The 71,805-nt window shown below is 42.2% G+C and overlaps 3 protein-coding genes across 3 annotated transcripts in view; 2 read left to right on the plus strand and 1 right to left on the minus strand.

The window, feature by feature from the left end:
• Positions 1-6,096, plus strand: part of DNAJA2 (DnaJ heat shock protein family (Hsp40) member A2) — a 12,303-nt gene extending 6,207 nt beyond the window's left edge. Inside the window, exons 6-9 of the mRNA XM_030511751.1 lie at positions 1,464-1,660; positions 3,381-3,525; positions 3,694-3,821; positions 4,345-6,096. Coding sequence (XP_030367611.1) covers positions 1,464-1,660; positions 3,381-3,525; positions 3,694-3,821; positions 4,345-4,533 — 659 coding nt within the window. The 3' untranslated portion in view covers positions 4,534-6,096. The remainder of the gene's footprint in view (positions 1-1,463; positions 1,661-3,380; positions 3,526-3,693; positions 3,822-4,344) is intronic.
• Positions 6,097-20,857: 14,761 nt separating this feature from the next.
• Positions 20,858-50,757, minus strand: GPT2 (glutamic--pyruvic transaminase 2). Its single transcript, XM_030511750.1, has 11 exons — positions 50,018-50,757; positions 38,632-38,721; positions 36,482-36,590; positions 34,163-34,296; positions 31,140-31,383; positions 30,295-30,374; positions 29,588-29,724; positions 28,838-29,012; positions 27,874-28,029; positions 24,761-24,873; positions 20,858-23,590 (listed from the first exon to the last, which is right to left on the minus strand). Exons 1-11 carry the CDS (start codon positions 50,348-50,350, stop codon positions 23,500-23,502), a joined length of 1,662 nt encoding a protein of 553 aa, XP_030367610.1. The 5' UTR covers positions 50,351-50,757; the 3' UTR covers positions 20,858-23,499.
• A 15,009-nt stretch (positions 50,758-65,766) lies between these two features.
• Positions 65,767-71,805, plus strand: part of CZH16orf87 (chromosome Z C16orf87 homolog) — a 13,591-nt gene continuing 7,552 nt past the window's right edge. Inside the window, exons 1-2 of the mRNA XM_030471050.1 lie at positions 65,767-66,035; positions 70,235-70,331. Coding sequence (XP_030326910.1) covers positions 65,970-66,035; positions 70,235-70,331 — 163 coding nt within the window. The 5' untranslated portion in view covers positions 65,767-65,969. The remainder of the gene's footprint in view (positions 66,036-70,234; positions 70,332-71,805) is intronic.

The raw sequence follows: 71,805 nt of genomic DNA on the forward strand, positions 1-71,805 counted from the left end.
CATGGAGAAATCATTTTACTTGGAACAACAGCAAGAATTACAGTTTTTAACATACTGAAAAGCAGCCTGGAAGCTTGAACAGTAAGGGTTAAAAACACTTAGATGTTAATATTTATTACTGTTGGTCTCCTAACATCCAAGGACAAGTTTAAGCTTGAAAATGGAAACCTGAAGTTGGATTTCAATTTCTTCAAATTAAAAAGATACTTTTTTCTGAATTGGTTGTGTTTGGGGGAACTAGTTCAGCACATGATCTGCACTCTGTGCCATTCCTTTTTAGATCTGCAATTTGCCACATTGTGGGTGATTTTACTCTTCACAATACTCGGAAGTTAGAGTTGTGTTTTGTGACTAGTCAAAACATTTAATAAATGATATTGGTTTTGACTGTCTTGTTTTCACAGTTTATATAACTAACCTGCATATTTAGTAGTTTCAACTGCATCATAATATATTGCTTTGTTTCACAGAAAGGTGATTTAAGCTGGCAGGCTTAATGTTTTAAGCCAAGTGCATCTGCTTCTGGCACTTAAAGCAGTGTTGGATGTGTACTGAAACAGTATGCTCCATGTGGCCTAATATTTTGGTTACTCTGTACAAAGCCAATAGCTAACTTGAAAAATAAAGATGAGGTAGAACAGAGAATTTAAGCCATTTTGATAGTCATTCTTCAGTTTGGAAAAAGTAATTGCCTTTGTCACCTAGAGGTGACAGTGTGAAAAACTATTCAGTTCAAGAGTATAAAAGTCAACTTTATTATGTGTCAGAAAATGTTAGATCCCTTCCATAGGAAAACTTTATGCTTTTGCATGAAACTGTGATTTGACCATGTATCTTGCCCCCATTTTGTATGCAAGACTCTCTACTTCTGTTGGCTGCATCTCCATAGTACCTGGTGGTGTATACTGGAAAATTGGGCTGTTGGTGAACAGAACCTGGTAATCCTTTTTTGACTGTTAACAGGAGTGGAACTAAGCTTCCTAAGTTCATTGAAAGAATTTGGAATTTATTGTGACTTTTAAAGGAGGAGAGGTGCTTCAGTTTGGTTTTGGCTTCATCCTTTCTTCTATAGCTGTCAGCCTCTAGCATAACAACAAACTGAAAAGTAGGCATTTGTTTTTAAGAGCAGTAAGTTGAGTGGTAAGGATACTGGAGTCAAATTAAGACTTAAGGAATACTAGAAGCAGCAAAGTCTTGTTTTGCTTTTCTCTAAAGCACTCTCACTTTTCAAACTTAGTCTATCTTTGTATTTCCTCTCCCTCACCCCATTTTTTTTCCTTCCCCCTCTCTCAGACAGGGTAAATTGAGTTTGGCTTTCCTCTTGTGAGGAATTCATAAAACATCTGAATCACTAGTTGTGTTGCGTGTTGCATGAATTCCTCAGCCTACTCTAAAAGAGTTTCTTTTCAGAATCAGATGCAATTATGTGGAAATCTCCAAACTCAAAATTTGTCTTTCTTTAGGTGAAGTAATTAATGAAAAAGACCGCTGTAAAAAATGTGAAGGGAAGAAGGTGATCAAAGAGGTAAAAATACTTGAAGTCCATGTAGACAAAGGCATGAAGCATGGGCAAAGAATTACATTCAGTGGAGAAGCAGATCAGGCTCCAGGTGTGGAACCAGGCGATATTGTCCTCTTACTCCAAGAAAAGGAGAATGAGGTAATGCTTTTGAGTTTGTATTTTAAATGTCTTTTATCCTAGTCCTCAACATTAATGTAGATGGATGTTCCTTTAAATAATTAATACAGTTGCAGCTCTGGGAGAAATGGTGAATAGCTTTTAATAAATTTATAGCTATTAACATGGTTTTCACGGTGAGCCAGAAAAACTTTGCAAGTCTATAGCCAGAGGGCATGCAGATTCTGGTGCTTACTCATGCTAATAAAAGGTAGCTTTCTCAGATCAGCTCAGGCTAACTTTGATACAGATGACGCTGTGAAGAGCCATTCAGGATGTTAACTTCAGCGTGCTTTGCTTGTGACACTAACAAAATGCGAAGTGTTGCTTTTTCAGTGACATGGCAGGGAACTCCTTTTAAAATCCCCAGATGGTCTTTTATGTCTCTGCTACTATGGTTCTGGAAATATATCACAGAATGGTGATGTTACTGATTCACCTACCTGAACAAAGAAGCATGATTATTTTATACTAGTTTGTTAAGGCTTATGCTTACTGTATTCTGGAGTATATACACAGCACTTTTGAACTAAGTACTGCAAATTACCTTTTCCTGTGTTAAGACTCCCTTAGGGCAGAGTTGAGATGACTGCTGCTGCTGCTTTTTTTTCTTTTTTCCCCCTGATGTTTTTGTTTAGAAAGGCCGGGTAGAACTATGATGAAATAAGAAATTGTGTTATAATCTGGAAAAAATATTGAACAGAATGGTGATGTTGGGAAATTCTGTTGTGACAAAGAATAGCATTGGGTACAAATTTAAATTCCAGTCACGTATTAAGTATATAATGTTGGTTATCTGGAAATTAGGTAGTTTGTAAGCTTTTCAAAGCAGTGTCAAGAACTGCTAATTTGTCTGTCAGTTTTGCATACCTCTTTACACATTCCTCTCTTCTCTCTTTTGTAATACGGGTTGAAATATGGCATCGCAGTTGATTTTGACTATGATAAGGGAGAAACCATCTGTAAGCATACAGAACAGTCAAAGGTGCATGATGACATCAGATTCCAGATGGTGGATGCCACTTCTGTTTTAATCTTGTACTGAACTACATCTAGTTTTACAATATTAACAGTTCTGAAAAATACCATAACTTCTCGTATTGATTTAAGTTAGGCTGACTTTTAGTGAAGCTTTCAGTGTTATTAATTTCCCTTGAGGGTGGGAGTCATGGTTCCGCCAGTGGATAAAGCTTAGATTTATTCTGATTAAGGCTCCGGAGTGATATGGCTTAAAGACCACTTATGACAGCTGTGGACTAATTGATCAAAGCCCTGCTGTAGATGAAGCTAGCTGAAGCAGATATGAATAACTAGTTAAATGTTGAGAAACAAAGATGTGGATTTTGTAGTCCAGTGAAGGGCAAGTAGTGTCAAACTGTTTTAAGTTTTATTCATAGATTGCTTGTATGAAAGATCTTGGGGTTAAGAGAGCACTGCTGCTGTACCAACCTCCTTGTTTGATTTGAACCTTACCTCACACTATGTAGTGTGGCTTGCCTTGTCTTGGATGACACTTCGATCAGGCAGAAACTTTCCAACCCTAACCCTAACCCTATTCGAATTAACAGAATCAAGTTAACTTTGTACAAAGGCTGTTGCTCTGCCACTGAATTTTAAGAATAAATAATAATTCTAAATAATGAGTCTCATGGGGATATGATTATGGTACTAGAAAATGCATCTGTGGATTTTTGTGTTTTAGGTGTTCCAGCGGGATGGGAATGACTTGCATATGACACACAAGATTGGACTAGTTGAAGCACTGTGTGGATTTCAGTTCACGTTTAAGCACCTTGATGGACGTCAAATTGTGGTTAAATATCCTCCTGGAAAAGTAATTGAACCAGGTAAGCTCGACCTGATAAGGACTTCTTTGACTATGCTTTTGTGATTCTTTAAAACTTAATCCCATTCTTTTTGTCCTTTAACTGAACCTAGGCTAGAGAAATGAAAATTGTATAGAGAAAGAATTATTCTGAAGAGCACTCTCTTGCTTGCTCCTCTTTGAATTGCAGGTTGTGTTCGTGTAGTCAGAGGTGAAGGAATGCCACAGTATCGCAATCCTTTTGAGAAGGGTGACCTTTACATAAAATTTGACGTTCAGTTTCCTGAAAATAACTGGATTAGCCCAGAAAAGCTTTCAGTAAGTAGTTTTTCGGGCACAGATGTGGTGGTCTTATTTGACAGTGTGTGCAAAGTACGTGTGGGGTACCTCACATGCTTGCTTTCAGTGCTTAAATTTAGATTCAAGTATAATTCTTTTACCATTTTTGATGTGCAACACATAACTTGAACATACCCATTGGAATATTGGTTTGTGGAACTTGTGTTTTAAGAGCTGTGCAGATGTTAGGCAGACGAGGACAGGAGGAAGAATCTTCCTGCTGCTGTGTGATAAGTTTTCAGAGCGCAACTGTATTTACTGATTGCACCTCTTGTTAATGGTACGTGGACCTGTGGGTTTTCCTTAAGTGGTGTCTTCCAGTTGATACAAATACTTTGGGTACTTTTAAATAAGTATGCCCCTCAGGTTTTATGTTGGCTTATTATATTAAACTTCTAAACCAAACCTGCACTGAGGGGACGTCTTGAAGTTGTGGGAAACTGGCTGCTTTATTTTAGCAGTTGTAGATGCAGTACTGAATACAATTCTTCTTTTGGGGCAGGAACTTGAAGATCTTCTGCCAGCTAGACCAGAATTTCCCAATGTAATTGGTGATGCAGAAGAGGTAGATCTTCAGGAATTTGATACCACTCGTGGTTCAGGTGGTGGCCAGAGACGTGAAGCTTATAATGATAGTTCTGATGAAGAAAGCAGCCATCATGGACCTGGGGTACAGTGTGCCCATCAGTAAACATTTGTCTAAAAGTTGCACAAGGATTTTATTTCAAATTTTGCCTGACTTGTTTTCAACAATCCAGCTGGATTGTATAAGTAATCCAGATGAACCAATGGACATCTATTGCTGTATGTGTAACTTTTAAATTGGTCTATAGTATCTACAGAGTGTAATTTAAACTAACCACAAGCTTACATCTTCATTTTGAGTGTGTAGCAGAATAAAGCACTTGAAAGGAAGACAAGACTCCTTTTCACATGGGTTTTAAGTTTGCCCTCATATCTGTGCTTGATTTTTACCAGTTTTGTGTAGAATTTAAGTTTCATTTTTAAATTCAAACTCTACATTGTAAAGTTTGTGTACAATTTGTCCTGAGGCTTGGTATTTGGCTGCACCTGCATAAGCTGCTACAAGTAGAATAAAGAATTTCATAGCCTGTATCTATTATCTTAGATGCATGGTAAATGGGCTTTGCACATAATGGGTTTAGAGCTGACTGGGAACAATGGAAGAGTAAATTAGAAGTGGTTGTAAGTTTGTTTTGGTTTTTTTTTTTCTACCATCTTGTGAACGGTTTCTGAAATTAAATAAAAGCAGTTGGTGTATAATATATTTCTTTTGCCTTGTAGCTCTTACTTTTCCAGTGGCTGTAACTATCTTGTGTACAAAGAGACTGTGTAGATGGTAGACATTTTAGAAACGGAGAGGCTGAAACTGCTGTAAGATGAGGTTGCAGTTAGACAACTGTGTGCCACATGTAAAAGTCTTGAACTGAGATATGACTAAATGGGCATGGGAAGGCTGCAGCCATGTCCCTTTTGTACGAAGAAAACACAAGGATATCTGAATTCGATCAGAAAATAACAAAACCTTGTAATTAATCATCTTGTAAATGAAGATGATTAAATCCCAACATAATGGTGACTTTCTCTTAGGCTTTGCATCCCATTCAAAGCCTGATTCAGCCTGACTTCCTAGAGGAATGTTTCTAGTTTTAAAAAATCTTTGCAAAAATGAACATGACACTTGACAACTTGTGGTTACAGTAATGCAGTTTGTGAAGAGATGAAGATTAGTATTGTACTTGACAAAAAACTTTGTTGACCTAGAAACATACTAAATGTAGGTGGATTTGTTACCTTTCCAATAGTTTGCACTTTTGTTTGAACTTAAGACCTGAAGTTCTCGAGTTCAGTTCCTTTTTACATGCTTTTAATTGGCAAAAATAACAAAGCAAAAATATGACCTTAAATAATTACCATGTACAGTGAGTTATCTAAACATTTAGTTACAATGTTAAGGAACTCTGCACAAATGTTGGTTGGTAAGCTGCTTCTCTATGTGAGGTTTCTCTCCCTGTGGAAGCGAGGAATTTGGAAGATGCCTATACTTTTCTTTACAAATATTAAGTGTGACTTGTTTATTATTGCTCAGATAGTTGTTGACACTTTACCAATGAGGTTGGAGGGACAAACTAAGTGTTTCCATGTGCTTGGGTAGGCATTGGTATTTGAGTGTTGCTGAACATCCTTGTTATAGACTCTGAAACAAGCAAGAATAAATTCTGTTTGACCTGTATTTCAGTATTGACTTCTTATGCTGTGGCATTCTCATCTAGTGAATCTCTCTTTTCATTTATTAAAACTTCAGGTTGCTTTTCACAAGATTGTGACATACTGATCCTTTATCCTGATTTATTTCTCAAACAAGGCATCTTAATCTGTAAAGATTAAAGCAGAGGACAGGTGTTTTAATTAAGTAGTATCTTCAGGATCTACCTCCTTGGAAAACAGAGTATGTGCTCTGAACTTAACACCTTACTTTAAAATTCCTCTTTTCAGGAATATATATAATATATATACTGGGCTGCATCAAAAGAAGTGTGACCAGCAGGTTGAAGGAGGTGATCCTGCCCCTCTACTCTGCTCTCGTGAGACCTCACTTGGAGTATTGTGTACAGTTCTGGTGTCCTGAACATAAGAAGGACATGGAGCTGTTGGAGCAAGTCCAGAGGAGGGCCACGAGGGTGATCAGGGGCTGGAGCACTTCCCATATGAAGACAGGCTGAGAAAGTTGAGGGCTGTTCAGCCTGGAGAAGAAAAGCTGCGTGGAGATCTCAAAGCAGCTTCCAGTGTCTGAAGGGGCCTACAAGGATGCTGGAGTGGGACTGTTCATCAGGGACTGTAGCAATAGGACAAGGGGTGATGGGTTTAAACTAGAACAGGAAAAGTTCAGAAAGAAGTTCTTTACTGTGAGTGTGGTGAGGTGCTGGCACAGGTTGCCCAGAGAAGCAACCTGTACCCAGAGAAGCAGTGGTAAATGCTCCCTTCCTGGCAGTGTTCAAGGCCAGGTTGGACAGAGCCTTGGGCAACAAGATGGTCTGGTGTGAGGCATCCCTGCCCTTGGCAGGGGGTTTGGAACTAGGTGATCTTAAGGTCCCTTCCAACCCTAACTATTCTATGATTAGAGGTAACCTTTTGGCCAGCATGCTGAAGTGAAGGGGTGTACAGCATTACTCTAGTTGTTTCAGTCCTGAGATTACATTAATTTAAGGCTCCTCACAGCAGAAATCTTTCAGTGACTGGTGACTGTTCTTTGGAGCTGCCCTTACTATAGAGATCATCTGCTCTACCAAGAGGGTATCCCTTTACAAATTTGTATCGTGAAAAACTTGACATGTCTTGATTTCAGTATTTGTTGCAAGTAATATACTACTACAGTTACTAATGCTTCAGTAGTTTACTGATGGAGTTTAATGCTTAACATAGCTATCAATGTTTTAACTGGGCCACTGTGACTCCTATGAAAAATCAAACACTAGTTGAGTGTTCTCAGTTATAAACAGCTGCAACTGAAGTACTTATGGTAAAGGTGGTACTATAAACAAAAGAGCATTTTGTATGTGGGAAGAAGAAGAAGATCACCAGAGGTTTTTTTCAGTTGACACTTTGTCTTTAATATTGACCTCAAGAAGCTAAAAGGGGGGATGACACCAACCCACACCCAAAAATAACCCAAACCAGACTTGAAGTCTTGTCCAGCTTATTTTGTGACACCTCTTTTAGGATATACAGTGACTTAAATGAACCTAAAGGTGACTCTTACAGAAAGTCTGATCTCTCCTCTTAAGTGCATTTAATTTACTAAGGTGTTCACACTGCACAGTTACACATAAGATACTGACGGTTGTGTGGTTCTTGTTCACGTAAAAGAGGAAACTATGTTTTAGTGAAAAATAAGTTTGCAAAGAAGTTAGAAGAAAGTGGAAGAAAGATTACTATTGCTTAAAAAAAAAACCAACAAACATGCCACAGACCTGTTCCTATGCAGCAATTGCTCAGCCCTCTAAATAAGATGTAATAGGAAAATTGTATTTTGATTATTAACCTATAACCTTCCACTATAGCCTTAGGCTGATGCAAATACAAACTTCAAGTAGTCACTGTAAACGAGATGTAGGGCATTTAATCGTATGCTTACCAAATTTCAAAGGACCAAATGGAGTTCTAGAAGCTTCCTAGATTGGTGATAATTCGGAAGAATGACTTCAGCTCTTTGAAAAGTCCTTGTGCTGCATAACAGTGCACATCATGTGTACCTGCCCCTTACATCAGGGCTCAGAAACACTCTCCCAGCTTTCAGTAGTAGCCCTTTAGTCACATGGTAGAGGGTAATCTCTAAATTGCAACTCAGAAAATACTTGTAACAAGAACAAGATGGATTAAAGACTAGCAGCTATTTGTGTTGATATTTTGTTTATATTTGACTACCACCATACCAACACCCCAAGGGAGATCCACCACCGAGGTCTGTTAGCCTGGTTTCAAAGCATGCCAAACACAACACCTCTTCCAAAATACAAAAAGGTGCAGGTATCAGTACTGCACTGCCGTGTTGATTACCTTGAAAAATTAAATCATTTATCTTGAAATGTCCATTTGCCTGCAGTAATCAAAAGCTGATAATACCACACCGATGTGATGCTCTTATCAATTGAATGAAAAATGGATGTTAATTCAGGTTAATCAACTGAGTTAGTTCAGAATAACTGGGCATGAATGTTCTGTAAACTTCAGGTATAATCTGAATGAGAGGTTTATTCCTGTATTTTTTGGTTATCAAGTGAGAGCAGAGTTTTAATCTATGTTTAATAGTGGTTTAACTTACGTTCTTTACCAGTTTTGCTTTCCATGCCTCAGGAAGCTTTCTTTTTTCCCCCCTTATTTGAAACTTGTGGTCTGTTTCCTTATGTGGAGCAAGGGTGGAAGCAGAAAAGAAGAAAAACCAATCTAGATTTAATTCTTAAACTAATGTTTTAGTTTAAAGAATGTAGGAGTCTTTCATACCATCCTTTACCAGAGTCAACACTTCAATTGAAATCACCGCTGCAGAGTAAAAGCCAAGTGCATCCTCAAGTTCTGTAAACACAAGAGCACCCACAGCAGAGTGACTGCTGGACTGGCACCTTTACCTGGAAAGATGTTAAAAGCCGTTCCTAGAAGTTACTCAAAAGTACCTAAGTACTAAAAAAATGGGGGTGATGCCACAAATTACAGTATGGCTGGGTTACTACCTGTCATCTTGCACATTACTGTCATGTCAGAGTACAAGACTGGAAATAAGTTCTATTCCTAAGGCAGATCTATATGCCACCACAGAAGTCAAGTTACATGCCTTAAAGTGCTGTTCGAGAATTTAGAAACTCACGCTGAATTAAGCTTCAGCTTAATTGCAGAGTTAGATTCAAGGAGGTTGGTACTGGGAAGACTACAGATGAGTAGTAAACCAACATTACGTTCTGCTTGTGGTGTGCATGGACAAATGACATTAGAGGTCTATACTTAACAAGCAGTTATGTAAAAATCCCAGCGTCCTTTTAAGAACAAGAAGGTTACAACTTATTTCCTACATAACCTATTACTGTTAATTTTACTGTGAAAGAAGGTTAGATGTTAACTAAGCCTTTTATAAAGAAATTGGAAAAAGATAATTTTCTTCCGCTTTTGTATCCTTCACAGAGATAACAGGAATTTAATAATACACATCACATTGTAAGCTTTTATATAAAAACATTTACTGGGTGGTATACAGCTTTATTAAGACATTATAGACATTCTCTAAATGCTTCAGAGGAAGGAAGCGAGAGCTGTCAGGAATATTCTCTAGTCAGAGACATTTCCATTAACTTGGTTTAGCTATTGCTTTTCCACATAGTACAGTCAGCTCACTCTAAGGGGGAAAAATTTATTGTAGCTCAAGAACTTGATAGAAAAAAGAGAAAAGTCACTATTGCTAAAGCAAGCAGCAAGCAAACATTCCCTCATTCTTTACCTACACAGGCAGATCTGTGTTATAAAACACAAAACAGCTTCCTGACCTGTAGCTTAAAAGTAGTTACATTCAAGTCTGTATGTACCTGCAAGACTGTAAACTGATTAATATTTCTTACATCTAGATAGACTCTAGTACTGCACGTTACTTCATCCAAAAGCCCAGGTACTCTTATCTTCAGAAGAGTCAGGCACTATGTGCTACAAAATTCTGTTCATTCTGATTCAAAGCAATTTACTTCCCTGCACCAAAGGTAAGCCCATTACTATTCAATTGCAACAGAAAATTAACAGGAGTACAGTTCTTACTCAGCAAGGGACAGAGAATAACAGATTATAACAGGAATTGAAACTTGGCTGTAGCTTTGTGAGCCTTTGTGAATATGAGATAGAGAATGGCAGTTTGCTAATATTGCGGGAGAGACACCAGAGTCATCCAGAAGGAAGAATTCAGGCTTCTGCCGCCTCCCCCCCCAGCAATTACCAAACTGCACATGCTTATTTAAATGCATTTATTTTTATGGATTATCTGTGTGCAGCAGTTCTCCCCTCCCTGTTCCTCCCTTGCCCTATTCCTCCCTCCAATTTATGCCAACCTATTTAGGCTTAACCTCAAAAGAGTTAAAAGCACTTTGAATGTGCATTCATGACAGTATCTCACATGAAATCCTGAGACTAGGTGTCTGAATATGTATATGTAAGCCTACTAGTTTAAGCTTACCACCAGGTTATGAATATGCTGTGCTGTATCTTGATTTGTACGTCAGTATTATGGAAGTCTCCATCAGCTGTACAGAGTATCTACACATGAAGACAAACAGTTTTAAGATAAAAACTGTTCTGACAGTTTTTATTTGCATGGCCAACTTTTCTAAAAAATCATGTGCTTCCCTGCTACACTGCAAAACTTCAGCAACCATTTTAATTTTTATTTAGCAGCAACTCATTTAGGGTTAGCAAGAGTCATCACACTCAGACTATTCACAGTTTATCAACTACTGTAAGTTGAAAATGTTTGGGTTTTTTTTTTAAACCCAAACAAATAAGTAAGTTTGATACCTGTCCATCAGCCAGAGGAATGTTTACAAACAGAATTTTTATCCTGAGGTACTGATTTACTTCTTTCTTAGTAACATGCCTTGAACTCTTCCACTGGTAGGTACAGTTCTTGAGACAGTCTGCTGTAATCCAGCACTAGAATACAATAAAAATGTTACTCTGAGGGCAACTTCCTATGCTCTGCAGGAAATATTCAAGCATGAAGCAAATGCAAGTAGGAGCAAACATCCCTAATAGAAAGGCAGTCATGTTTAAATGCTTCCAGTTCTGGCAGAAGACTACAGGAAGTCCATCCATCAGCAGCATGCACTAGCACCACTTGGTAACATTCTATGACCCTGAAACACTGCAGTGACCTCTGAAGCCTGTGTACAGGCCAGCAAGCAAGCTGGCATTTGCACCACTCAGTAATAAGAATATCCTCTCTCCAGTATCAACAGTGAATGCTTACAGGTTTGGAAAGAGGAAACTTCATGCCTCAGGGCTTAAGATAAGACATGCTGTATTTGTCTACTGCAGAGGGAGATAAAATACTGAAGCTTCTACCTCCGAGGGGTACACAGCAAGCCTTGTGCCATACAGAATTCCTAAGCTTATTTTATGATAGAGTTGTTCTTATTCCACTTAAAAATGTAAGATTTGGATATGTTCTACATGGAAATGAGCTTCTGACATTTATAGCAGGCCAAGGTGAAACTAAGCCACTTGCTGGTTTCATGACCTGTTTAAGTTAAGTTCTTCATCCGTCTACTTCAGCTGATGACTTCTGCCAAAACCAAACTCTGTAGTGTGTGTGGATTGATAATACCTGAAAATCTTAATGGTTCAATATGCAAAGAACTGACTGTCAAGTTTGGGCTTGGTGAATTATTTTAAGCTGTAAACTATACCTTCACACAACAGTGAGTGGGAGTAGAATTTATATTCTAAATCTGTTTGGGTTTTTTGTTTGGGTTTTTGTTTGGGGTTGGTTGGTTTGTTTTTGTGTCGTGGTTTGAGCCCAGCCGGTTAACTCAGAACCATACAGCCGCTCGCTCACTCCCCCTCTTCTTCCTTCCCCCGCTCCCGGAGGGATGGGGAGGAGAATCGGAAGAATGTAACTCCCACAGGTTGAGAGAAGAGCAGTCCCGCAACTAAGGTATAATACAAAACCACTACTGCTACCACCAATGATAATAAGGATTAGTGAAATAACAAGGGGAGAGGATACAATTGCTCACCACTCGCCGACCGATACCCAGCCCGACCCGAGCAGTGATCTGGGCCTTACGGGTAACTCCCCCCGGTTTATATACTGGGCATGATGTCTGTGGTATGGAATACCCCTTTGGCCAGTTTGGGTCAGGTGTCCTGTCTCTGCTTCCTCCCGGCTTCCCCTCCTCCCTGGCAAAGCATGAGACTGAGAAAGTCCTTGGTTGGAATAAACATTACTTAGCAACAACTAAAAACATTAGTGTTATCAGCGTTGTTCCCAGGCTGAAAGTTAAAAACTACAGCACTGCACCAGCTACTAAGAAGGAGAAAAATGACTGCTGTAGCTGAACCCAGGACAGCTGTAAACTATACCTTCACACAACAGTGAGTCGGAGTAGAATTTATATTCTAAATCTGTTTGGTTTTTTTGTTTGGGTTTTTGTTTGGGGTTGGTTTGTTTGTTTTTGAAACTGGCTTAGTAACAACATCAAATCCTTTACCTCCATAAGAATGTAAGTTAACACCCACACTCAGAGCAGGAGGTGTACGACTGGTTCACATCCCCGCTACCAAATTCAGTGGCAGACCATGAAGACCTATTAAGTCTAGATCGATGATGATTGATATTAATGTACAGTGTCTTGGTATTTAATAAAGTTATTTATTAAGAACAAGCAAAAAAACCCTTACCTTTTAGATACCTTCGGCATGGCTTTGAAATTTGTGGTGCTACAATCAGAAGTAAGAGACTTAACAGCCTCAGTCACACTTGCAGAAGAGTGAACAGACCTAATGTAAAAAAAAAAAAAAAGAAAATAGAAGTGGTTATTGCTTTTGTTTATTTATTTCCTCATCTACTGTAGCGTTTTAGCTAGGATGAAGGCAGACAGCTGATGGATTAGAGAATGTTAAAGTGCTCTACAACAGACGCCCAGTGTATATGCATATGAAAAAGCCTTCCTGAGGTAGCATGACATAATGGGACCTAACACTATAGGGGAATGAAAGTAATTTATGTTAGTAGGTAAGAGAGGGCTGCAATACCCGAGTTGGATATAATTAAGGTAGCACCCACAGCTTTCTATGTGAGCATGCAAAATTTCCTGGGAAGTTTCTTTTTCAGCAGGAATTAATTTTTCTAACTAGTTCTCAGGATATTTGTCCTGTGTGGTTGACCTGAACCCAGAGAACAAATTTTTCCAGTTTTGGGTTTTACGTTAGTTCACAGAAATTTCGATGACAGAAGTTTACTTCACTCATTCCTCTAATCTCCCTTTTCCCACACACATTTTGGAGATATTGTAAGGCCATGTGGGTTTGGCCCAGTGTTAGTGTACACGAATAAAAGCAACCTTCAAAGACTGAGAAGTTACAGACTTCCCCACTCAAAGCAGCCTTTTCTAGTTAGATTTCATAGAGCCAAAACTCTGTAATCTCAATTCAATAAAGCAATTAAAATTTCTTTTAGGCACATTAAACACTGATAGGTTGCTTAACTTGCATTTCTCTGAAGATAATTTGAATGTATCAAGTAAGTGTCAGTGGATACGAGTATGCATGCTGGAGCTGTAGATGTAGCAGAAGCTTCTAAAAAAATTTCATGCAGATATCCACCAAGTTTTTAATTCATTAGATCCTATAGTGAGACTTGAATTTGGTTCATCGTGACTGTAAGCAGCTTTAAGGCATTTTTGCAAATGTGCATTTTCCTACTAATGACACCTCAATTTCAGCTATGTAATAATTATTACAGAATAATTCATTAGTCCTAACAGAGCAAGAAATGTTTTCCTTCCAGACTCTCTTCCATTCAGTATTGTTTGGAAATGGATACTGATAACACAGATTTATTATAGCACCATTCAGTAAGTGAGAGGTACCACCACATCCCTTCATCAGCTAGAGGTGCTTTTTTGTTCAGGTTCATATCACTACAATGCATCTGATTCAGGCTTTGGAAGACATCTTTAGCAGATGTATTCCTCTTGGGCTCAAATCTCAGCTACTTTATTTGAAAAGAATTTTATTCAGCATTCATAGGTTCAGTTGAGTTCAATCACCAAAGATCAGTCTTACCTAGAAAGAGGGTTCAGTTTGCCATTTAAAACCAGATGACAATGAAACCAATGACTTTGTTTTGGAAATCTGAAAATGTGTATATAAGACTGCAGTTAAAAGAAGTGCCATTTTAAGACAAAATTATAGATAATTCCATGGAACAATACTGTAAGAATTCCCTAGGGGGGAAAAAAAAAAAAAGACAAAACCCACCCAAACAAAAGACAACAGTTAAGCCCCATGGCGCTGCCTTTTATAAAGTTCTACATACACACAAAATGGAAAGTTTCATAATGCCAGAAGTTCATACTAAAGTTCTGTACAAACAACCACCTTTGCAATATACACCCTTCCAACTTTTAAGCTTTCTTATAATTAATGCTTGTAACTCCACACATAATCTTTTAGTGTTTGTTGTCATCTTGCTACACACTTCACTGTCTGGCTGAAGCACTACATTTCACAGACACAATTTATACACTTGTGCTCTTTGGTATAGATATCAAGGTGACGAGAATGCACAAGTCATTCAAATATATAAAAGCATGTATTAAATAATGAAGTTGAGGTTGGGGATTTGTTTGTTTTTTGGTTTTTTTTGTTTGTTTTTTTTTAAATTGGCAGAAAATGATTCCTCAAACCATCAAGATTTACTGGCAAGTCAAGAGAGGAAGACTATGCCAGTGTTTTCAGATCTATGTGAATTGGTTACCAGAAGTGCAGACATTGTATCTCATTATAAAATTGATTTACTCCACAGTTTAGCCCTGCTTAACTTACATTGAATTTAAAATAATTGATTTTTCAAACAAACGGCATGCCACTGGCCTGCCCAGTAACAAATCTAGCAGGGTTCAAAGCAGGTCAGAACTAATAAAACCCTTATGTTGTTTGTTCAGAATAAACTTACTTTTTTAGATGTTTTCTTTGTAGAAATACACTTGGCATCTTCATATTCAACAAATCTGGTTACCTTAACTAGAAATACGTTAGAAAGACAAGAAAAATAAAAAGAAGTTTCATGAAGAGCACAAAAGACTTCAAACTCATTTGTTTGAAGCTTATTTACCTACTGACAGCTACCTATCAGTTCTGCTGTCTGATGGCCATTCACCTGGATCAGAGTTGAAAGCAAACTATGTGTGTTCACCACAGACACAGTAACACACAGCACTGTTAGAAGACGCTTAGAGACCCCTTCAACCCCCAGACAAAATAGAATTAGTATAAGGCAGCATCCTTCTTAGTGCATATTTTGGAGTATGAAGAGAAATGGTATTTTCCTTACAAACCTCAGTGTTTGCAAAGAAAACATTGAGGCAGGAGGGACCTATGAGAAAATAGGGGTGACTCTCCTAGCTCTTCTGCTATGCTGTAAAGCACTGACAAGTCACTTAAATCTGCCTCTTCTCGCCATTTTCAGTGATAAACCCAAAGGGCAGGAATTCTTATCTCATGTCTTAAAGTACCTCAAGAGTAGCAAAGCTGATGATCCTCCAAACTGAATTCTGAGGGGACCTGTACGTTACATTTCTGATTAGACACTTTCCCTCCTGTATCCTTCAGGCTTAACATTCACTTTACAAATGCTCAGTTCAAACCAATAAAAAGAAGAAAATTTAAGAACCAAAGCTATCTATTAATGTATTGACTTGCCTTTTTTCGGCTGTTGGTCCTCACCAGTTTTGGATTTGGTATGTCTTCCAGAGAGCAGTCAGTCTAAAAACAAAGTTTATCCAACAAGGGAAAGTAATAGATTTTGCCCATTAAATGTCTATTATGCTACAAAAGGCAGTCAACTAAAAGTCATAGAAGTGGAATTGACTAAACAGCAGTTTATTTTTCCAGAAACATCTGGATTTCTGCCTGCAGATAATCCTAAAGCTTTAGGTAATGTTCATAACTGCACCATGGCTGTCTGTCTATCCTTCTTGTACCATCTTTTCTTTAAACAGACAGTCAAACAAAAACATTCATCTGAAATATTTACAGCAAGAAGACTTCTATTCTATAAACTGTGATAAAATTTGAAAACACCACTTACCACTGCAGCTGCAAGAACCACTTCCTCACCTCCTCGCAAATCTGTAACTCAGGAAAGTATACCTTATTTATATACTACCACTTGCATAATTACTATCTGCAGGTTCTTATGGGCTATGAAGCTAAGCAAGTAATTCAGGATTACAGTTAGCTAACATTATAGCAGGTATAGCTAACATTACCTAGCAGGTATGTTGCATTTGAACAAGATTCAAGTCTTGTAGGGTAGTCACTCCTACAAAGCAACAATGAAAACCTTAGGCCATTTCAGTATGTCTGATCTCTGAAAGGATACTAAGCATAGTCACACAGTATATAACGTGATTTCCAAGAAGAAAATACCCCATACACTGCACGGCTGAAAGCTAATGTTTTTAGACAGAAGTTTTCAAGCTAGATGTTGAACTACATACTCAGCAAAGGCTTACAGTAAACTCAAGTTCATCAACGGTCTTATGTTGGACCTTTGTGGGGCCCCTGCAACTTCCAGTTGCAAGATACACTCCAAAACCATCAGTTCTTACCAGAATATACCTCTGATGCTGACTGCGCACCACAGCTTAAACTGCTGCATAAATGTGAGGTTAAAACTAAACTTATTCACTCATCACTACAGGTAAATGACTAGATATGAGAGGCTCAGTAGTAAAAGATTTCGACCTAACAGAAAGACAAAATAATTTCTGTGGCTAGGACAAACAGATTTAGATAGAAAGAAGTGCTCACATTTTTACACACAGAGAATACTAGACTTGTAATTACTCTTTGTCTTCTCAGACTTTAAGTAAGATGACTGAAGAGCACATATGAAATAAGGATTGGACTCTATACACTGTTACCAACTAATTCTACACCCTGTGTTACACAGGTCAATCTGCTTGAACAAGAGCACATACTGAGTGAATCCCTACAGTGCCATACCACTGCTGATTAGCTAATGTACTCAGCACACAAAGCAAACTTTTGTATAAAAGTCTACAGGTTTTCTTGCATCAGTAAGGGGTGCATCATGCTGTAATGATGTCTGCATCCCCCACACTGCTTAAAGCTGTGCATACTGCCAGGCAAGGCAGACAATGGCTTCATTTCCTCCATCTCCAAAGCAGCTACCCACTCATTCTCAGTCAGGTTGATTTCAGGTTCACCACTTCCCACCGCAGGCAGGTGCTCAGCCATGCCCAGGACAGCCGGGCTCCATAATGCCTCAGGGTGACTTGGGAAGACAAATGCCATCGCTCCCAGAGTACCCTCCTCCTTCTTGGGCCCTCCAGCCTCCTCACTGGTGGGTGAGAGACAGAAAAGGCCTTGGCTCTGTGAGCACTCAGTGGTAATCAAACTACCCCTGAGTCATCAACACTGTTTTCTGGATAAAGCCAAAACGTTGCACTGTACCAGCTACTGGGAAGAACATTAACTGTTTCCCAGCTGAAACCAGGACACACACTTACTAAGCAAGCCTTTTCTCCTCATTTTCCTGATGGCAACTGACATCTTCAGCAGCTCCACAGTAAACACCTTCTCAGGTGTTTGCAAGAGCGAATCAAGTTTTCTTCATTTCCTGGATATTTTCCTTGGCTTTAAAACAAAACAGGCTCTTACCGCCATATGTGCTACATGTTTCCATGTACAAGCACTGCTAGACCGCATTCGAACCTAAAATAACAACGCTTTAAGCGGATCATCTGACGCGGGAGCCCTCGCAAGGCTGACCTGAGCACGGCGCGCGCCGCGAGGGCCGCGCCTCAGCCCGGCCGCCACCGAGCCGCCGGCCCCCAGGGCGCCCTCTCACCGGCTCGAGGCGGGCTCGGGAGGCGCGCGGCGCCCCTCAAGAAGAAGCGGGCCGTTCCCCGCTCCTCACCGCCCGCCTTACCCCGGCTCCGGCGCGGAGTCCCCCGTCGCCGGGACCCACCGTTTTCCCCCAACCGGGCAGGCAAGGGCTGGCGTGCAGGTACCACCGGTACCGCCACAGTGCCCACCAGAGGGAAGCGCGGGGCCGCCCCATGGCCCTCACTACCGCCCCCCCCATACCCTTCTGGTCGAAGTTGCTGATGTGTCGAAGAGTGCGATGTGCTGATTCACAGAATCATAGGATCAACTGGGTTGGACAAGATCTTTAAGATCGTCAAGTCCAACCGTTCCCCAGCACTGCCACGGCCACCACTAAACCGTATCACTGAGGGCCTCATTTACATGGTTTATGAACACTTCCACGGACAGTGATTCCACCACTTTCCTGGGAAGCCTGTTCCAATGCCTGATTACCCTCTTGGCGAAGAAATCTTTCCTAAGATCCAGTCTAAACCTCCCCTGACGTTTAGAGGCCGTTACCTCTTGTCCTATCGCCTGTTACTTGGTAGAAGAGACCAACCCCCACCTCACTACAACCTCCTTTCAGGGAGTTGTAGAGAGCAGTAAGACCTCCCCTAAGCCTTCTCTTCACCAGACTAAACACCACCAAGTTCCCTCAGCCATTCCTATAAGACTTATTCTCCAGACACTTCACCAGCTTTGTTGCCCTTTTCTGGCCCCACTTCAGCACCTCGATGTCCTGTAGTGAGAGGCCCAGAACCGAACACAGTATTCTAGGTGCGGCCTCAGAAGTACTCAGTCCAAGGGGAAGTGCCGAGTACAGGGGGAGAGAGCCCCACGATCGGGCTCCATGCCCGAGTCGGTGCTGCGCCGCTTGCCCGCGGGATTCCTCACGGGCACGGCCGCCACCCCACAGGACAAACGCGCTGCTCCTAGAAGCTTTTGTAGGAGCGGGGCTTCTCCCTTTCCTCCTCCTCCCCCGGGTCGCGGCGGACACACCTCCGGCGCGGTGGGAGAGGGCGGCTCCGGCCCCGGCCCCTTGAGGGGAGCGGCGTGTGCGAGTGGATGGGGCGGTATGGGAGGCTGTGGCCCGTGGATCGAGAGCTGCCGGGGAGCGGGGAGACGATACGCCGGGCGTGCTTGGCCTCCCGTTGGAAAGGACGGAAGGGGAGCGGGGAGGGTGAGCATCTTGGGGTCCCTCGTCTCCACGGTGCCCCAGGGATGGGCTTGGGCGCGGACAGACGCGAAGTCGAACCCTCGCGTCCTTACAGGAGCTAGGCAGGCTTACATAGATCCACATGCACACCCACACGCGCTCTGTCCTGGTGGAACCAAATTAACTGTGCTGCTTTGTTAACTGCTTGGAAGCGGCCGCTGCTGAGCTCGGCATATGAGGAGCTGCGTTGGGTCAGATGACCGCTTTCATGCCAGAGGTAAGTAGTACCCGGTGCAGGAGGGTATCGGGCACAGGCGTTGGGCTGGGGCCCAGTGGTTGTGCTTCCAGGGTTTGGACAGGCACTAGGAAACCGTCTTGCTGTACAGGGAGGACCCTATTTCAGAGTTGAGGTTTGTCTTTCGCTATTTTATTTTATTTCGCTATTTTACTGCTGTTTGGTGTGTGGACTATGCAGTGCTTCAAAGCCAGCACAGTGAATAACCTGCTCTGCCTGATACAAATGGTTACAGGTTGCGTAAATTCTAATCAGGTGAAGATAGTATTTAATAAGCATGTAATAATGCAGTAATGCAGAACATTAGAAAGGCATGACTACATGTAGTATTGAATGCATAAAACCATTCAAACTCATGTCCTTAAAAGTAGAATTTGTTGCAAAAACTTGCTATCTTACATGCACCCAAATAAAAAATCACACCAGAGGTATGAGTATTGTAGGTTTTGTACAGATGATCAAACCTATATTCTTTATTGACCAAGGAACTATGTAAAAGGGAACTTGGCTAATGTTTTAAAACACTAGTGGTTTTCACACAGTGTTTGTAGTTGATGCTGCAAGCTCTCTGAAGTTGGTAGCTTTCTCTGCCTCATACTTGTCTGGCACAGTGTCCTTATCTACCGATCCAGATGGGACAGCCTATGTTACTCAAAAGCTGTAAAAAATATGACTGACAAATCGTAATACCGATTATGAATTAAAATCAGACCATGATGTTTGTAAAACAACTAACCTACTCCCTCAAAAAAACAGGAAAATGTTTCTGCTCCAGAAAACACTCAAATACTCAATACAAAGACGAGAATAGCCTGCCTTGTTTTTTTTTTTTTTTAAGCGGTGCTGGCATATGCATGTATGTATAGGGAAGCAGGACTAGCTTCCCTTTCCCTAAACTTAATTTTCTTTCAAATCACCAAACAAACACCACTAAAGTCACCTGAAGTGTCACTGCAAAAAGACAACATTGTGGTGTTCTGCAAGTTTAATCTCATACAGGCCATGTAAGAAGGTTTTGTAGAAGGAAACGACTGATAATACCAAACTAACCCCTCACCAAAGCTTTTGGGCCACAGTTGATCAGCCTTAACTGACCAATTGATCTCTGTCAAGAGAGAAGTCTGGCTTGCTTAACTCTTGGTTACAACTCCTTACATAAAAAGATATTATTAATTATGAGCATAAAACAGGCCCAAGACCATCTCTGTGTACAGCGAATAGTTTGTGGTAACAAGTTTGACAAATTTCAAGTCCATAAATTGGAGTGATGCAGAAATTAATGATCAGGTAGATGGATTAAAGTAAATAGTATTTTGAACATGAAGTTTAATACCTCATAGTGCAATCCAGCAAATGCTGCTTCAGTGACATAGGAAATGGAGAACTATTACCTTTTTTTTTTTTAGCATGTGCTTTATTATTTGGAAGTCTCAAACATCTGAAGTACCATTATGAAGAGCACCTGTACGAGAATCAAATTTAGAAGCATGCATTTGAAAGTCAGGATTGTCTGTTACTAATGAAATATTTCAGAGACATTGAAAATAAGCTTCTTTTCTTAGCTTTACAGGATTGTTCCACAAAAATGTACATTAACTTTATCACAGTACATACAAATATTGTGGATGGAGAATAGAAATCACCACCCTTCCATATGAGATGCATCAAGAACAAATAGTTATCCCTTATAATGTCAGAAACATAAAAGGCACCATCATAGAATGTTTAGAAAAAACTCGGTTTATGCCATTATATTTAAAAGTGTAAGAATTGCTGTCCCAACTTAAAACAAAAAGCCTTTCACACCTGTAAATTACTAGAAACTTGTAAACCTTTACATTTTTTCCAGAAGTGTCAGGTGCAAATGCAAGGCAAATATAAAATCTGTTGACTTATCAGATTACAAATACTACCCCATGAAAAAGCTGCAGTTACAAAAATATAAAAAAATATTCTAAGTCCTGTTGTTAGATCTTAGCTTCAGTCTACACTGCATCACGTGTCCAAAGCCAGATCTGATCTGGACACATTCCTACAACAGGAACTGTTGTAGTGCTGTTCGCCTTATTTTTACATCAATATTCTGACCTCTTAGAATGGTTTTGCTTTCTGGATTTGTTTTATTAGTGCATATTAAGGATGTGGAGAGCACTAACAGATAAAAGGTTGTATTTATCAATGGATAGTAGCAACATAAGTGTTCTCAGTCTGCTGCCCTCCAAGAAGTCCCTTTCTACACGGATAATAGAATTTTTATTTTTTTTTCCTCTAAACCTCCATAGTAACTTTGTGTAGCAGTGTGCCTTTTTCATTTATGAACCTGGGACCACTGGTAAGTGATTGAGAAGTACTAAATTCTTCTCACAGACTTCAGTAAAGAACTGTGAGAAGTATACCAGCAGCTAATGCTATGTCATAGGCCAGTAGCTGCTGTTGTCAGGACAATTACTGGCAACGTCTCTTGTCTTCCACACGTAATAGATTGGCACAGGTTTTATCCCTATGGTGATTCTCTAGCCTTTGGCTTTAGTAACCTGGACCAGCATAGGAAGTTGAACCAGCTACAAAGGCAGCCTAACAAAGTGCTAGTAGACATAAAAATGAGTTTAGTTCTAAATAATAACTTAAAAATAATGACTAGATTAAATGAGACATTCTTAATGAGTAAACATTGTAAATGCTGAGCCTACGCCTGGCAAATTCTAATACTTTGATGGCTGAATGCTGGAAGCCATGTTCCTTCAGTCCTTCATCAGTGCTAGAAGAAAGTGTCCAGCTTCCAACTCTAGAGAAACAGAAGCCTTTTGTTGTGCAGGGAAACTGGCATAGACTAGTAGAGTAATACAGCTGTACTCCTAGATGGTGACCTGTTTTTTTAATACTGGGTTTTAGTAAGCACTCAGGGTCATCAGCCAGCAGTATGACTGTGGAAGATTTAAGTGTGAGCTGTACTATTGTTATCTTTATGCTTAGTGCAAGATATTTTCCTTTAAATACCTCTTTGTTCATTAGAAAGCACCCCCAGCCTTTCTCCTGCTAAAGAACATTTGTTAGTCCTTGCCATTCAAGCAGGATTTTGGCCAGCTAACAGGTCTCTTGTGGTTCCAAACAAATGTTCTCCACAGATAAAGCGATTCTGAAATAGTGTTATATTTCACCCTACTTGAAAGGATTGACAGTACTCACATCTGCTTTGAAACAGCACCTTACTGTGTTCCATGTATATATAAGATATGAGCTAACAGGAGACTCATGGAGTTGTTATGAAAGGAAGTGTTCAGTGTTCTTATGCTGGGATAGTGTGTTGCACAGCACGAGCAAGAAGCTAATATTCCTCATTATGTTTCAGTCTCATAAAAATAGGGTTCAAGGAGACACCATGTTCACTCCTCTGATCAGAACTGAATGTTCCAGTCAGATTACACTGCAATGGCAGATTTCTTTTAACAGAAGTTCAAAGGTATCTGCACGCATCTGCCAAAGATTATTTTTTTTAATAAGCACACTGTACCTACATGCTTAATCAGATTTGGATAACACTTCATATTTAACACCACCCCAAAAAAAAAAACCCAAAAAACCCCCAATAACTATAATGTAGGCTTTTGAATTTTTGTTTAGTAGAATTTTAAGATGAGAAACATGTTCCTAGCTAGCCAATTCCTCTTGACATTTGTTTTGTAAAAAAATCCCACACAACAGTAGCATTTTTAATGAGCAACTCCTTTCCCCAGCTTATTGAGGCAAAAGTTCATGAATATAGCTTCCAATCAAGGCACAAAATCCTTTACTGACTCTTTCTTCTCACCACTTTCTTCACATCCTTCCCTTTCCCTTAAAAAAAAAAGTTGGTGTAACAACACCTTCTATACCAAATATTAAATTTAATAGTCCAGTAGATTGTAGCAGTATCGGAGATTGGTTCTACCTATTTTGAATTTAGTTAAATTAGATGAACAGCACATTTTCAGCACATCTTTGTTCATTTTCTGTATTCCTTGAAGGAGAGGAGATAAGGAGAAAAAGCCACAGTAGTTTTATGCGTATTTTTCAAGAAACTTTATGTGGAAGTCTTTCATTTTCTCCAGTAGGATCTTCAGCTTCTCTGCTGGAGGAAGAATGGTCATTCTGAAAAATAACATTTAAAGGAAAAAACCAAAACAAAACCCATGTTATCTTCAAAACGGACTAAACTGTGATCTTTGCACAGATCTTGGTTAATCTCAGGACACAGCCAGTAATGTGTTAAGTTTAATATCTGTTTTGATCTGATTATCTTATTTCCTGCATTTATGCTCTAATTGAACTACACTATTAAACTAGAGCAATTTGTTTCAATTGGTTAATATATAAGAATTCAAGAATTGTTATTTTCTGTGGCATGATAAAGAAGAAGGTTATCAGAAATAACTGCAACTCAGTTTCCATTTTTGCGGTATTTATGCCAGTAACATATTGCTTGAGCTTTAGAGATGGGCAGTTATGAGTAAGTACACATTTCTTTCTGAACTGAAATTTTTTTTTTTGCTTTCTTCTTCTGCATATTGAGTATGTATGTAAGACCTACAGCACAAAATGTTCTTCCCACACTTGGTACAGGCATGGACTTGCACTAGTTTTTTCCTGGAGCTGCATGCACCCAGACATCTAATCCAGCTATCTGTGTTGCAGAGCTTTCGTGGCTGAAGTTACCCTCTGTTACTTTGCTTCAGACCAAACAAGACTAAAACCCATGATAAATTCTAGCTATCAGTGGCTCAGCTAGTGTAAACTGCTGTTTGTTGGAAGCAAAAGCAATAGAGTTTATGTTCACAGTTTTGGTATTAGATTTAGTCCAACATCTTGTTTTGGTAAAGTGGAGAATTATTCAGCATGTTTAAGGAGCAGATTTATAGGGAAGATACTGCATTTTTCATGCAGTTTCTCCATACGGAAACACAGTTTAAACACACCCTCCCAAAAGAAAGCAGGGCAATTTTTGTAATGCCTCAGCCAATGTTAAGATTAGAGGATTAGCTATTATTATTGTTTGTATTCATGGAGAAGGTATTTCAAATGTCAGTGTATAAAAATAGAATAAAACTATGTCAGCAATCTGTGAAAACACTGTAAAAGCCTGAATAGCTCATCTAGCAGAACAGGTCTTTGACCTAGTTGTCAGTGCACAGAAAATGTGCAGTAGAAATTAAGACAACATAAACTGAAACAAAAATCTGTATATTTAATCAGAAGAGAAAATACTGGCATGGTACTTAGCTTGTTACAGTTTGTTTGATTTTAAAGAAACAGCAACTGTACCTCAAATGGTAGCTTCCTTCTCTTTGGCCAAATCCACTTCCAGGTACAACACATATTCCAGTCTCTTCCAGAAGTTTCATGCAATAGAACATATCGGGTGCCATTTTATGAACCTAAGGCAATGGATGCTTTTGAATTATTTGAAGTTAAAATATTTCCAATATATAGAATTTCATTACTGTTTTTCTTTCTGAATCTTAGAATCATAGAATAGTTAGGGTTGGAAAGGACGTTAAGATTGTCTAGTTCCAACCCCCCTGCCATGGGCAGGGACACCTTACACTAAACTATGTCACCCAAGACTCCATCCAACCTGGCTTTCAACACTGCCAGGGATGGATCGTTCACAATCTCCCTGGGCAACCCATTCCAGTGCTTCACCACCCTCACTGTAAAGAACTTCTTCCTTATATCTAATCTAAACTTCCCCTGTTTAAGTTTGAACCCATTACTCCTTGTCCTACCACTACAGTCCCTAACAAAAGAGTCCTTCTCCAGCATCCTTACAGGCCCCCTTCAGATACTGGAAGGCTGCTATGAGGTCTCCAGGCAGCCTTCTCTTCTCCAGGCTGAACAGCCCCAACCTTCTCAGCCTGTCTTCATACGGGAGGTGCTCCAGCCCCTCTGGACTTGCTCCAACAGTTCCATGTCCTTCTTATGTTGAGGACATCAGAACTGTACACAATGCTCCAAGTGAGGTCTCACGAGAGCAGAGGAGAGGGGCAGGATCACCTCTTTTGACCTGCTGGTCACGCTTCTTTTGATGCAGCCCAGGATACGGTTGGCCTTCTGGGCTGCAAGCACACACTGCCAGCTCATGTTCAGTTTCTCATCAACCAACACCCCCAAGTCCTTCTCTGCAGGGCTGCTCTGAATCTCTTCTCCGCCCAACCTGTAGCAGTGCCTGGGATTGCCCCGACCCAGGTGTAGGACCTTGCACTTGGCTTGGTTGAACTTCATGAGGTTGGCACTGGCCCACCTCACAAGCGTGCCAAGGACCCTCTGGATGGCATCCCTTCCTTCCAGTGTATCAACCAAACCACACAGCTTGGTGTCGTTGGCAAACTTGCTGGGTGCGCATCAATCCCACTGTCCATGTCGCTGGCAAAGATGTTGAACAAGATTGGTCCCAACACTGATCCCTGAGGGACACCACTCATTACTGGTTTACAACTGGACATTGAGCCGTTGACCACAACTCTTTGCATGTGGCCATCCAGCCAGTTCTTTATCCACCAAGTGGTCCATCCATCAATATCTCTCCAATTTAGAGAGAAGGATGTCATGCAGGAAAGTGTCAAATGCTTTGCATTCGGTAGTTCAGGTAGATGACGTCAACTGCTCTGCCCCTGTCCATCAGTTCCGTGGCTCCATCATAGAAGGCCACCAAATTGGTCAGGCAGGATTTCCCCTTAGTGAAGCCATGTTGGCTGTCACCAACCACCTCGTTGTTTTTCATGTGCCTTAGCATGTTTTCCAGGAGAAACTGTTCCAAGATTTTGCCAGGCACAGAGGTGAGACCGACTGGTCTGTAGTTCCCTAGGTCTTCCCTTTTCCCTTTCTTGAAAATGGGGGTTATATTACCCTTTTTCCAGTCGTCAGGAACTTCACTTGACTGCCAGGATTTTTCAAATATGAGGGACAGTGGTTTAGCAACTTCATTCGCCAGCTCCTTCAGGACCCGTGGATGGATTTCATCAGGTCCCATGGACTTGTGCACGTTCAGGTTCTTAAGATGGTCTCGAACCTGATCCTCTCCTACAGTGGGCCTAAGGTCTTCATTCTCACAGTCCCTGCATTTGCTTTCCAAGACTTTCGTGGTGTGGTCAGAGCATTTGCTGGTGAAGACTGAGGCAAAGAAGTCATTAAGAACCTCAGCCTTCTCCAAATCCAGGGTGGCCAGTTCTCCTGATAGCTCCTGAAAGGGCCCACATTGTCCCTAGTCTGTCTTTTGTTTGCTACATACCTGTAGAAGCCTTTCCTGTTATCTTTCACATCTCTTGCCGGATTTAATTCTAACTTGGCCTTAGCTTTCCTAACTTGCTCCCTAGCTTCCCGGACAATATTCCTGTATTCTTTCCAGGCCGCCTGTCCTCACTTCCACCTTTTAAAAGCTTAAATCTTTATCTTACATTATCTTACATTATTACTTTCTTACTCTGTTTACTAAAGAGAATGAAGTGCAGTTGCTAGTAGGACAACACGCATTGTGAATGAAATAACATTATCTCATGGAGAAACAACACTGAAGAACCTACACAAAACACTTGCTTCAAAAGAAAGGGTTTAGTTATTCTTGTTTTTCTCCTTGAGTTGCCTGTAGCTTTTTGTCAAATGTCTCAAAATTGTACTTAGAAAAATCTAAGCGACTGACAATTGATGAGATGAAATTAATTTGAGAGCTGTGTGTTCCACTTTTGTTGGCAGTTACTATGTTTTTTCCCCTGAATTATCTGCTGACTAGAAAGTCCCCGATTAATAACTATGGAAGTTCTCAAATAGATGCAGGTTATATGTCTAATCAAATAATCAGCTGAAAACCAGCCCTATTTATCCTCAGCGATGCTGATAAATTTCCCTTTAAAAAATGAATATTAGATGTTAGAGAATACAGCTCTAGTTAGGATCAAATAGACTTGTCTTTCAGTAATGTAGCTTACTGGCCCAAATACATAAAGGTAAAAACTGTAAGGAAGCCTCCCTCCCTCTTTCCCATGCTTCCCGAATAGGGCTTCTTTTGCAGGGTCAGTAGTACACTGCCATTCACAATTCCCATTGCACATCCTGGCCTACCTAACCGAGGTACGGGCAGCAGCTTGGAATTTGCACAGGTCCAGCTATTTGCCCACCGTATGACTTAATCTATTTAACACTAACATCCTCCGGCAACATTCTCAACCTGGAAGCCTTACCACTGTGATGAAATGCTCTGGTTTGTTTTCTTCTCTTAAAATAAAGGTCATGTTATATTTAAGATCATACATCGTCAATGAAGTACTGCTTTTGTAACTACATGAGTTTACTCTATCTCTGGAATAAAAATTCGTCATTAGAAGTGGCAGGCACAAATGTGTGAAGATTAAAATGGATTGGGATAAAAATGACTGACTGACCTTTGCTTCCTCAATGGCTTTAGAAGGAATAAAGATCCGTGGGAAAGCATACATAGCTCCTTGAAGTGGATTGCAGTGCATTCCTGGTATCTTGTTAAACATGTCTTCTGTTAATTTGGCTTTTTTGGCGAGATTGTTCAAAACAGACTCCTTCTCCTGTTTAAAAGGAAGGTCTTCAGTTTGATGTATTTGAAATGGCAATAAAACCACCAGAAAAACCTATGATGCTTCAAGAAATCTCCCCGAATTGAGCACTTTTAGGGCTTTGCAGAGCTATTAGAGCAAATGATGTTTCTAATTCCAGTCATACTCTTAAAGACATCAATGCAAAAATGCATTAGCAGGATACAATTACAAAGCATTGTAGATAGCCAATAACCTGCAGAAGTCTCTATTTGCATGCCCTCTTCTTATATTCTTCCTTCTGAGCATCCACTCTTGGCTACTTTTAGAAACCACGTTAGCTGAACCTTTGGTCTGATGCAATACTGTAATTTCTTAAGGCAGATTCAGTTTCATTTTTACAAGGGAGAAACTCTATGTATAATTTAATACAGAATGCCATGTTGTTCAGTTTCCAGAGGCACTGAATATCTAAGAACAAGGCTGATTAACAACTTTATTTGAACTTATATTCCTGTTTAGATTTTAGTAAAAACAAATCTTACTTAGTAATTCCTATGTCTTGCTAAACACAGGAGAGAAGTTCAGCAAGAAAGCTGATCTGATAATGCCTTCTTAGGTTTTTTTGGCTTCTAAACAAAGGAACTGTAAAAGGAATAAAAAATACTTTGAAAGGTAGTCATATTGAGTTAATTTAAAATACCCTGCAGCGTTCTGTAAACTACTGTTATTACATGATTGTTGGAGAAGAAAGGAAAGGAGATTAGTCTCTATGCAAATTTTGAGTTCACAGTACTTCGGTTTAGGAAATGCACAAAAGAACATGAATGTTATTGCTGACCTTTATGAACTGTGAATAAGATTCTTCACCAGGTATTGGAGGATTCACTACAACATCCATTGCTGCTTGTCCTGAGACTGGAGCACAAAGGCGAACAGAAAGCAACTTAACAAGCTGTCCTTTAATTTCTGGGTGCAAGTTAAGGACCTCCATGTACCCTCCTCTGTAGCCACATCTGTGATTAAAGTGAACAGAAAAGATCAGTTAACCTCAAGTGTAAAAGTACTGGAAAAGCAATGAAAGTGACTGCAGAAGTGGAAAGACAATTGATGAGGATCTTACAATCTGTAACACAGAGATTGTTGAAACAGATGCTATACTGATGTTTTAAGATGGAATTAAATGATATGTCATTAAGCTCTGGTATTCCATCCAGAGAAGAAGGTGTACATGCAGCTTCCCCGTGAAGCTGCATGATTCCCTCAAGAATCCCAGTGATTCTTGAGCTGTTCCTTTGACTGTTGGAGACCATATTTTCCTTTATCACAGGTCCACTTTAGGACTGTAGGATTTCACCTTTGTGGAACTGAGACATTAGGTGTCTGAAATAAACTCACTTATTATTTGGTACTTTGAAAACCACTGAGCTAATCCATTACCCTGTGCTTGAAATGCTTGTTTTCCTTTTCTTAATCATATTTAGTTAAAATTATAAACGACGGTGGATCACCTTCAGGCCACTAACATGAACAGCTGTTCAACCAGATTAATGAGGAAAATTAAATTGAAAAAAAACTAAAGCAGACTTACTCGCCCATGTATCCCTTAGAGGTGGAGTGAAAAGAGGCCAGCTCAACATTGTTATAGTACTCGGGTCCCATCTCATAGAGAATCTTTTTGAAAGAATGAAACTGGCATCCTTCAGAGTGCACATTGTCCTGGTAAACCTGAACAGTCAGAAGACATTAATGTGCTCTGTTCCCCCAACTAAAGATAAAAGATGACCTTTTAGAGAGCCAGGTCTGAAGAAACAGTAGTAACACTCAAAACTTAAGCCCATTAAAAGACACAAGGTTCTTTGTTAAATAATAGTTACTGTAATGATACATTGTATCTCATGTGGCCATACTTAATAGTTTAGCCTTTGGAAGAACAGTGAGTGTCTTTGTATAACTTAACCTTTTCTTGTATTTCTTAATTGATTTTCCTTCTGTTTCTTTCATTTGAAGTAGTCTGAGTATCACATAGGTTTTTAGGTCAGTTCCAGCAAAGTTCCTCCTTGTGCCTCCTTGCTCAAGTCCCCTGGTCTTTTTAGTTCAAATCCAGATCACACCACCTCTCATACTAATCCTCTGATATTAAGAATATTGCATGTTGTTCATGGCTTAAAATAATAATAGAGAATCTGTTCCCTGTACTTAAAAAACACCAATACCACACATGGAAAAAAATTACACCTTGTATGTGTACTCTTAGCTGCGCACTAGGGAGAACAGAGTATCCCAATATCCCATTACCTCATCAGCCAGAAGAAAAAGTTTCTCTTCCCAAGCAAAGTGTATCACATCTTCAGTGCACTTTCTGTTCTGCACCTGTCCTATGATTTGATTTTTAAAGCAATAAGAAAGTTAGTGGAGCATTTATATATACACTAATCTTTTTGCCCAGACCTAGTTAGACTCTTAGCTTTTCAGTAAGATACCGTTCTTTCTCAGAAAAGTGCTACTGAATTTTATAATTCAATTTACTAAGTGTGAAATTAAGGAACATTTTTGGAGGATTTATGGTTCAAGGTAACTTAGTCCATCTCAAGCAAAGGAAGTATGAGATACAGTAATTTAACTTATTAAGAGTACTCTGTGTATAACTGATCAGTTGAAATCCTCACATGCATGATGGTTAAGTGGGAGCTAGTTTCTCACTAATCAATCAACCTCAGCTACTCAAAAACCTAAATTATTCTGAGGGAAGCAGTGATTGCCACCGAGTTCAGAGTGTTTAGTCATTGCCTTTCAGTGACAAGAGGCTACAGGCCACGTCAGAGACAAGATCTTCGATAAAGACCAAAAGGACCAAGTGATTCCACAAGTCTGCAGAAGTTCACTGGAAGCAGTGGCTTCAAATGGGATCCAGTGAAGTAAACCTGCTACCTCCTGTCTTCCCAAATCCCTGGAGTTGATGACGCTGAAAATAAGCTTCTAAAAGTAAGACGTGCTGTCCTACTTAAACCACTGATCTCTAGAATTCAGCGTTATATATTTCATAGGTTTTTAGAATTTGCCTGTGATGTCAAATGAATGGAAGAAGGGAAAAACCCCAAAATGGTGTTAAAACCCATCCATTAACCAAAATTGCTACAGACCTGTGGGATTTCCGGGGTTGATGATGCAGAGGACTTTCGGATTGCAGTATGCCTTAGCTTCCTTCAAGGAACGGCGAAGTTCATTCACATCTAGAGCCCAGCAATTTTCTTCATCCAAATAGTAGTTCACCTGGACAGCATCTAGGTCAGATATGGCTGCTGAATATAAGGGATACTGTGGTATAGGGATCATCACCCCTGTTCGGGATTTTCCACCTCCTGAGACCAGGATCTTTAAAATGGTCTGGGGAAAAAGTAGGAAGTATAAAAAAAAGAAGAAAGAAAAAGTCACACACCAGAATTAATAGTATACACTAGAATAAGTTACTGATCTTCCTTCTTAAAAAATCTAGAGTTAAGGCAACTAGAAGCGTACAGTCATCTTCTTATTAACCAAGCCAAATGTAAGGTCCTACACCTGGGTCAGGGCAATCCCAGGCACAGCTACAGGTTGGGTGGAGAAGAGATTCAGAGCAGCCCTGCAGAAAAGGACTTGGGGGTGTTGGTTGATGAGAAGCTTAACATGAGCCGGCAGTGTGCGCTTGCAGCCCAGAAGGCCAACCGTATCCTGGGCTGCATCAAAAGAAGCGTGACCAGCAGGTAGAAGGAGGTGATCCTGCCCCTCTACTCTGCTCTCGTGAGACCTCACTTGGAGTACTGCATACAGTTCTGGTGTTCTCAACATAAAAAGGACATGGAGCTGTTGGAGCGAGTCCAGAGGAGGGCCACGAGGATGATAAGAGGGCTGGAGCACCTCCCGTATGAAGACAGGCTGAGAGAGTTGGGGCTGTTCAGCCTGGAGAAGAAAAGGCTGCCTGGAGACCTCATAGCAGCCTTCCGGTATCTGAAGGGGGTCTATAAGGATGCTGGGGAAGGACTCTTCCTTAGGGACTGTAGTGGTAGGACAAGGGATAATGGCTTCAAACTTAAACAGGGGAAGTTTAGATTAGATATAAGGAAGAAGTTCTTTACAGTGAGGGTGGTGAAGCACTGGAATGGGTTGCCCAGGGGGGTTGTGGATGCTCCATCCCTGGCGGTGTTCAAGGCCAGGTTGGACAGAGCCTTGGACCACCTTGGTTTAGGGCAAGGTGTCCCTGCCCATGTCAGGGGGGTTGGAACTAGATGATCTTAAGGTCCTTTCCAACCCTTACTATTCTATGATTCTATGATTCTATGATTTATTTCAAGATAAGTTACTGACTGGAGGGAGGATGGTCTAACTCAGCTTAATAGAATTCTTCTGAATGTCATGGCTTCTAAAGATCATGTCAGATCAATTGCAAGATTTAGGAATAACATTCTGAGCACAAGCCAGAGAGAAAATTGGAAAGAGGAAGATCAAGATCATGATTCTTCTACTGTCCCCAGTTGTAAGCAAACAACAAACTCAGCTAGTTCTTGCTTGTTGCCTTCCACTCACCTCACCAACCACACGAGGTCAGTGAATAAACTCAGAAATTAGAACTGGGTTCTGTGGAGGTTCTCCATTAGAACACAGACACACAGAGATTAGGAGCAATTGTGGCCACGTGGGAACAAAGCTAGAAATTCACATTATAGTTTCATTTTCAAGTAACTGAAGAAACATTTTGGGAGGGAAAACTAATATATCATATGTAGTTTACATTCAGAAGATGACTGCTGAGCTCAGTCCAGAGGATTTGCCTGTGCCCAGCGACTGTGTGTCTGTGTAGGCTTTGTACATGTGAATTAAATAAGAGTGCATATGGTGCAGGAATGGAGAGATTTCTTGCCTTTATAATCAAGGGAGAACTGAAGTACAGGCAAATCTCTCTGAATCAAAACAGGCATCCTTATCAATAGGTAATTGATAGTGTAAAACCAGAAATATCTCTTCAGATATAACAGCAGTATCCTTGAAGTTTCTTGTTGGTTCTAGAACGAAATCTGCCATTCTGTGCCTCTTGTCACATACTAACTCAGCTGCTAAGCTAATGATTTATCATCAACATAATTTTGCACTCACCACTAGTTAAAAATACGAAGTATCCAAAATGTATAATCAAGACAAAATGCAAATTTAAAAACCCTTTAACACCCTCTGTCCCCAAAGTTATGAAACAATAGATGTTTTATCCTTGGAAGTGCCAAATAATGAGACTCATTGTACTGCTGACTTTTCATCGCTGATGAAATCAAACAAGCATGGTACAGATTTGATATGGTACGCTGCCATTCCTGACAAGCTGCCAGGTTAAAGCTTGGCATCATAAACTCTGGAAAGCCAATTCACTAGAGACATCTGGAGAACTGCTTGTATCAGAACACTGTCATTCTGAACTCTGCCACTAGATGTCATTTTTAATAAACCAACAAAATCCAAACTTTTACAAACAAACTATAAGAGGCTGCCTTAATAAAGGCAGAGAACTACTGGTTGTTCTGTGTAATGTGAATGTGCCTGTGTAAAGGAAAAACCTAATAGAGACAGTTATTCCTGTCTTAAGTGAGGACCAACTCTGGACCTTGCTTAAAGCCAAAACCTTACGTTTTTTTCCCAAACAAGCTGGCTACTGAAGAGATTTTGGAGATTTTCACTGGCATTTATCTGCACTAGCAGAGTTTACTAGAAAGAAGAGCTGCTGGACTTCTCAGCTCATTCTCTTCACTCACTTCTCTCTTCATTCCCTCTTCCCTCTGCTACAGTTTTACACCTTCTAATCTTCAGTGCTTATGTGTATTAACCACTGAGGACACCATTATTTAGTCTGAATGGTCTGAATCTCCTAAATTTATATTTAGGCGCCTATGTAGTTTATACTACCTTTACAAAAGGTACAAGTTAACGTATATTAAGAGGCTTTGTTTCCATGTGCCTGTTTCTCAGCTGGCATCTTAAATCCACATAATGGGATGTATCGCATATCCACTTAATGTGACTGCAGTACCTGTTAGATCAAACTCACAGGAGTTGTGAGACCGGATGTTCAACAGAGATCTATATTTCCAAAAGTAGCTGATAAAGTACACCAAGAAGAGACAGGTTTAATTTTAACACTTACAGTAATACCATCACTTGCCCCAGTGGTAAGATATATGTTATCTGGATCTGCAGGAACCCCTCCATCTCTTCTTTCAATATATGAAGCAACATCTTCACGGATACAATTTATACCTGGACTGGCAGTGTAAGATCCTGTGAAAAATGAGATGAGAATTAAGTACAATTAACAATCAGATATTCTGTTTGCTAGCAAAACTCCTGAGCTAATATTGTATGATGTATTTTGTATGTATGAGGGCTTTGGACCTCCAGGATTGGTTTGTGTTGTTTTTTGGGGGGGGTTCTGGTTTTGTTGGGTTTTTTTCCCCAAGGAGTAGAAAAGGTAGTTGGTTTGTTCACAGAGCAAAAAAGTTCATTTGAAATTAGACAAATACTATAATTATTACTAAAATACAAACATAATAAACTAGACTGGTAAAACGTAGGGTTTAAAGACTACTCTGCAAACTGGGACAGCAATCCCATTTTGACTAACTCCCTGCTGTTTGCTTTATGTTGAAAACCACTGCAGATTGTCAACCAACACCTATTTAACTAATGCAACTACAGCAAAGAGGTAGCATGTGCAAGAGAAAGGCCTCTGGGCTGACCTTAGCACAAATCCATGACAAAAATAAGATTTCTATTTGCAATATGAAAATAATATAATACCATTTTCTCCCACAGTCTGAAACCCCAAAAATCTTAAACTGTTTCTCTCTCCCCCCACATCCTCTCCCACAACTGCTTGTCAGTTACTGGTAGCAGAAACATTTAGGATCACCCCAATCTTATGCAGTTTACAGAGCACGACTAATAATCTTAAATAAAGCAAGATGTTAGAGGCCTGTGTACACCACTGCTGAGCATGTGCAACAAAGAGTAAAAATAAGCCTAAGCCAAGGTGAAGAACGGATTCAAGCTATGAAGCCTAAGACTGATGGACAACAAACTGACAAGTGTATGTCTAATTTAGAACACTGTCATGAAGCTGTAGAATCTTCTGTGCTTGTTGGGTGGAGTGGAATAATTTTGCCTGACTTAACTCTTATCACTCAGATATATGCTAGTAGTCTGATGGATAATACTTCTGTGAAAGCAGAATTCATCAAGACAAAGAACCATGGGACAAAACGATAATTCAGGGCACAAAGTTCCCTGATGTCCTAAACATTTACTTTTACGGGACTAAAAGTTATATTGGGTCTATGCATGGGTCTCTGACCACAGCTAGGAGCTGCTGTTAAAGTAGAACAAACCTAAGCTGTCATTCTGTCTTGTGCTCCATTAAGCATTGAGTCCCATGATTTGGTGAGGATATACAGAAGACCTGAACTCAATTTTCAGGTCTTCTACTCTTAATTGTATTCAACTGATAGCTTTGATCAGAACCCAACTGTTTGCACTGTAGAATGCAAATAAATAAACCCAACCCAAAAAACTGCATGTACACATATTCGATATTTTTATATGTAGGAGAGGAGTAAATTTGTCAATTGTCTGGAAAGGCATGACAGTTACCCCACATGCAAAGTAACTGTTGTCAAAGGAATCCCAGAGTATTTGATTTGAACACAACAGCAGTTGAGGACATATCCCAGCTTCATACATAGTCTGGGAGTAGCAAGACTCAATACTATGAGCAGAGTTTTGCCAAATGAAAGTTCACTGGACGTGACGTTATTTAGTTCAATAGAGGTCAAGACATTCATATTAACTTTGCAGTTAATACATTTAAAGAGGCCAATATAGATGTGGCAACAATGCTTCAAATGGCTTGAGCGCATCTTTTCTGTTGGATGGACAGTTCTTGAAAATAAGGTTTTATTAGAACACAACACATCAAGCTACATGGAAGGATCAGGTTTTGACCTTTGCTTTTTCCGAAGAAAGCCAGTATCTCCTCAGCCATGAAGAGAACAGCAGTAAGATGTCAGGCTAACAACAAATTGATAGGAGTCACCTCCATTCAGCTGCGCATCCACTTGTCTCAGACTATGTGTTTATGCAGTGCTGTACAGAGGCTGATGAGCAACTGAGACCAAGAGAAGGGGTTGATACATGATACTAGAGACAGGGAGGGTGGAGAGAAGGCATAAACCAGTACAGCAGATCAGTAAGGTCTACAGTGGTTTTAGTTTTCAAAAATTTGCACTGTTTGTCACTGCTTATCAGTAGGCCACACCATGAACTCTCCCCCTATGATTTTGCCCTAGACTACTCCCATTTGACTTGTAATCATATAAAATATGATTAAGAAATTTCAGCACTGCAGATATTGAAACTACCTTTGTTGATTCTAATACCAATAGGAGCAAGTAAAACTTAAGATGCTTACCTAAGCTGTTTCCTCCACAACCCTGCAAGATCCGTCTGGCTCGCTTTTTGGCATCTTCTGGAAAACTTGGGCTGTCCAACAGGTTTGGGTATGTACACAGTGCTACTACCTAAAGTGCCAAGAAAATGTAAATTGGCCACTTCTCAATGGTTAAGTTGGTAATATTACTGTTAACTTTCCTTGGAAATGAAAATCACAGATACTAGCTAATTCAAAACAAAGGTTATTGATGAAGAGTTTGCAGTTGGTTTGTTAAGGGTAGTGCTTACAGAAGTGAAGAAATCTTATTGGGTTCCAAGTTCTGCTCATAAAAAGTTATAGAATTATTAACTATTAGTATTACAAACTATTAGTATTATGAAGACCGGAGTCCAGGAGAGCTATGCATAGTGCAAATACACTAAACCACTGTTGATTACTCATGTTATCTCTAAACAGCTCTATCCTCCACTTTTTGTGAATTACTAGCCCACTTTTTTGACAAGAAACTGTCATGGGTTAAGCCCAGCTGGTAACTCAGAACCACACAGCCACTTGTCCTCTTCCCCCCAGCTCCCAGAGGGATGGGGAGGAGAATCAAATGAAGGTAAGTCCCACTGGTTGAGTAAGAACAGTCCAGTAACTAAGGTATAATACAGAACTACTACTACTATCACCACTAATAATAATGATAAACGAAATAATGAGAGGAGAGAATACAATTGCTCAGCACATGGCGACTGATACCCAGCCCGACTTGAGCAGCGATCTGGGCCTTCCAGATAACTCCCCCCAGCTTATATGCTGGGCATGACGTGCTGTGGTATGGAATACCCCTTTGGCTTGTTCGGGTCAGGTGTCCTGTCTCTGCTTCCTCCCAGCTTCTTGTGCCCCTCCTCACTGGCAGAGCATGAGACTAAAAGTCCTTGACTGGAGTAAGCATTACTTAGCAACAACTGAAAACATTAGCGTTATCAGCATTGTTCCCAGGCTGAAAGTTAAAAAACACAGCACTGCACCAGCTAATAAGAAGGAGAAAAATAACTGCTACAGCTGAACCCAGGACAGAAACCAAGAGTTTAAAATAGAGCAGAACTGAGAAATAGGATCGAATTTTGAAGCCTCAGTTGCATGTTCTAATAATCTTCCCTAAAAATAACTTACAGATATTACTAAATTGGATTTGTGTGAAATAATTAAAAAAGAAGTGGTGATATAGAGCATAGTAAAATTAGAAGCATGACCTACCAGAATTAAGCTTATGAAGGAATGTAAGACACAAAGAATCTATATCTAGAGATCTGAGATCAGCTTAATTTGTTCCAGTCTCTCTCTCATTTTTATGCTTACATGGTGTAATATGGATAGGCTGTTGTCATCTTGTGGGACAGTAACTGAAGAATTAATCCATGTGTGCACACAATCATGGAAAGGAAAAATTTCCGATTTACCCAGTACTTTAATTAATAACACTGGATCTGAATAATTTGTAAGAAGCTCTGGTCTTCCTAGTTTGCTCACAGTTTGCTGTATAGCTCAATTTTATAATCTCATCGCCTGGCCTCCCAGCTTGATAGGGCTTCAGTTTGTCTTGGAACTCTGAATTTACATTATTATAGACTGTGGATTTTACATGTGTGTGTAAGGGATGCTCAGTAAATAGCGTAATACTAGTTTTAAACCTTGCTTGTGTTTTAGGAATAATACACAAAGGTGAGTTCCCTTGTAGTCTTTCCTAAAAGTTAACCAACCAGAAGTAAAATGTGCAAAATCAGCAACAGTACAACTAGTCCCACCCAATTACGTGCAGATCTTTTAAACTGTCAGATGAAGAAAGGCATTTGCTTTTTACTTTGAAGACAATCTTTTTTGAAGTGCATTATTGATAATGAATGTGCAGACTGATAACATAGGAGAAGTGGCAGGAGAACGCATGGTTGGGGAATAATATAAAATGTAAGGAAAGCTACTGTGTTGAAAGAGGACACTCAGCAAGCAAGGTATAGGAATTCAGCTCAGAAATCAAAATCTGTAATTCTTTACAAAAGAACTATGTTAAGTCTAAGTGCATGTAGGGAATCCTTTATGCTAATACACACACCAGACAGATTTTAAGGCATTCTTGGTAATCTAATAAAAAATCAAAAATCATTATTTTATAATATTCTTACCTGACGGAGGAAGGTGATTGGCCTCTGTCCCATTGCATGTGCATCTCCAATGTTGGCTTTAATTACTTCAGTAAAAGGTTTTTTGATTCCCTAAAAAGAGATTATTCCCAGTGCATTGTTAGGCATGAAGCAGACAATAAAGAATTCCTCTTTTTTGGTATCTGTCATATGACTGTAACTAAAGAGTGCCTAATCTCAGAACAAATAGAGTGTTTAATATAAAGCTTAGCACATTTTTTTATACAATACTGCTAGTAAATCTTAAATGCTTTACAGAAAAAAATGCTGCCCTTTAGTGCTTTCTAGAGTAAAACCAGTAATGTTACTGCTTGCTTACTTGTTTTCTGTTTAGATTAAATATTGTGTGATGACCCCATTTTTCCATACATACATGTTTTACAAAATGTATCATAGTGAGACTCTATATGAAAAACAGCAGAAGTGCTAAATAATCACCATGAATACTTTAAAGCTTCCTAATCTGTGAAACCTGTACAGATAGCTGTTTGTCTTATGAGGGACTGGATACATCAAGAGAACAGAGGGAAAACAGTTGATGAATATTGATTAGCAATCAGAGCTCTTTAAAAAGTGAAATAAACTAAGGGGAAAAAAGACAAGGAACTGACTGGTAGAAAAAAACCCAAACACACCATTGATTTAAACAAAAAAGATTAACTGAAAGGAAAGGCCAACATTACAAGATGAATAAATAGCTTTTCTAATATATATTTAAGTATGAGAGATAGTAGAGAGGCCTTCTAACAGTGATAGAATTTTCATGTGGACTAATGAACTGCAAAATTAGACTGATTCATCTTTTGTACACGATTACATATAACATCCTGCTCTGCCTGCGGACTGAACTCACAAAGCCTTTTCCTGCCCCGTATATTTACAGCAAGTTATTGGATTTGGATATAGAACATGTGGCTGGCAAGCCTTAACTAATTTTTGCTTTTCTACCATGGATTATGTGTTAAGACTTATGTGACAGACCAGAACCCAGGTGACAATCACCAAAATATTAATAGTCACCAAGGATGCAAATTCCCAGGTATATCAAGATTTGGATGTGTACAGCTGTGTAATGTGGCTGAGAGGTTACGTGATAATGTGATTCAAATCCTCGCTACAGATCCAGTCCCTCATTTAACTGATAGCGTTTAGGTTTTTGATTTTGAAATTAAGTAGGTAGTTAGAAATGGCATTAAGACAAAGCATTTGGACTTACATGATCCTGACTCAAAAGGATTATTTTTATATGGCCTTAAATTTAGCAGGAATTGGAAAAAAAAACCTAAATCAACATTCCTTAAAATAACTGAAAGTCACACACAGACTCCATCACGTCATTTGCTTTTATGTTTGCTGATCTGAGTGCTTAAACAAGAGGTGTATTTCAACCTTAAATAAGGAAATAAGAATAGGGATGCCAGATAAAGATTACAGGTATCTGAGGCTGAAGTTTAGCAATTTGTGAGTAAAGCAAGCAGCTAGGAATAGGTTCTTTTCAAACTATCTGGGGTCCACTGATAGCTCAACATTGTTTCATTCTAATTTGAAAATAGGAAAAGAAAGATAAATGTAAAAGGAGAACAAATTCTGTTTGCTGAAAGTAAGAAAAATTCCCACAGATGATGTTTGCATTTGGTCCTTCTTATAGCAAACAGAATCAGTCTCACTAGATTTGCACAGCAAAACAAATTTGGTAAAGAGTAAGGGATACTTTCTTTGCCTTAAATGGACCACTGAATGGATAAAGAATTGGCTGGATGGCCGCACGCAAAGACTTGTGGTAAACGGCTCAATGTCCAGTTGTAAACCAGTAATGAGTGGTGTCCCTCAGGGATTGGTGTTGGGACCAGTCTTGTTCAAAATCTTTGCCAGCGACATGGACAGTGGGATTGATGCGCACCCAGCAAGTTTGCCAACGACACCAAGCTGTGTGATTTGGTTGATACACTGGAAGGAAGGGATGCCATCCAGAGGGACCTTGACACGCTTGGGAGGTGGGCTGATGCCAGCGTTATAAACTTTAACCAAGCCAAGTGCAAGGTCCTACACCTGGGTCAGGGCAATCCCAGGCACAGCTACAGGTTGGGTGGAGAAGAGATTCAGAGCAGCCCTGCAGAGAAGGACTTGGGGGTGTCAGTGATGAGAAGCTTAACATGAGCCAGCAGTGTGTGCTTGCAGCCCAGAAAGCCAACCATATCCTGGGCTGCATCAAAAGAAGCGTGACAAGCAGGTCGAAGGAGGTGATCCTGCCCCTTTACTCTGCTCTTGTGAGAACTCACTTGGAGTATTGTGTACAGTGCTGGTGTCCTCAACATAAAAAGGACATGGAGCTGTTGGAACAGGTCCAGAGGAGGGCCACAAGGATGATAAGGGGGCTAGAGCACCCCTCGTATGAAGACACGCTGAGAAGGTTGGGGCTGTTCAGCCTGGAGAAAAGAAGGCTGCCTGGAGACCTCATAGCAGCCTTCCGGTATCTGAAGTGGGCCTATAAGGATGCTGGGGAGGGACTCTTCCTTAGGGACTGTAGTGATATGATGAGGTGTAATGGATTCAAGCTTAAGCAGGGGAAGTTTAGATTAGATATAAGGAAAAAGTTCTTTACAGTGGGGGTGGTGAGGCACTGGAATAGGTTGCCCAAGGAAGTTGTGCATGCTCCATCGCTTGAACATGCAGTGTTCAAGGCCAGGTTGGACAGATACTTGGGCGACATGGTTTAGTGCGAGGTGTCCCTGTCCATGGCAGGGGGGTTGGAACTAGATGATCTTAAGGTCCTTTCCAACCCTAACTATTCTATGATTCTATGAAATTAGGCAGTCTAAAAAACCACAGCAGTTCTCAGCAATAGATGAAATAGAAATACCTTGTTTTACCAAATTAAAACAGAACAAACCTCTAACAACATAAATACATTATGTTAGACAAATTAGATGTGTTTTGCACACAAATAAATACTATTGTGATCTGCAATAAAAAATAGCTGCCTCTTCGGTTAATGAAATGCTGAAAAGTACCCTGTATTTCATATGCACCTATGGAGTTTTTATAGTGGTATAGCCTTTACAACAACGTAACAGACCTTTTTTGGTGTCTGTGTCAGGTTTATTGTAAATTATTTCATAGCTTATTAGCATGGATACCATGCAGATCTCTGCTAGTGCCCAACTCGGTGTTTATGCCCTCACTGCCTTTGGGCATCAACTGCAGGTATATAGTCAGCACCTACTCCATAAACCCCACACTACCTTTGCTATTAAAATGATTGATCTGGAGAAAATAGCAAAACATACATAACAGTTATCTTACTGTAAAATCTTGGTTGAGAAGGAACAATGAGTTTTCTGTGCTGTACACACTGCTCCTACATACATAAAGGCCCATGGTCCTCTTGACTAACTTGTATTCTCTTGGTCTCGGCTACAAGAGGTATTGCCTTTTTTGTCTTTCAAAACAGAGATATGTTTTTAAATAACTGGAGCCTTTGCCTTCCCTGACATGCGTTAGTATCAGCAATTGATTGGAACTGTCTTCATGAGATTCACTATATCCCCTCTTAGTGAAACCTAGAAAAAAATGGTTCTGACTACTTAGTTTTTTTCTCATCTTCGTCTCTTATTAGATTCCCAGTGTTTCTATGGAAAAGAATATCAGAAGTTGTACAGATTTATGTTTGATTCCTCCAGAACAAAAAATCCCATCTTAGCATTTTAGAAAGAAGAAACAGGAAACAGGAAAAGGCAAGAACAATTGTTGAATGTTAATGAGTCAAAGTTTCAAAGCAAATCAGAAACTGGCATTAAGGGAAGTCTAGACATGCCTATGACTCTGCAGATGAGTTCAAGGCGGAGTTCACTCAAATCCTTAAGACAGAGTGATATTAGTAACTGGTTACTTGTGTCACTGTTTTTCCTATGGTGATGGCACCAGTGTGCACGAGTATCCAAGGTAAGATTAACATCAAATACTTTTTGGAAGATCTGTATGAAAGGAGGAAGTGTGAATGTGATGTTGATAACTTCAGTTGTAGAACAGTCAGAAATGTACTGCAACAGGACATAGTTTGGTAGGGCAAGATTTATTTCACTGCAGAAGGCTAAGCAGTCTTTGACCATGTCAGCGACATGCCTGTGCCAAGACAATTTATGCCGCTGGCAAGCCAACGAACATACAGGGGCAGCAGAAACTAGGCAATTAAATTGTTTTGCTTCCTTTTAGTTATAGAGAGATGCCCCATATTCTCCCCCATTCATGCACTCTCATATTCTGTCTCTTACATCCTCTCTCTCTCTGGAGTATGATCAGGCTTTCAAGGTGTGTTGTTGAGGCAGTCTGACTGGATTCTAACTGCTCTTCGCCAGCAGGCAGAGATTTGGAAAAGTGGAGCTTGCAGAACAAGAGCTCTAATAACAAACTTGGGAGCAGTAAATACCAGATTGATACTCATGTCTACTGAAGAGGGTATGAACCACATGAAGGAGGAAAAACAATCTGCAGCCCTTCAAAACAACCACTCCTACAACTTTCTGCCTTTTGTGTCACCTCATACTGTCCTAACAACATGATTCATCCTCATTTTGGGAACGAAGCCAATCTGCTGTCATTCTTTTTAAATTGTAAGCGAATGGACTAATTGTTGTAGCCATTTTAACAGGTGAAGAAGCCATCGTGCACATCTAAATTCAGTTGTAAAGCAGAAAATACAAAAATGCTTTCGTTTTTTGGTTCTTGTTTTGTTTTGGGTTTTTTTTTTCAGTTGCCGTTGTCTTCTTTCTGATAATGAAAGGATTTTAGCTGAATAAAGGACTCTTGCCAGATTTGGAATAAGTTCTTTGGAGATCAGTTCCTTCAGCAGTTAGTTCTGTCACTCTCCTCAGAGGAAATGCAGTCTTTTAAAGAGACCTGATGAAAAGCCTCTGAAACCTGAAGCAGGTCAGACAGGATTATTCTAACAACTGTGTCAATGCTCTGACTATCACAGAAAGCTGGGGGAAGGGATTTTCATATGTGAACCAGAATTCATCGGTGCAAAGTCAACACAAATCTTTATGTAGATAACCAGGTTTAGGGAAGCTTCCCCTAGACATCCCCACAGCCTTAACAAACCCAGCAGGTCCAGAGTACCGCATGAAATGATGCGCTGTCTCTCAAGGAGAAAGTCACCAAGCAAGAACTGTTGGGAGAATTATTTTATCAAAAAAACCCTGTATGATGCCACAACATACACTGCCGCAAAGAACTAACACGAAGGCAGTGCACTGCCAGGAGCTGGTTTGTCTCTTTGGAGTTCTAGTATGTCTGGAAGTTCCCTTTACAATGGTGCCATCTCAGAATGCTGTCAAATTGCAAAATAACACTCAGCCCAAAAAGTGTAAAGGGTGCAAACTGACCTAAAGCTATCTTTGCTGAAGTCTTCAGTGAATTTCAAAGGAAAACTCTCAGTATGTAGAGAGGCTGGTGTGATTTAGATTTGGTAATGGCAATAGGAAAGAACTGAAAATGCTGAAAAAATTCTAAAAAAAAAAAAACCCTTGAGGAGGCCATAAAAATGTGAGGTGCTTTTAATCCCAGAAGAGCAACATGGTATTTCAGCTATTTCTAAATTTCAGAATTTGTTCCCTCTCGGCTGCTCCTCTTTGTTTCATTTTCATTGCCATTGTTTTGTGCCTCCTTTTGATGGTTATCAGGCAATAACATCACACTATGAAACACTGTGCTATTTCCTTAGCACAAGCTGAGTCTGTTATGCTGTGACTTGCACAAACAGACTGTATAATAAGAGTGCTGGCAAAACCAAACATAGCTGAGATCTACTGTAGTAGCCAAGTTGCTTGCTTTTTTTTTTTTTTTTTTGCCCCCTTTCTCAAAGGGCCAAGAAAGCTCTACCCAGAGGCTCTTAACTAATAGGAACTTGAAGGCCTGAATTAGCATTCCAATCTTTTTATTAAAACAGCTCATAGCAGAAAAAATAAACCTGACCTGCTTACTACAGAGTAAGGCTTTGAGTTTGTGTTACGGATGTGTAATTCAAGCTGACATGAACTGTTGTTGGAAGGAAGGAGAAGGCACATTCTGGATTTTGATTTGAAATGGCAGTGATGACTTGCATGCCCCCTAATATCAAATCAGAAAATCAGTAGACCTGACCATTAATTGGCAGATCTGATTCAGGGATTTTGGAACAGGACTTGTCCTCAAGTTACTTCTGCTTTCTACAGTGTTCAAAGTGCATTTGCATTTAAAATTTTGCCTATATGAACAGAGCCCTCAATTTTAATGTGACTGCATATGTCAGCATTAAAATAATGCTCATTAGAAGGAGATTAGACATTAGGACCTTCTTAACTTGAAGACCTATGGGAAAAGGGCTATTTTGGAATAGATACTGTTACTGTGTTCAACAAGAAAAGATTAAGTATCCAGATCTGTGTGCTTGTGAATGTATGATTTTGGCAATTGTACTCTTATAACTGATCTTCTTCCATCTTCATCTGCAGTAGTTTAACCCTGCTAAAAAATGTGGGGTTTACTACAGATTCTCTTCTGTATGCAACATGTACAGGCCACTGAGGAACAACAGTTAATGAGGTCAAATGCTCCTGCCTGGAAGATAGTTTCTTAGTGTGCATGCAGGCACGTATTCAAGGCAGGAAGTGATGGAATGGTAATTTAAACTTAACATCTTTCATTACTGAGTGTACCAGTCAATCTTGTATCTTTTTCTTGGCATGTCAAATTGTATTGCTGCATGTTATGCTCTAAACTGTGTTTTATCTTTCCACAACTCTCAGGGACATGGTCAACTCATATTTACAATGAAGTCTGGATTCTAAGTCAGATTTTTTCTATTCAATTTAAAAGCCTGAAGAATTAACAGGGGGAAAAAAAAAAAAAAAAGCTCTACAGTTGTTTAACCAAAATACTTTTGCAAAATCTGCCAAAGCTACATAAGTAAAAGGGATTTGGGTAGGTTTATTATCTAAACAGAAATGTAGGGAGTGAACCAGCGACTTGACGAATAAAATTGCAATAGGAACCTATTTGCAATAGTTATGCAAATGAAAAACGTGAGCACAGGAGATGAATGTACAGCCTTTGTACTGTAAAAGTAAGTCAGACTACAGTGGCTGTTCAGAAAAAAAAAAAAAAAAGTGGGCTTCAGTGTGTAGAGGCATCTTAACTGGGCATTAAAGGCACCTACGTTCAGACTCCATGGTGGAATATGCTAACCACCTGTGCTGATATGAAGGAACTTTCTAGATGCTACAGGTGTACCTCTGCATACATACTATCCTTCTACCCCTTTCTGCCCTTCATCTTTGCTTCAGTAACTTTAGTTTTGAACAGGTACCTGGTGTTGTGCGACTTACACTAAGCCAGGCACGGTTTCCAATGTTACATGAACTGAATTGTAGATCCTAAAGTGCTGCTTAATATGCACATGCCTTGCAAGTGTGTGTAAGCCAACTTAACCTGACATAGAACTTGACATTATGTAAAAGCTAAGCAGGAAATGGGGGCAAAAAGAGAGTATAAATGGAGAGAGATGTCAGAGTAACAGATAAGAAGGGACTTTACATAGCAGGTCAGTTAAAATTAGCATGAATGCAAAAGTAACAAATCAGGTATGTGTGCTGCCCATGTAAAGACAAAGCTAGCTTGTTATCACTGATTAAGTAAAAATAAGTGCTCTGTCCAAAGGTGACATTCTTGCATTGAACTCATGTTATGGCTAAAATTCTAGTCTGAAAGGTAATTAAAGTAAATACTTGCTATGGTGGTGATCTGTTAGCAAGTCTAAAACAAAGGGGTAAAAAAAATAAAAGATCATTTAAGTTCTACTGAGAATATAATTATTTATTAAGATATGCCTATGCTCTAGTTTACTTTAAAAAGTTCCCAGAAACAGCAAGGAAAATAGCTGAAGTCAGTTCTTTCTCTCTCTATCAGCTTAGTAAGCCAGAATCAGCTGCTTATTGCTATTAGCAAAGGGGAAGAGAAATCAAGTTTTCACATTTGAAAGATTAATGCAATTTCAAAATTGTAACAAAAATATTCAGTAAAGTGATTCAAGTAAGTGATTTTGCATGAAAATTTCCAGCTGGAAAGACTTAATGTAGATCAAAACCTTCATTTTCCACTTAGATGAATACAGGTTATAGGCCAATAATGTTCATGAGGTCCAAGTACAGCATGCCTCATCTGTACTCCTGAGCAATTAATCTTACTCTGCTTTAATAGAGTATTCTAACTTGTCACCTACATTGGCTTAATCCTGAGCTCACTAGTTGAAATCAATGCTTCAATTTTATTTACTTTTTTAAAGAACTATCCCTTCAATTGCCTAGTCAGCAACTTCTCAAGTAACATTTTAGTCCTTATTCTCTGTGCACTGTGGAATTACAGCTCCTTTTGTAATCATTTGCAGGTAATACAGAAAGGAAGCAAGTTCCAGATAGAATAACAGAGGAACTGCTATTTAGAATCCGAGACAGCAGAACAAAACTCAAAGATGAAAGTTTACACTGTGCAAACAGCTTCAAGTAACTATTTTATAGGCTGCATGACAACCTGTTGTAAGTTATATGTGAATGACATGTAACTGAATTGAACCAAGTTTAAACAGAGAGAGCCTTTACTGTATCTGATTAGACAATGTGTGCATTGCAGATGCCTTTAGTTTGGGAACAAATGATCCAAAGGCACCTAGGCACCTCGGCAGAACAGGACAAATGCAGATTTACTATCATGGTTTCACCTCTGCCAGCTCTTGCTACCAGCAGCCAGTGCAGCGCTTCCATGGCAGTGGAATCCATGCTTTCATGCCTGAGATCTCCTTCCCCATCATATGTAGTAGAGTTACTATGGGGCATCCACTTTGCTGTCAATGAAGAGTAATCATGGATCTAGAGATGCTGTGCGGCATCACCTTTCTCTGACAACCACTTCAGCCTCTTTATCAGGCAGTGTTAGTTCTGCTGGCAGTGGTTGACCTAACTCTGAGCTTAAGGTTGAGAGGGATGAAAAAAGTAGTTGCCCAGTTTCAATGAAAAGTAATCAAAGAACTGGCACTTACTTACCTGTGATCACACAGACATCAGTTTTAGACCAAAAAATGGACATTTAGATAACCTACAATACTTCAGTTATGCGGAACCCAGGTACTCCTCAAGGCTGTATACTTTACCAGTTTGATTAAACAGTAGGAGTAACAGTATATCAGAAAGACAAAGGGGAATGACTAACTTGAGCAGTGTGGAAGAAAATAAAGTCTTCAAGCTGCTTCATTAAGTTGATTAGTGTTCTCTACAGACCCATCATCTTAACTTTTACAGCAGTACTGTCCTCCTTCCCTGACAGCCAGGAGGGTTTTGGTCAGGTTAGTCACAGCAGAGCATAGTCATGTATCTGAGTACTGCTAGCCATTGATAACGGGATAATAAGCCATTATCCCATGAAAATGGTTCACAAAAAAACAACTTTTAAATGGAAAATGCCAGGTAAGTGGGCACAAAACTGCCATAACAATCTTTTCGTAAAGCAACTAGCAATGACTTGCTCTTGCAATTGTTAAAAAGTGCACAGAAGGTTATTTATTGTCTTTGCAGTGACTCAGCCGGTAATTGAAATAAACAGGGGAGTTGGGAGGAGCTAGTGGAGATCATATTGTATTTGTTTTGTCAAGTAGTATCTCTTGACCAGTGACGTTAACTTGAAATCAGATATACTCAGTGAGAACACGGGAGGATTTTATACTCTGGAAAATGCACCCACTAGAGAACCTAGTTGCATAAAGACAATGACACCTTTATAAACAAGCTTCAAGGCAAAAATCAAATGTTCTGAAATGAAATCTCCATCACCACTCCAAAGTTTTTAAGTAGAATTCTAAAAAAGCTGGTTTTAATAATTACTAAGTTAGACATAAGTAATTGATGTATATAATACACAGTGAGCTGAGAATATGCTTCACCTCCTAAACCAAGGGGAACCAAGTAGCACAAAGACCAAAGAATTAAAATGAACTCTTGTTAGCATTGTCATGGCACTGCTTTTGCTTAAAGCACTTTACATACACTAATGAAAATGGTCTTGCAGTAGCAAGGCTTTCTGAAACAGTGAAGGCAGGGAATAATATTTGCAATCACAGAAAAGTAGCTTGCCAGAAGCTTTGTTCAAACCAAAATCCAGTGAGTTCTTGTGCTGCCAGGTGAGGCCATGGTATTGACAGCGCAAGCCCAGAGCCATGCCTGCACTGCTAAGGGTTGGGCTTCTCCAATGCTGGCGTAAGGAATAAGAAAAAAATCTGAAGAACAAAATATGAGCACTGACTGATTTGCTTTATTTAGTGCTTTTTGGCCCAGACCCTCAGGAGTATCTTGTATCAGGCTTTATTGCCTGACCACGTACAGCACTAACCACCTACAACTTTGGGCAGTGTTTGCACTCCAAGGGCTTGTCCCCAGAGCACCTCAACTCCTGCAGTGAAGAAAACACCAGCACAGTATTGGTGGTCTCCACAGAAAGCATTAGCCTCCCCAGGTGTGGAAAACCCAGAAGGGTGTTGGATGTACCAGAGGAGCCCGGAGCTGGGCCCAACTTCTAAGCCCACCAGTATCACCTCAGCAAAAAGCAGCATCTCTGAAATGCTTGTGAACGTTTTAAAGGCTCTGTCATAGAATCACAGAATCAACCAGGTTGCAAAAGACATTTAAGATCAAGTCCACTGGTTCCCCAGCACTGCCAAGGCCACCACTAAACCGTATCACCGAGGGCCTCATTTACACGGTTTTTGAACACCTCCAGAGACAGAAGCTGGTCAGTCACCCTCTAGTATAACCGGTGGACGTGGGATTGCAGCAAAGGGTCAGAGTAGCTGAAGATATGTAAACATTGCGTTGTGGGGGTGTTTGCCTGATGCAACCCGTGACACCGGATCAACAGCAGCCGGAGGGCGGGTTTCTTTGCTTTGGGCTTCTCTTCCCTCCACCCCCCACCGAGCGTCCCACAAGGGAGGGAACGGGGCCGGCCGGTGTGCCCCGGCCACGGCTCCGGGCAGCGGAGGGGATAGGACGAGTGCTGTGCGTAGTCTGCGAGTTGTTAACTCGGTACGAGGCATCGCACCGGCAGCACAGCCACCTCCTGCATTCCCCTCCCCACTCCAACCCCGACCGCCGCCTTCCCGAGGCCTCTACGGGCCCCGCGGGGTGTCAACGACCCCGCCGAGCCCCCCGGCGCCCCAATCAGAAGCGGCGGCCGCGAAGTACTAGGGGCGGGGCCAGCGCGGGCGGCGGCGCGTTCGCCGCGGGAATGGAGGGGTAGCGGGTAGCGCGCCCTACCCTGCCCGGCCCTACCGCGCCCGGCCCCGCCTCACCTTTCGCAGTTCCTTCTCGATCTCGCCGGCTTTAAGGACGATGGGCCCTCGCACCGCGTACTCCAACGCCTTCACCAGCGGGTTCATGGACTCCAGCGTCAGGATCTTCTCCCTACTCGCCTTCTCATTGATCTTTACCGCAGAGGCCTTGGCAGCGCTGCTCCAGCGCACCGTCCCCTCCCGCGCCGGCCGCGGGAGCCGGGGACCCCGGGGGGGCCGGCCCACCGCCAGCGAAGTGGCACATCGCAGAGCCGTGTTGTTCCCGCCGCCCCCCGGGCTCCGGCAGCCTAGGCTTGCCGCCGCTTGCTTGGCAGCCAGCACGAACCGGTGCATGGTTCTTCGGGTAGCTCCCCGCGTGCGGTTGAGGATGCCGGTGCCGCGGGTCGGTGCGGTCTGTAATCGGGGTGGGCGAGGGAAGCGGTCAGAGCAACGCGAGGAGCCGGCACAGTCACGCCAACACGCTCGATCCCCCCATTTTCAGACCCCGCAAACTTGGTCGCAGTAGAGACAGCCGATCCCGCAGTGCTGCGGTGCCGCCGCGGTAACCGCGGATCCCGCTATTGCATCAGCCCAGCGCTGCAGACCCCAGCGCCCGAGCTACAGCTGCGGCGGAGCTCCGCGTTGCACCCTGCTCCGTGGGCACGCAGAGGCGCCGGCTGCCCAGCCCCGCGCTGCCCGGCGGGCTTTGTAGTTCCGGCGGCCCCGCGCTGCGCCTGCCCACGGCGTCAGGTGATGGGCGGGGAACGGCCGCGCCCGCAGCCCCCTCGCCGCGTGCCCGCGCGCTCCCGGCGGTGGAGGAGCCCGGGAGGGGGCGAGCCCGGGGCGTTCCGGGCGGGACAGCGGCGTCGAGTCCCCCGGGAGTGGGGCCGGGCCCGGGGCGGTGGCCGCAAGGGCGGGGACCGCGTCGCTGCCGTCGTGCCGCTGACACCGCCCGCCCAGCATCGGGCTCTGCCTTTGTATGGGTTCTGCTTGCTACCCCGCAGTTTGAGATCGCCGCGTTGCCCCACCGGATCACCCCTGTCTGCGGGCTCGCGTTCCCCAGCGGCAGCGGCGGCAAGCGGCGGGGCGGTGCAGGGTCACCTGTAGCGGGGAGCGAGCCAGGACCGAGACATTACCCGCGTCCCTCGGCTGTCACCCTGCCAGCGGAGCGCGTCCTCCCCATCCTCTCTCTCGCAGAAACAACCCGCTGCTCTCTCACGGTTCTCTCGGCATTTCCGGATGACGAAAATGTTTTTACCTCTCGGGTTCAGTCCAGCTTCCATAGCAAATGCTTCGAGATGTACCGTCAAATAAAAGAGCAGCAGAAGTCAGGATACAGAGGGGTAAATGCTCTCTCCTTGCAGCCCCGGGGGAAGGGGACGCCCGTCTGCCCGTCCTGGGTGCCCAGAAGGCACTCCTTGTTTGTGCTCGGCGGGTGGAAAAAGGGATCATTCACTCAGGAATATTCCTGTGACCTCATGTTACCTCCCTGAGCAAGAGCCTGGGCTGTAAATCAGGTTTATTTGTGAATTGTTTTTGCAGAACCTTCTTTCTTTTTAGTCTCTCCACAGACTTAGAGAATATAGAAAACCAGCTTCCTATTTTAGGTGCCTAAATTAGATGGTTTGAGGCTTGGGTTCTGTTCTGTGTGGTTTGGTGTCTCCCTCGGTTGATGAAGAGAAAGCAAGCTGGTTTTGCCATGTTTGATTTTATTTTGTCCCGTACAATCATATCTTCAGTCTTTTTGCTGTCTTAACTATTCTTTCTAATAAGTTTCTGCTTGCTGTGCTGTTCAGTTTCGCAAGTAATTTGGTCCAGTCCCTGTTCTATTCCAAGTGCAGTATTTCAGCTCTGCTCTGTGCCAATTTAAAAATAATTGCTACTTCAGACCTTCAGTCAAGTCAAAGTTAAACTAACAGAAATGGGATGGGGTTTGTGCTGAAGGACTGTCTTGAAGTGGTGCCAAAACCCCTTGTTATACTCAGGATCGAATTCTGTGTATTTCCAATAATCGTACAGATTGTACTGGCAGCTTTTTCCTGTTTACTGCTCAGCTTGTGAAGGCTGAGCAGAGTGTGTCTGCCCATGCTTGTCCTCCCTCCGAAAGTCTGCTCACAAAAGACCCGGTGGAGCACTGTATGTTAGAAATTCAAGTTCCAAGAAGGACACTTCTGTTTATTTGCAGCTTCAATAACTGTTTCATAGAACCATGGAATGGTTTGGGTTGGAAGGCACCTTACAGACCATCCAGTTCCAACTCCCTGCCACAGGCAGGGACACCTTCCACTAGACCAGTGGTCTAGTCCTGTCCAAGCCCCTGCATCCAGCCTGGCCTTGAACACTGCCAGGGATGGGGCAGCCACAGCTTCTCTGGGTAACCTCTGCCAGCACCTCACCACCCTCACAGGGAAGAGCTTCTGCCCAAGATCTCATCTCAATTTTCCCTCTGGCAGGTTAAAGCCATTCCCCTTGTCCTCTCCCTACAGGCCCTTGTCCAAAGCCCTTCTCCATGTTCCTTGTAGCCCTTTTAGGCACTGGGAGCTGCTCTAAGTTCTTCCCGGAGCCTTCTCTTTTCCAGGCTGAACAAGCCCAGGTCTCTCAGCCTGTCTCCATAGCAGAAATGCTCTAGCCCTCAGGACATCTCCGTGGCCTCCTCTGGACTAACTCCAACAGCTCCACATCCCTCTTGTGTTGTTGCCCCCAAAGCTGGACGCAGGACTGCAGGGGAGTTCTCACCAGAGCAGAGTAGTGGGGGAGAATCCCCTCCTTCGACCTGCTGGCCATACCCCTTTTCATGCAGCGCAGGACACTGCTGATTTCTGGGCTGGAAGCACACATTGCTAGATCATGTTGAGCTTTTTGTTAACCATCACCACCAAGTCCTTCTTCTGCTGCTCTCCATCCAATCTCTGTATCTCAAGTATTTCTGCTTGGGATTGCCCCGACTGAGGGCCAGAACCTTGCATTTGGCCTGTTGAGCTTCATGAGGTTTGCATCAGCCCACCTCCCAAGCCTGCTAGGGTCCCTCTGGATCCCATCCTTTCCCTCCAGCATGTCGACTGCACCACACAGCTTGGTGACGTTAGCAAACTTGCTGAGGGCGCATCAATCCCACTGTCCCTGTCACCCACAAAGATGAACGAACAGTGCCATTTGCAATACCGACCTCTGAGGGAAACCACTTGTCACCCATCTCCATGTGGACGTCGAGCTGTTGACCACAACTCTTTTGAGTGCCACCGTCAGCCAATTCCTTATTCACCCAGTGGTCCATCTGTCACATCCATGCCTCTCCAATTCAGAGGCAGCACAATATAGTCTGCATCTCCTTCATACTGATTTTTTCCCCGTATTTTAAACCTTTTTAACTTTGTAAATGTCAGGTTCCAGAGCCTGCATATTTTGATACTTTTCCTTTAAAGTTGTCATCAGTCATGTATCTGGGAAGCTGAGTAATACCTAAATCTGGCTTTCTGACTGATAATTAACAGGTAGTGTCATGGTGCTATTTTTCCAGGTTTGATAAAATCCAGTTCAGAAGCAAAGATTTGGTAAGACTTGCCAAGGTCATATTTACCACAAAAACAAAAACAGAACTGATTTTTCAGTAAGGTTTCATCAGGTCACCTGAAATGTGCAACTTGTTTTAAATTCTAGTGTTTACATTCAGTGTATACAAGTACATTTCCCAGACATCTTGATTTGAGTGTGTTTCAGGGTTCACTAGAAGCAAGGTTGAAATGCTACCTAGCCAATTAAAATCAAAGCCTAACGGGTTTGGAATCACAAATTTTGCTGGGGCAAAAACAAAAATGAACCTTTGCTCTTGGTCCAAACACTGCTGTTCCACCCCCCAGTACGCCCCCCAGAAACAGCTGGCGTAGCAGAAAGTTTCCAACCAGTTACTGCCACAGTATCTCTGATCCCCAGGAATCAGAGGTACAGTCTGCCTCCAGCTGACAACCCAAGCAAGACCTCAGACCTTATTTGCGAATGCTGCAATGTTGCTTGTTAGCACATAACACGCATAGCAGCAGTGGAACAAGAAACTAACAATCATAAAACGTGCATTGCACAAGCTAAAGCTAAAGCATACGTTTTTGGTAAAACATCTGAATGTATATATGTGAACTTGAAATTCAATAGTCTGATTAATTTCCTAAGTTTAGAAATGCATACAAGAAATATACAGGGTGAAAAAAAAGCCTTTCCATGTTCAATGTAATATGAAGTAGTGTTTGTGTCATAGAGGGTGTATCTATTGCTTTAATTATGATAAATGCATCCCCAAACATTATTGCAATGCAGATACCTTCAGGAAAGCAAATGGTGTATGATGAGTTTGCAATGCTGAGGCACAGTCATGCCTATCTTCTTGCTTTCTGAAGTTAGCAGCAAGGTTCTGGATGCACTCTAGCATCAGAGTGACTGAGGTTTTGAGCATGCCACTTACTGTGGCTTGGCATATCTACCTATCATATGAGGAGAAGAAAACTTACCTCATGAGCTGTGAAATTAGTTAATGAATGTTTGTAACAATCTTGTGCAATTATCTGTTAATGGTGAAGTACCTTTTTGTATGGACTGACAGAAATCTTCCTTTCTCTCTCCCTCCCAGCCCCTGGAGTTGAGCTGCAAGCAGCACACATAATTGCAAGCTCATGCTATACTCTTCTGAGATGTTTGCTTTTGCAAGTTGGCTTGTGGTGATCTACTGGAATGATTGACACCCAGTTTATATATCCTGCGCAAGTCATATGAACACAAGCTTCAAACAAAGAAGACAAAGAAAGTGGCAAGTCTTGCTTACCAAAGGCAGGCACTTCCTTGATCCCTGTGTTGCATTTCACCTTTAGTCATAAAGACCTAGGATGGTTTTCTTGCAGTCATAAGAAGCTAAAGTAATGGATTTCATGTTCATAGTGAGGAGCTGGAGATACAGAACAGCAAGTGCATAAATACATAGAAAGATAGATAGAAAGTTGGAGAAAAAACCTTGATAAACAGACTAACAGCTTCCATTTTGACAGACCTTTTGTCATGAATTGAATGGTTGACTGGTTTAAGCCCCATAATTACAATAATGGCAACTGGAATGTGGGCTTCGTGAAACCAAAAGACATCAATGCATAACCACATTTTGAAGACCCAAATGCTCTGTAATTGAGAAATGCTCAATATTTAGCTGCACTTGGAGAACAAAACAAGCATTTGTACCACTTCAATGATGTTCTTGCCCAAGTTCAGAGTAATGGGATCTCAAAGGACTTGTTAGTCACAACTTCAATTTTTCATGAAAGGACTCAGAGGGTACTCAGATTACAGCTGAAATCTACCAAGGAGAAGCATAGTAACAATATTAAGTATTGCAAACTGTTATGGTTACTGAAATTGCCAAAAAAAAAGAAACATAGAAAATAGGATTAAAGCTTGTCTGTGTAATTAATTGATTAATTGTATAGTACTTCCCTCTTGGCAGTTGTATACTGTAACATCACAACTATTAAATTAATTCATGGTAACATTGCAAATATTATCATCTAGCTGTTTCTATTATTTGCAATTTTTCCCTGATACATTCCGCTGTTGGTATGAATACCCATGTATTTTAGATACAACTTAATAATTCTTTAGATAGTACTTTGTCTGTGGAAAGAATAAAAACCCCACTGAATATAGCTGACTAATAAGGAAGTTGTTAGTTAATCAGGATACATTTTATAACCTTGCTGACACAAGGTTGCACAGCATTTTAGGAATTTGATAGATGGATCACTCAGTGGATAAAGAACTGGCTTGATGGCCGCATGCAAAGAGTTGTGGTAAACGGCTCGATGTCCAGTTGGAGAACTGTAACAAGTGGCATCCCTCAGGGATCGGTGTTGGGATCGGTGTTGGGACCGGTCCTGTTCAACATCTCTGTCAGCAACATGGACACTGGGATTGAGTGTCAGCAAGTTGCCGATGACACCAAGCTGTGTGGTTTGGTTGATACGCTGGAGGGAAGGGATGCCATCCAGAGGGACCTTGACACGCTTGTGAGGTGGGCCGATGCCAACCTCATGAAGTTTAACCAAGCCAAGTGTAAGGTCCTACACCTGGGTTGGGGCAATCCCAGGCACTGCTACAGGTTGGGCGGAGAAGAGATTCAGAGCAGCCCTGCGGAGAAGGACTTGGGGGTGTTGGTTGACGAGAAGCTTAACATGAGCCGGCAGTGCGTGCTCACAGCCCAGAAGGCCAACCATATCCTGGGCTGTATCAAAAGAAGCGTGACCAGCAGGTAGAAGGAGGTGATCCTGCCCCTCTACTCTGCTCTTGTGAGATCTCACTTGGAGTACTGCATACAGTTCTGGTGTCCTCAACATAAAAAGGACATGGAGCTGTTGGAGCGAGTCCAGAGGAGGGCCACGAGGATGATAAGAGGGCTGGAGCACCTCCCGTATGAAGACAGGCTGAGAAAGCTGGGGCTGTTCAGCCTGGAGAAGAGAAGGCTGCATGGAGACCTCATAGCAGCCTTCCAGTATCTGAAGGGGGTCTATAAGGATGCTGGGGAGGGACTCTTCCTTAGGGACTGTAGTGGTAGGACAAGGGGTAATGGGTTCAAACTTAAACAGGGGAAGTTTAGATTAGATATAAGGAAGAAGTTCTTTTCAGTGAGGGTGGTGAAGCACTGGAATGGGTTGCCCAGGGAGGTTGTGGATGCTCCATCCCTGGCGGTGTTCAAGGCCAGGTTGGACAGAGCCTTGGACCACGTGGTTTAGGGCAAGGTGTCCCTGCCCATGGCAGGGGGATTGGAACTAGATGATCTTAAGGTCCTTTCCAACCCTAAGTATTCTATGATCCTATGAGTCTAAGTTTCCAATTTACTGCATGTTGTCAGCTCTTGGGCAAGTCTGAGGCTGTGTGCACTCGCAGGGAGGTCCACTGAGGAGAGCAGAATGCTTCCAATCCATCTGTAGTGCTGAGCAGAAATGTAACATGTGAAGTACTTCTCTCTCCAACTCTAATGTGGATCTGTGAATTGTACCTACTTTGAGATTTTTTTCTTCTAAAATTCCAGTTGCATGCCAAAATACTGTAGTGTGCAGGAAGTTGGTGTGGCAGTGAAAGGAGGAAGGAACCCTGTGATCTCAGATCACTCAGGTCAGCTGGACTCTCGTTACGACTCCAGAGACAAAAAGAAGCCATCAGGAACAGACACTTATAGAGTCATGTGTAGCTTTTCATAAAATAGACAAATGGTGTAACTTTCATATTTTCTATTTTAAATGAGTTTAAAACACATTTTAAGTTAGGCTTGGTCTTGCAAAACACCACTTGACTGTCTTAAGAGAGGAGGGAATGTACTCTTAGAAATGTATTTGTTGTGTTTTTATCCGTGCTGGATTAAATCTCTGAAATGATGCAAAATAAATAGTCTTGGACTTCCCAAACTTGAAACTAATGTGTTAATAAATTAGAATAACAAGAAAAACGTACATCTTCGGTAAATCTTCATGATCAGTTGTCTAGCTACCAATACTACCTTATTTGCATTCGATAAGGAAAATATTTTTGTTCGTATTAAAAAGTTAAACAGCTGTCACCGACTTGTTTATTTGCTCCATAAAGAAAGGCAGGGTATTGCAATAGTTAGTTCTCCTGTATATTTATTAACTTCTTCTAGATACTGCTACTATACCCAGCAGAGCCCCCTGCTGTTATAACGTCCCTCTGAAATATGAAAAGAGTCTCTGTTTTGCTATGTCTCAGTTAAGACAGAAAAAAAAGAATCTAAAAGAAGCCTCAGGGTCCTGGTTGCACGGATTTGGTCTTGATTCAGGAATGAAATCTGAATGTCCTTCCTACATACAACGCGTTTGTGTTTTTGGCAACAGTCACAGTTTACATAAAAACCAAACCTGTCTTGTCTTTGTGTATCGCTGTAGCAAGACCTGTGCTGGTAATGGACTGGTATAGGCCAAAAACAACATGCAGAGAGAAAGGGGAAACAAACCCTACCGAGACATAAATACTGAGAAGGGCAAATCGGCCAGTTCAGTAACTCTGTACTCACACAGAAATGACAGCACACACACACGGGGGAGCCCGAGAGGTTCATATGAACAGAAAATTATGTTCGCATGCCCTGCATGGCAATTGGTCTCCAGATAGAGACTCCCAGAGGAGGAAGGATAGAAAAAAATCAGTATCTTTTCCTGTCACAGGAAAGATGTTGCAAATGATAAGAGGTTTGATTCTTTATTCATCATACAATATTAGTAGTAAGGGTGAAGAGGGCTGGCATGACAAACTGGGAATCTGAAGGATACTTTCTGGGGCATAAACATAATTTACCTCTCAGAGATTGAGATTTTTCTAAGACAGCAGAAGTCTAGTGCTTTTCCCATTGCTTTGGTCCTAGTAGGGTAGTGGTATGGTAGCAGCACTCCAAGAACACTGACTGTGGTCTTCAAGAAGAAAATTTGTGTATGAGACTGCAGTAAGGCTGGTTTTGTAGTTGAGGCATTAAGCATAGAATCATGAAATCTAGATCACAGAAGACTGCATACCTATGTATCTTACATTTATCTGTAAGAGATAAAACTGTTACTTACATATGCTCATTGTAACTTACAGAATCATAGAATCATAGAATACTTAGGGTTGGAAAGGACCTTAAGATCATCTAGTTCCAACCCCCCTGCCATGGGCAGGGACACCTTGCCCTAAACCACGTGGTCCAAGGCTCTGTCCAACCTGGCCTTGAACACCGCCAGGGATGGAGCATCCACAACCTCCCTGGGCAACCCATTCCAGTGCTTCACCACCCTCACTGTAAAGAACTTCTTCCTTATATCTAATCTAAACTTCCCCTGTTTAAGTTTGAACCCATTACCCCTTGTCCTACCACTACAGTCCCTAAGGAAGAGTCCCTCCCCAGCATCCTTATAGACCCCCTTCAGATACTGGAAGGCTGCTATGAGGTCTCCATGCAGCCTTCTCTTCTCCAGGCTGAACAGCCCCAGCTTTCTCAGCCTGTCTTCATACGGGAGGTGCTCCAGCCCTCTTATCATCCTCGTGGCCCTCCTCTGGACTCGCTCCAACAGCTCCATGTCCTTTTTATGTTGAGGACACCAGAACTGTATGCAGTACTCCAAGTGAGATCTCACAAGAGCAGAGTAGAGGGGCAGGATCACCTCCTTTGACCTGCTGGTCACGCTTCTATTGACGCAGCCCAGGATACGGTTGGCTTTCTGGGCTGCAAGCGCACACTGCCGGCTCATGTTAAGCTTTTCGTCAACCAACACCCCCAAGTCCTTCTCCGCAGGGCTGCTCTGAATCTCTTCTCCGCCCAACCTGTAGCAGTGCCTGGGATTGCCCCGACCCAGGTGTAGGACCTTACACTTGGCTTGGTTAAACTTCATGAGGTTGGCATCGGCCCACCTCACAAGCGTGTCAAGGTCCCTCTGGATGGCATCCCTTCCCTCCAGCGTATCAACCGAACCACACAGCTTGGTGTCATCGGCAAACTTGCTGAGGGCGCACGCAATCCCAGTGTCCATGTCGCCGACAAAGATGTTGAACAGGACCGGTCCCAACACCGATCCCTGAGGGACACCAGTCGTTACAGGTTTCCAACTGGACATCGAGCCATTTACCACAACTCTTTGTGTGCGGCCATTGAGCCAGTTTTTTATCCACCGAGTGGTCCATCTATCAAATTGATGTCTCTCCAATTTAGAGACAAGGATGTCGTGCAGGACAGTGTCGAACGCTTTGCACAAGTCCAGGCAGATGACGTCAACTGCTCTGCCCCTGTCCATCAGTTCCCTGGCTCCATCATAGAAGGCCACCAAATTGGTCAGGCAGGATTTCCCCTTAGTGAAGCCATGTTGGCTGTCACCAACCACCTCGTTGTTTTTCATGTGCCTTAGCATGTTTTCCAGGAGAAACTGTTCCAAGATTTTGCCAGGCACAGAGGTGAGACTGACTGGTCTGTAGTTTCCCGGGTCTTCCACCTTCCCCTTCTTGAAAATGGGGGTTATATTACCCTTCTTCCAGTCATCAGGAACTTCACCTGACTGCCAGGATTTTTCAAATATGATGGACAGTGGTTTAGCAACTTCATTCGCCAGCTCCTTCAGGACCCGTGGATGGATTTCATCAGGTCCCATGGACTTGTGCACGTTCAGGTTCTTAAGATGGTCTCGAACCTGATCCTCTCCTACAGTGGGCCTAAGGTCTTCATTCTCACAGTCCCTGCATTTGCTTTCCAAGACTTTCGTGGTGTGGTCAGAGCATTTGCTGGTGAAGACTGAGGCAAAGAAGTCATTAAGAACCTCAGCCTTCTCCAAATCCATGGTAGCCAGTTCTCCTGGTAGCTTCTGGAGAGGGCCCACGTTGTCCCTAGTCTGTCTTTTATTTGGTACGTATCTATAGAATCCTTTCTTGTTATCTTTTACATCCCTTGCCAAACTTAATTCTAGCTGGGCCTTAGCTTTCCTAACCTGGTCCCTAGCTTCCCGGGCAATGCTCCTATATTCTTCCCAGGCCGCCTGTCCTCGCTTCCACTTTCTATACGCTTCTTTTTTCCCTCTAAGTTTCCTCAACAGCTCCTTGTCCACCCATGGAGGTCTCCTGGCCCTCCTGCTGCACTTTCTTCTAGTCGGGATGCAACACTTGTGAGCACGTAGCAGGTGATCCTTGAATATCGACCAGCAGCCTTGGGCCCCCCTGCCCTCTAGGACTGTATCCCATGAAACCTTACTAAGCAGGTTCCTGAAGAGGCCAAAGTCTGCTTTCTTGAAGTCCAGGGCAGTGAGCTTGCTGCATGCTCTTCTCACTGTCCTGAGGATCTCAAACTCAACCGTCTCATGATCACTAGAGCCAAGGCTGCCCTGGAGCGTCACATTTCCAACCAGTCCCTCCCTGTTGGTGAGCACGAGGTCAAGCATGGCACCTCTCCTCGTCGGCTCCTCTATTGCTTGAAAGAGGAAGTTGTCTCCCACACAATCGAGGAATCTCCTCGATTGCTTGTGCCGGGCCGTACCGTCCCTCCAACAGATGTCAGGATAGTTGAAGTCCCCCATGAGGACCAGGGCCTGCGAGCGTGAGGCTGCTCCTATCTGTCTGTAGAGCGCTTCATCCAGAGAGTCCTCTTGATCAGGCGGCCTGTAACAGATCCCCACCGTAATGTCCCCCATTGCTGTTCTCCCTTTGATCCTGACCCACAAACACTCTGTTAACTCATCACCCATCCCCAGACAGAGTTCCATACTCTCTAGCCTATCACTGACATAGATAGCAACGCCCCCTCCCCGTCTGCCTGGCCTGTCTTTTCTAAACAGCCTGTAACCTTCCATTCCGACACTCCAGTCATAGGAGCCATCCCACCATGTTTCTGTGATACCAATGACATCATATTCCCATAGCCTTGCACACATCTCTAATTCCTCTTGCTTGTTCCCCATACTACGGGCGTTGGTATAGAGGCACCTTAGCCGAGCTCCAAATGAAGCCGACTCAATGGCTGGGGCAGCTGAAACATCCCTACATTGCTCCAAGCACTTATTACAGGTGCTGGCAACTGACCAGGAGTGTTGGGATGGATCAATGCTCCCCTCCCGCAACACATCTAAAGCTTTCTTGACCAGCCTGGCAAGCCTCCTACCAAAACAGCTCTTCCCCTTCTTTGTCAGACCAGCTCCACCAGCCTCCAGTAGATCTGGCCTCCCAAATGGAGCCCCATGTTCTAAATAGCCAAACCCCTGACTATGGCACCACCATTCTAACCATTTGTTAACCTGCCAAACGCGCCTAGCTTTTTCAAGGTCCTCCCCTTTGTCCTGGAGAATCGATGAAAAAACTATCTGAGATCCAGAGCCCCTAACCACCTCTCCCAGGGCTCTGTAGTCCTTCTTAATGTTCTCCAGGCTACTGCTATCTATATCTCTAGCACCCACATGGACCACTAGAAGGGGGTAATAGTCAGCAGGACTTACTAGAGCAGGCAGCCTCTCAGCAACATCCCTGATCCGAGCCCCTGGCAGGCAACACACCTCCCTCGAGACTGGATCAGGCCGGCAGATGGGTGCCTCTGTGCCTTTCAAAGTAGAGTCCCCTACTACTGTGACCCTCTGCTTTTTCCTGGAGGCACCAGTAGTGATCCTCTTTACTGGTGCATCAGCAGGATGCTCATTAGGTGTGGTGGGTGCTTTCTCGTTAGCCCCCTGCACAACTGCGAAGCAGTTCTGGGCAGGGACATCAGATTTAGGAGGAAGCCCCTTGTCGTTAATTGTCCTCTTCCTCCTTTTTTTGTTAGTTTTTCTCGTGACTAATTCCCAGCTTCCTGGGTTGCTGCCCTCCTTCTTTCCTATATGAGCAGTGCTGGACGTTTGCAGCCCCTGCACAGTTTGGGCCTGGAGCAAGCAGCCCAGCTTCCTCTCAGCTTCCCTGGCATCTTTTAGCTCTCCAACAGCCTCCCGCACCTCAGCCACCTGCTGCAGGAGGACCTCCACCAGGGCGCACCGAGTGCAGCCCTGTCCATTGTGCACCCTCGCCTCAAGAGACCAGTCGAGGCACTCTCTACACTCCGAGGTCTGCGCCGCAGCCTCCCCTCTCATCGGCTCTGTCTGGGTGCCTACGCTGGCCACCGCCGGGGCAGAGCTCCCAGAGCGGGCCCTGGTCCTGACGCGAATGCTCACCATTCCGCTCGGTGCCCGCTCGCCCTGCCTGCGCGAACTGCCGCGCCACGCCCTGACTGACGTGCCGCGCTCCTGTTCGCCGCGCTCCCTGGGGTGGGTTTTTACCCACTGAGGGCTGGTGCCGCCACTCCTGGCACCGCCCCCTGTGAGTCAGCTGCTCGTGTCAGCTGAGCTGCCGGCTCCTGGGCAAGTCCTGTCGAGGACTTGGGGCTCCGTCGGTCGCTCTTGCCGCTCCGAACTGAGGCTCCTGGACGCTGTGCTTCCCCCCGCTCCGGTGTTAAAGGCGTCCTCTCTGGAGATACTCACCTCGGCAATTCAGATACTCACCTCGGCAATTGATCGTTAGTGGTCAATGATGACTTACAGCATTTAGATACCCAGAGCTCAGAGTATATTTGTGTGGCAATATGATAATCAGATTTCATTGATGTTCCCCCACTACCAATGTTCAGATTTAAACCACTTCTAATTATGTTTTGAACATATGTACTTTCTGACTTTATTTTTGCTTGCCTACAATTCATATATCCATTCCAACATTACTTCCATTTTGTGATAGTGTGCATGAAGCAAGCATTGCACTTAAAATCTAACTGTGATGTGTTCCACTGGTGGAAATCTTAGCGGTAGAATAGTTCAGTAAGCATGCATCCTTTTTTGCTCTATGCGAATAATTTAAAATGAAAATGTTGAGGTTATTTTACTGCCTTTACTTTTTACCCCGGCAAAAATATAAAGCTATCTGGAGCAATTACCTCTATAGGCATTTGTTTTATCACCTGAAATCAAAATCGGTTTTGTTGCAGTAATACAAAAGCTTCCACTGCAGTCAGTTGCAACATGTAGGGTTTCCAGCAGAAAACAGGTAGAAAAAACACTTACCAAAGCGCAGATCCTCTGGTCATTTAAATCTCACAACAGTTTTACAATAGATCAATTCCATTAAGAAGAGTGCAAAACAACAACAAAGAAACAGCACAGCTGGTCTATTACCAGAATAGATTTTTCAGTGTCTTTTAATTAACTTGCATATATTAGTGAATTATAAATATTTATATGGAAGACTTGTGAAATCAAGTACAGTGAGAAATCCAACGAGAAGTACAGTATTTTGTACAAATACGGATCATAAACGTGTTCATTTAGGGGTTGTCTTCATGGAGCTCTGTCCATTATAAGGTATGCCCCTCTCTGCTGGGATGCTTTGAGATGGCTTCTCCATCTTTAGGATGACTGCTAAAGGGAGGGAAGATTTTTCTCCTGGGCCAGGTGTGAAAAATTGAGCCTAAACTGATCAGAAATGATCAAGACCCTTGCATTTCCTCAGTTTGCATGTGAAAAATAGCATAGTCCAGCATACTGTTATTCTGTTTTATTCAGGAGCTCTCATTGAAGACCTGCCCTTGATAATCATAGACGCAAGTTATCAGCAAAAGATAGTGAATGACTTGTAGTGATTGTACTTGGAGCCAGAACTGCAACTTCCCACTTCAAATGGTAAATGTGAGAAACCTGCTCTGAGGAGATGATGGTTAGTGTGAAAAAGATTTGGTTTTAAAATTTAGAAAAGGAAAATCTTATCCTAAGGTTGTTGCCTGTGGACTTTGTCATGAGAAGGTTAACCGTAAAGATTACTAAGAGGAACCACATTTCAAATGGTTAAGGTGAGGATGCACTCTTCCGTGTTGTTAAGTTTGTGGTATCACATGACTTCCCTGTGTTATCTCCTAAATGTTCAGAATAGATGTGTATTTGTTAATCTATGTTGCCTTTCAGATGATGTTTCAGTTTTAACAGCCTGTTTTTAAGGTATGCAAAGCAATGATTTCACTTTGAAATGTGTAATTAAAACATATTGCTTATCTACAGCATGTGCAGTCTTTTATGAATCTGGAACTCTGTTTTCAAATTTCACAGAACCTATAAGTTAGCCTCAACGATTAAGCTGAAAAAATAAGAAGTAGTGGGACTCTAGAGCTTACTTGGGAACTAGGGTACAGTTAGCTCTCCAATCTGCAGAGCAGCTCAACAGCCACAGGAAGATAAGACCACGGGGCCTTCAGCTGCAGGGAGAAACTTACTTTATGGGACACTATGACAAGGGCTTGTCTTTTTCTGCCTGAAGGAAGAACCTTTTAATTGGCCTGCCAGGGAGAACTTATTTGGGCTGTCCTGACAGAAGAATAAACTCTCTAGATTCCTGACCACCAAGAACTGGCTAAATGCATCAAAGTAACTCAGCAGTGAGCTAGTAGATGGTATTAACATTTCAATAGCTGTAAAAGTCAGTTTAAAAAAGTTTCCTCCAAACTGCTTTTGGTTAATTTCCCTGAAGGAGAAGTTTAGACAAAAGCCTTATTAAAACTGCCTCTCCTCACGTTTCTTTTTTTCTCAGTATGTTGGTGCAACAAACTCAGTTCAAGACTAAGCTACAAACATGAAACAAAAACTCTACTGTGCCAGCCTTACGAATGCACTCATTCATTGCTACCCATATGGAAGCATTGCAGTGAAAGCATTACAATTAATATTAGCTGGCAGCTGTATTGCAGGCTGTTTTAAACAGTAATATTAAAAGATAAATTTTCTGCTGTGACTTTGCTCCATTTTTCTCCTGCAGACATTCTGTAGTCCACACAAAAAAAAAAAAAACAAAAAAAAAACGCCCAACTCTGTTACTAGCAGTATTGTCATTTTCCTTTTAAGTCAGAGGTAAATGATTCAGACACAAACATTTTGCAGGAATATAAAGCTTCTACCTGCTGATGCAAAGTTTCAGTCCCAGAGATGTATCTGGAAGGAACTTTCGTGGAATGGTTTGCGTTAGAAGGGACCTTAAAGATTATCTGATCTTTTTTTCACTCGCGATCACCTGTGAATTCGGAGCTGAAAGAGCTGTTTGTTTCTCCCTGCTATTTTCTTTGCAAACGCACTTTACGAGGCCCCCAGCCGCACCTCCAGCCCCCCGCGCGCTGCCTCAGCCCCGGCCCCAAGCTCGCGCGAGGCCGTTACACCGCCCCGCCCCCCGCGCGCGCGGCCAATCCGGCGGCGGAACCGGCTCCTCGGGCTGGTGCGCGCGCGCGCCCCGGCCCGCCCCTGCCGTGCGGCCGCCGCGGTGGGCGGGGCTTGTCCGGCGCCGGGGAGCGGCGCCTTTGTGGAGGGCCTGTGCGGGGGCGGGCGGAGCCCGCGGAGGTTCTGCAGGCTGCGGCCAGTGCCGCGCCCCCGCCCTCCCGCCTGGCGCTCTGGCGGCAGCGGTAGCACCACCGTCACCACCAGCAGCAGCGAGCATGTCTTCGAGCAGGACCAAGAAAGTGAAGATGGCCACCAAGTCCTGCCCGGAGTGCGACCAGCAGGTGAGGCGGCCGCCGGGCCGGCTCCTCGCTCGGGCCGGGGGGATTAGTGACCGCGGGGTTCAAAGGGCGGCCCCGCAAGCGGGGAGGGCGCTACCTGTAACTGCCCCCCGCTTCTGAGGCAGGGCGCGGGAACCCCCCCCGCCAGCCCGTGGTCGGGGCTGGCTGTCGCAGGCCAGCGGGCAGCCCTGTGGCGGAGGGCTCGCCGGCTGCTTCAGCGAGGACAAGTGCCGCCGCGGCTGACGGGAGGGATGTGAGGCGGTGGCCGCCCGCGTCCCTCGGCTGCGGTCGGTGAGGGCGGCGGGGTCGAGCGGAACTCGGGCCGCTCGCGGCCGCCTTCCCGCTCCCGGGGCGCCAGGCCGGGCCGCTCCCCGCGCCAGCGCATCCCGCTGGGCTTCCTGCTTCCTCCTCGCCGCGTGACGCCCTCCGCCGCGCACTAGGCGTCTGTAGCAGCCGGGCGAGGAGTTGTCGGCCAAGCTGCTTGGTTCTGAGGTGGGGGGAACACACTAAACCGTCTCCGTACCTCTGTGAAGCAACGTTTGTATGCGGTAAATAATTGTTGCCTTTGCAGTCTCTGCCTGGAATGTGGGTGAAACACCGTGTTTCTCTTGCAGGGCAGCGTGATAGTTATATTATGCTGAAGAATTTCTGTGTGATGTGCAGAATTGTTTATATGCCAGTATTGTTTAGAAACGAGGTAATTTATTACGAATATAATGAACTTGGTAATTTGTGCAATGCAGTTTGCCCTTTGGATGAAAAATGAGCCTAAGGCTTCCTGGGAGACCCTTCAGGTTTCTCATAGAGTAGTTCAGAAACAGCAAAATTTAGACCTTTGCTACCATTTCTGTTGTGCAGATGTAGACGTGATCTGTTGTTTGTGCCTTACTGCGGTTTTGTTATGGGTACAGAATAGAGCTACTTACACTTAAAGTTCACAGCAGCTGATTTTCACAGTTACAGTATCAGGAGCTGTCTTCATCTGCGCTCTTTGCTGGTGAGGATGTTGCTGTTAAAACCAGCCTGTATGATGGGGACAGCAGCCTCCCACTGCAGGAGGCTGCCAGGGGCTTCTGCGTGTGACCCTAGGAAACAGAGTTCTGTTGCTGGACCCTAGAACTGAGCTGGTGCGCGCTGTTGTAGCTATACTTAAAAAAAAAAAAAAAAAAAAAAAAGGCTTTTGTTCCGACTTGCATAGATTTTGTAGTGTTCCTGCTCATTTTGGAGTTATTTGGAATGTTAAGCTGTGTATGGCCATCCTTCCATGTTTTAAGCAATAGATGAACCATTGCAAATGCTCATGTGTTGAGCATGTCACTGAAGTACTATTCCCGAGGAAAAAGTACTGTGCCAAGTTCTGTTTGTTCAGTTGGTGAAAGAAGAAATTAAAATGAGCAAGGAGTTGAATATGAGAGGGGTGCTGGGGTGAATGTCAGACTACCACCAGTAGGAAGAGCAAGTAAGCATGCTTTAATGCTGAGCCTTTCACATTGTTCTGTGCTTTAAAACTGAAACACATGATATGCATGTGTCAATTTAGGACAAGAGGTAAGAGCCTCAAGCTGCACCAAGGGAGGTTTAGACTGGAGATGAGAGACAATTTCTTCCCCAAAGGGTGCTCAGGCATTGGAACAGGCTGCCTAGGGCGGAGGTGGAGTCACCGTGCCTGGAAGTGTTCACAAACCACGTAGATGAGGCCCTTTGTGACGTGGTGTAGTGGTGGCCTTGGCAGTGCTGGGGAATGGTTGGACTTGATGATCTTAAAGGTCTTTTCCAACAGAGTTGATTCTGTGATTCTAATGCAGATTTTCTCTTAGCAGCTCTTCCACGGCTAACAGAATTAATGTGCATTGCATGTGTCCTGCCCTGGCACAAGTATTGCTTGTAGGAACTTGCTCTCCAGTCCCAAAAGTTTGAGAGAAGACAGGAATCTAAACCCACAGTACAAGTCAGCCCTTTGCAGAGTGTGGGAAGGCTCCTGTGTGACTCTTAAGTGGTCGTCCTGTGCTAACATTTCTTAAATTCTTGCATAAACAAGAGCTTTGCATTTGTTTCTGATTTCTTTGCTAGAAGTGGCATGCATGGAAATATTTAGACAACCACAAATATTGGAGTGTAATATTGAGTAACACTACTTAGACTGTTGTAATTTGGATCATATGTAGTTGCCATTTAGGCTTCTTTTTTCTTAGTAAAAAAAAAGGGTTTTGATATTTTCACAGTCAAAGCATGGCTCCATTTATCTAGGGAGCATGGAGTACTTGCAGACAGAAGAAATAGTTATCACTTTTTAATTTAGCTTCAAGTAAATTTTCTTGTACAAGAAACTAATTTTCTCTTTGCTTACAAAAATGTTAACCAGAGTAAAATAGTGTTTGTAGGGCTATGTTGCACTGTCGGTGTAGGTCTTTGAAGGATAACTGGTACGTTTCAGTGAATAAGCCCCTTCCCACCTAATCCCCACACACACACCATGTATGTGCTGAACCTGTAACACGAGAACAATCTTGTTCTGTTATGTACAGTTAAGTTCATTAAAAATACTGGGTCTGTTCCAACCCCCTTGGGTGATTTTCACCAAATTATTTTAGACTGAGTCTGGAAACATACTTATTGGAGAGACCCTGGTGTTCAAAGATGGGTTTAAATGGATACTCCTCTATCACCTTAATGATGCTATCTTTCTGCTAGATAGTGTTTTCTAGTACTCTTATACTGACATATGAATGAGGAGATAAGCATGCAGACAGTCAGCTAAATTCTGAGCTCGAAGGTTCAATAAACCTTGATTAGAGTTGTTTGTTCTTTTTTATTATGTCAGTGTCTCCATAAAGGGAATTGAAAGGTCTCTAGTTAGAGAAAACTTGTATCAAAATCCTATCTGTGAGCTGTTTGTAGGGTGAAGTACGAGAGGTAAGATGTGCTACAGAAAGCAAAATAACTTGTTTATTCTGAGTAGCAGTTAAGTTCCCCTTTACAAATTCATGTACTAAGTTGGCAGGTCTTTTCTTAGCCAGTAGAACACTGGAACTTGGTTCTTGTACGTGTCCAGTAAAACTGCGCGGGCAGTCATGGTTCTGTGCTCTTCTTTGTTTCTGTGGACGTTGGCAAACTTGCAGAGACCTGTCTTAAAGAATTACTTTTCAGAAATTATCTCCTGCTTTTTTCCCCCCCCACTATCGTGCTTAAACATGCATTGACTTTAATGTGTGATGTTAATCTTTTCCAGATCTTTGTTTAAACTTGCTTTGTGTTTTCAGTCTTAAACCTAATCAAAGCAGTATTGTGTATTCCTTACTACTTTAAAAGATCTCATGTTTAAGTGAAGGTAACGAAGTTTGTAATTTATCAGCATCCCTTTTTTTAATTGCTCAGAGTAAGGTTTTTGTCATTTTTCTTGTAAGTGTGGCATTTCCAGCTGTTCTCATCTTGTTTTAAATTGTCTTATGCTGGGGGACTGTACCACTCCTGACAGCTTAGCTGAGGAGAAGCACTGGAGTCTCAAACCTTTCAGTCTGCAGTCAGCTTTGCCTAGCTGTGGTAGGTTATTTATGTTTTGCGTTAACTAGGCCCTTGTGTAACCACACAGTCTCTCTGCAGGCTGCTGTGGAGTGTGGTACAAACGCATTTGGTTTACTTCGGGTCTCTCGTACCTCCTGTTTGAAGCTGCTCCTACTCTGTAGAGGGGTTGCTTTCAGATGCTTCTGAAAGTGAATGGATTCAGAATATACTGACACTTTTAACTCATACTTTTTCTTTAATTGTTTTTTAAAAGTAAATGAAGGAAGCAAACCTGGGAATGTCTAACTGATTTGACTGGGGATATTTGAGAGTTCTAAGAGAAATTGTATTTCTACTCTAATTCAGCCTTGCTTTACTGCTCTCTATTTTCCTCCACCCTCTTCCTGACAGTCTGGGGAAGAGGGTTTGTAATATAAAGCAGTCACAAACTCTAAGTTTCAAGCTTAGTTTCTAACAGCTGCATAAAGAAGAGGCTTGGTAGGTGATTCACAGCAGAACCTGGTTTTACTATGGCTTAGATACAATTATATAATAGTACAGACCGTAGTTTGCAGTACAGACTGAATTTGAGGAGGTATCTCCAAGGACAAAATGCAAGTTACTAGGTTTTTTTTGTTCATTGGTCAGGAATTTTGTCATCATTTGAAATGATCTGAAATATTTGTCTTTTATTCTCCCAGGTTCCTGTTGCATGTAAATCATGTCCCTGTGGCTACATATTTATTAGTCGAAAACTCTTGCATGCTAAACGTGCTGAGAGATCACCACCCATCACAGGTAATACTTACAGAGGTGGGAAGAAGGGGGGACAACAGTTCTTTCCCCTTACTTCTTGGAGGCAAAAGATAGAGTATTTTGCTTCTCTGTGTAAATTGATTGTTGTCAGTTCACTTTCCCTTGAATTTGTGCATGGTTAATTTAAATATGTTAATTTTTCTTGAATTTTGAGGAGTGAAAAAAGCTGGTGTTTTCAGTCTTACTTCCTTCATATTTGTGATGTTGGCATTTATTCTGTGTCTAGTCTAGCTACACGCATTGGTCAGTATGCAAAATAACTCCGTAGGCTTAGATTTTAAACTAACAATAGTGTGTGTGCCTTTAATATAGTAGAATAGACCAAACTGTTCTAACTTACTAACATGTAGAGAGAAAGGAATGTTTGACTGATGGGGGAAGGAACGTCACGGGACTGATAACAACTAAGGAGACAGTAAATAAGACCAGGGATGCTAGCCTTCAAGATAGCAGACTGGTGCCCAATGTTGAGTGAGACTGGAACAGAACAGAAGCAAGGACATACCAACTTATAACTTGGCACTAGGACCTTGCAAGTGTGTGCAAGCACTGAGGTCATTCAGTAAACGCAATGAGGAAGACTATCAGCGACCGCCAAAGACCCTCACTCAGCAAGAAAGCGCATGCTTAATTATGATGCAAATAGTATAATTAGTTCCTGGAAACCTCATGAATATGTAAATAGTTTCCTGGAAAATTTGTTGATATACACAAATATCTAAATATATAGCTGATGCCGGCAAGCATCGGGTGTGCTCACCTTTGTAAAGCTATTTGTGTGTGCACCCAGCGCTGCAATAAAGAATGCCTGCTTTCTAAAACTCCAAATTGAGTCTTAGAGAGTTTCTCTGACCAACTTTTGTGGCAACAACTCCTTACAGAAAGCTTTCTGTTAATCCTATTTTGAAGCTAAAAGTCTAGAGGTGCCAAAGGGGTCAGATTTCAGAGTACATGCTGATTGAAGATGAATTTTATGAAAATAAAAATTGGTCATATGTTTAATTTAAAACCAGGTGGGTCTGCTTCTCTCTGCATGGGTTAAATTTAAAAATAGTGTGGTTTTTGTGTCTAACTTACATGTCTTTTGTTATAGACGGGCACAGTAAGAAGTAGGTTGAATGTGCATTCTGATATGATTAACAGTCTCCTTGTGTTCATTTTTATCACTTCCTCCAGTACTAGTAGGAATTAGTTAGAACAAGCACCTGTCAGGGAAGATGTTTAAAAAAAAAAACAAATCCAACAACTGAAAGTATCTCATCTATAATTAAATTTTATAATTTATAATTATAATTTATATTTGTAATTTAAATTTTATAATTTAAAATTACCTGCTAGGCCTACAAAATGGAAGCTAAGTATTTGGTATTTTACATTATGATTTTGAAGGATGCTTGTAGTTTACCAACACATAGGAATTACACGACATTATACCAGGTAACTGAGCTTTCAAGGT

Source organism: Strigops habroptila, chromosome Z (assembly GCF_004027225.2).
Source record: "Strigops habroptila isolate Jane chromosome Z, bStrHab1.2.pri, whole genome shotgun sequence".
Classification (NCBI taxonomy): Eukaryota; Metazoa; Chordata; class Aves; order Psittaciformes; family Psittacidae; genus Strigops; species Strigops habroptila.

Excerpts from the sequence above, each read along its gene's own strand:
- GPT2 (XM_030511750.1), bottom strand. The coding sequence starts at position 50,350 with ATGCACCGGTTCGTGCTGGCTGCCAAGCAAGCGGCGGCAAGCCTAGGC. Across the intron at positions 38,722-50,017 it reads TCGAGAAGGAACTGCGAAAG|GGAATCAAAAAACCTTTTAC; the intron begins GTGAGGCGGGGC and ends ATCTCTTTTTAG. Across the intron at positions 23,591-24,760 it reads GAAGGAAGCTACCATTTGAG|AATGACCATTCTTCCTCCAG; the intron begins GTACAGTTGCTG and ends GTTATTTTTCAG.